The following is a 72,089-nucleotide window of genomic DNA, read 5'->3' as shown; positions in this document are numbered from 1 at the left end:
TGCAGCACAAATAAAAGGACAAATTGTGCGTCGAGGGTTAAATACGTCCAATTATGTGCAATTACCGGCATCATCTTTGACTGATTTCAACACTCGCACTTCTCTGTCTACATCTGCTGCCTCAAAGCTCAGAAATGGCTGTTCATCTCAATCTATACACACGTTTTCTTAAATAACTCACATTTGGCTGACAGCCCACACACACAAACACACACACACACGCACACACACAGGATGCCTGAAAGGCCTTTGAAAAGCTGTGAGATAACATCCGTCCGTCCTCCTGCTCCTCACCTTCGACTTTGTCTCACTTTCTCTTTGTGTCTCTTTCACAGCGAAGTGGCTGTGCTGTGTTTAAAGCAAAGTTTAAAGCAGTATCGAGGCGGTGGGCGAACCCAAAGCACTACAACAGCTTCTCCACAGCCAGCACGCTCCATTTACCGTACACACACACACACACACACACACACACACACACACACACACACACACACACACACACACACTTTGAACTTGCCATCTCACATGGAATTGCATTGCTGTGTTTGCAGGCTTAAATAAAGGCTCAAACAGGTGATTCTGATTGGTTTGGAAGTTGTATAGATCAGATAGTCCAGAGGTCCAGTTCAGGAACTACAGTTAGCTGAGGTGAAAACTAGCAGACAGCTAGCAGCTTTTTTTTTTTCTTTTTTAATTTATTTTTGGGGCTTTTCAGCCTTTATTTTGATAGGACAATAGAGAGAAGACAGGAAACAGGGATAAAGATGCGCAGTAAATGGCCTCAGGGTGGATTCAGACTCAGCCCGCTGCATTAGCCTTACAGCTCTGACCTTTGACTGAAGAAACCTTATCAATTGGGTCAAAGTCATACAAAATATGAAAATCAGTAAAAACCTTATATTACGCACTATTTTTTATGGATTGTATTCAAATTTCACAACACTGTATTATAACCTTGTAGGACGTGCGTACCTGGTTTTGACCTTTGACCTTGACCTTCATCGTTAGGACCATACGTTAAAGCTGACTTTGATAAAAACCATACTGAGTAATATATCATATGAAAGAGCATGGAGACACATTTTTTTAAAACGAAGCCACTACGACGTCACTATGATGCCATAAAGTTTCACAAAATCACAAATTGCTTCAAATTGACAAATATTCAGAAACTAGTCATATTAACACTCTTTCATAAACCTGGCCCCACCCCATCATGCGATAAGGTGGGGCCAGGCTTCACAATGAACTCACCCGAAACTCCGGCCGACCGGGACCCACACCCAATCTCACACCCTGGCTCAGGCGACCAGAGGACCATCTGTGGGGGGACACTCCCACTAGGTCCATATCTGGGACTCCCCACCACCTGACCCCAGAACCGAAGAAGCCTCTCGGATGAGAGGTGAAACGTCTTCAAGTAACCCAAAGAAGTCCAGACGCTCTTCTCTGCAAGCTCCCTTGACTACGATGACCTGGATGACTGAGAACCTTCACAGACACTTTGGCATTAGTAGCTTCACCTTCTGCTTTATTTCAGCCTTTGTCTCCCGTACAGTTTGAGTTTGCTGTAAAACTTCTGTAACCTCACATTACGCTGCTGGTTTCCTTGGTAAAACTTCCAGAAATAGCTCAGCCTGTGGGCGATTTGTTCCACCTCGTTGACTGATGGTAACTGGGGCCTTTTTTCCTTTTTCGTTCCCTCCTCTTAACTTCTAAACTGTGATTAACACAAGCAATCCATCGCACATCTATAATTTGACCTGCAGGGCTCAGGATTACACATTAACCTTCCCTCGGTCGCCCCTGGCTGAGCTCGCTTCTGATTAACAAGTACAACTTTTTACTTCCAAGGCTTTCAAACCTGACCTGTGTTCAGATCAATGGTGCAGAGAAGATGGAAAATTATAGATGACCTGTGCTCCGAAACAGGTGAAAGAAAGTTCTAACAGAGAGAAACTCATCATGGAAGTACGAGTATAACACGCAGGCTATTAAAAATTCAACTTTACTCTTACAGGAGGACTAATTGTAGTCTTACGCCCACATTAAATCTGATTCACACCTCAGACCAGTGAATCTAAATGACCTTTAGCTCTTCAGAAAAGCCCCACTTTGCCTACAACCCCTCAACCTCAACAATTGTATAAATTTAGCCTCATGCGGGCTTAAAAGTCTGACACATTAACTTTTACAAGGAGGAAAATTCCGTAGGGAAAGCTGAGCTGAACTTTAAATATGCAGAGATGCTCACATCACGCAAACATGTTCAGTTTGGCAGGAGAAAATGCTGGCATTTGCTAATTAGCGCTAAAGACACACCTGAAGCTAATTAAAGGAATAATTTCTCATATTTTCTGGACTAATCTGGATCTAATATGGATGGGATCAGCCAAATTATAATGCAGCATCTGGAAACCGTAAACATGCAGCAGAAGGTGAATAATAGCAGGGGCGGAGCTGCATCCAGCCGGGCCCTGGGCAGAAACTTCCTGTCGGGCCCCCCAGTAACCACCCCATTATACATGAAACCATAAATAGCCTTAGAGCAAAAAAAAACAAACAAAAAAACTACAACAAAATAGAACAGTTTATTTGTGTGAGAGGAAATTAAATATTTTGATGACCGAGTAGCCGAGTATTTTTCTTAAAGAAATTTAAAATCCAGATACTTTTACTTTTTCTCAAGTATTTGCTAGTTTTCCAAAATTCTTATGGATTGTTGAATAATATCAGTAACAGACCTGGCTGGATTTATTTCCTAGAGGGCTGTGCGGCAAAAATGTATTACCAAGTCCCAGATGATGCCAACCATAACAGCACTTAAAACCAAAATAATCAATCAGTGAGTTGTTTTGGAGAAAGGTATTTATTCTGATAATGAATAGTAGTTTGACTTGTTGTTTGTTAGGGAAAAATATGAAAAAAAACATCACTGGTATCAGGTTTTTAAAGAGGAAAGTGTGCTAGTTGCCATTGCTTGGATGTTGCGCAGCAAAATGGGGCAATTTGTTGCATCAAAGCTTAACAACAAATTAATATAAAAATAACAAATGAAATTATAAAGGTCCAAAAAAACAGATTTCTGCATGACCACATCCAAAAGATGGAGGTGAAGATAAGGTCATCATAAGAGTACTATGTCACGGCTGCAAACAGAGCATGGTGGTTCACTATGGTAACCTGACTTCATGGTGTGATGATGGGAACTTTTCCAGATTTTTTTGATGTTTTGTGCACAGAACAATTGCTTACTGTGAAGAAAACCAGATGTTAACTGCTGACTGCTGCCCTGAAGGTTATTTGTGATGCCACCATCCAGCGTTTGCTGATGTTTTGGCAGAGGACAACCCTTTGTGGTTGGAAGCAGGGGAAACCTGAGGAGTTTGTCAACATTTCAGGAGAATGTGTGTTAATTCATCCAGCTTAGATCAGCCTTTAGATCAGTGGTTCCTCAACCTCTGTAAATCCAGCTGTGTGATTTCTGTGACAACCAAAAAGTTTTCTAAACCCTTAAAAACCTGCCAAACGGAGGTTGGTGCAGTTGCTGGGTGGTGGGATTTTTTACTAAGTAGGGAACGTGGGTCATGGTAGGAGGACCTCCCAGCCCAGGCGTGCCCCCCCCACTCCCCGGTGTACAGATGTGGCTCCTGGCTCTCGTTAGCAGGTCTGGACCCACTTTGTTTCGCTCGGTTTGGGTCTCCTTGTGTTGCTGGTGGATGTATGTGGGGTGGAGATCATCTTGCAGTTGCTTGGAGCGATCCAGGCTAACAAAGGGCACCTTTGTCTTAGCGGACCCTTATCTGTCCACCAGCATCAACTCTCTCCTACTGCTCAGAGGCACTCAAGTAAACCCACACTTTACACTCCAAACACACACATTGAAACATGGGAAGCAGCATGGTGCACGAGCTCAGTGGTGCACATACGTGTATCATATAAATCCCTGCATGTTTGCAGATGTGTGGGCACACACTAGAACATTAGTTATTAGCAAAGATGTTTAAATGAGCTGCTGTGGAAGTACCAAATCATATGGTCACGCCGAGCAAACAATAAATCCTGTGTGAGGTTCATCTGCCTGCACACATTTACATACACCCACACACTCTTACCTCTTCAGATCCATGCATATCATCCCCGAGCAATTAACATCTATACTGATGCCTCTGCATCTGCATTGTCTGCCGCCTTGTTTTTATTCCTTTGTTTGCTTTGCACTAGAGATGGCACGATACCACTTTTTTATGTCCGATACCGATACCGATATCATAAATTTGGATATCTGCCGATACCGATATGAATCCGATATAGTGTTTTTTAATCAACAAAACTGTTTTTTAAAATATCTTGCTGCATTTTGCAAGTCTGCAAGTTCATACTCAAGTTTAAAACAACAACTACACTAAAGCTATTCTGTTATACCTGTATACAAAAAAAATATTTCATAGTTCAGCAATACTGATCAATCTAATAAACTTAGACCTACACCATCCTCCCTATTCTGGTATTTTAAAGAGTACTTAGCGTAAATATTAAGCAATCTAACTAATAGGGTTCCAACTCCCAGCAACAACAAAAATAAATAAATAAAAAATAGGGAACCACCCCTCACGCTCCACCTCATGATGCTTAATCAACGTAATCAACCTTAATTTGATGCAGTGTGAAAAAAAAATGCACAGAAATCAATTATTTTTCAAGAAATATTAAATAGATTCAACATCTTTCTTCAACAAAATTGCAGACTGCACAGATGGTACCTTCCCAAAGGAAAATGTACTATAGCTTACTAGGGTATATATATTAGACTTAATAGTCACTATATACAGTAATTGACTTCTATTCATTTTACATCAAATTAAAACTTTGGGTGTCAGATAATTATTTATTAAAAGCTAGACATTTTAAATGAGAATAAGAAAGAAAAGTATGTCTTTGTGCCCCCTTTTCCCAGTTAATGCCCTATCGGCCCCCCTGGCTAAACTTTGCTAGATCCGCCCCTGCACAGTTACCAGCCGTCAGCTACGTAGAAAAAGATCCTGGTGTAGAAAGTAATATTAAATAAATTGTAACAACAGCTTATCAAGCTTAAACGTGCTGCTGTTGTTCAGCCGCTGGTTTCCTCTTTCTGGCTCAAAGTGGACCAAAAACAAACGAGAGACACGGACTCGCGACAGAAAAGCCGATCAGCTGATTTAAGCAGTTTCACGATTGAAGTAGCAGCCGGAGAGCGAGAGGCAGTCGCTTGTTAAGCTTAACGTGGGAATGCTTTACAAACATTCAGAGATGGACTTACACACTTGCTTTACTTCTCTCGGGGATAACTTTGTCGGAGATGAAATGCCAGGTTGCTAGCGAAGCTCCAAATGCTATCCAGACCACCGACAGGTCCCGCATGCCACAGCTGCTCTATCACGTGATGCACACTGCTCCGACGTTCTGAGGCGAGTTACGGCGTGTTGCAAGTTTTGTGAGGTGCTTTCGTGATATTTAATGGATCGGATTACATTTTTTATTTTTCTCCGATATCCGATCCAGTAATTTAGGTCAGTATCGGACCGATACCGATACGTAATATCGGATCGGTCCATCTCTACTTTGCACCAACAGAAGTTCTTTATTTTCCTAACTTTATTTCTTATTGATAAGGCTGTGCAGTGAATCTGAATCTGCTCCTACCTTTGCAGGATGCAGTCAGTTCCTGTCCTCTCCGGGGAAAACCCGCACTGAAAACGAGGTGTTTTCTCTCTCTCTCACTGCGCCATAAACAAGCTTAAGGCTCATTATTTTCTTTTTCTCCAAGAACCTATAACACAGAAATCTTTGTAAAAGTTGTGTACTTATTGTTTTTTGCTCTCATTTTTGCAGCAAATCTTTTTTCGCTCTTGCTTTCAAAGATTTTCACGGTATTCCAGACCCTGTTTGGCAGCTGTTGGTTTGGTTATTGCCCGATCTTAAATATGCCAGACGTCCTCAGACTTCTCCTGAGTTGATGGAGAAACTCTGAGTGGAAACTATTTGCCGCCCCTGTCTGCCGTGTTTTGGTGCAAACAGATGGGAGGTCGATTCAGATGAGCTGCTGGTGTTCTGGTGGTAAAGGTGTCTTAAATGAGGCACAGAGGATTCAGGTTAAACTGCAGGAACTGATGCAGCTTATACATAATGAATGCAATTAGTTACAGACGCATTAATTAATTGAATTTACTAGCAGTGACGTGTACAGGTGTGAATTCTTGGTGGCAGGTCTTTATTATTGACAGAAGGTGTCTGGGACGTATTCACTGGAGGTTTTAAGAACCTGCAAAACAAAAATATGAGATTTTTAGAAACGCTGGAGATTCTGGGGATTTGCAGAATTGATTTTTAGCTGAAAACAAACTAAAATTATGATTCAGTGGGGTATTGATTTGTCAGCGTTCTGCTTGACCTCCACGTAGCTGAGCAGAACTGTTCAGCCACACAATGATAATAAAACAGAAATCTTTATCTGTTTAAGTAAAAACCTTTGTTCTCACGCTGAGCTCGACTGCTGATGTTCCTCCTGCAGACACACCAACCGTTTTTGAAGCCAGCGCTAACGGTCTGTATCCTAATCGCTTCTCCTCGGCGTGAGTCACCGCGCGGATCCGTCCGACTATCTGAGCTCTGTCGTCTTTGACGCCGGCAGACAAAGAAATCTGTTTATCCGCGTCAAAATGTGAGCAGTCTGCAAAACCAATTAAACGCCCATTTGCTCAATTGCTCCCACAATGTGTGCCCTCACACATCGCGTGCACAGACCGGACTATTTGCTGGAATTCTCCACGGCAGATGACGGCCATTTCCTCCCCACAGTCACACTGGGAGAGAATTTAATAATCTCTGCTTACAACGGGGAATCCCATCCCGTCTCATTTGCTCCCATTCACTCCCAGAGAGCCTGGACTCATTTATCCGCTGCCACTTTGACCAAAGTTTGAATGTAGCACCAATAAATGACCAACTGGTGGTTAAATGGATGTCAAAAGGAAATGATAATAACTAAAATTTACTAAATGATTATTAAATATTAACATTACTGCTTATTTATCCTCCTAAAAACCAGCCTGTTCATTTATGTCCTCTGTAATAGACATTTGTTTTTGGTTTATGTCTATTTAAGCTACCCTACTGAGTCCTGATGTACTAAATAGAGGACATCCTGGCCGTTCCATTGATATCTCATGTGTTTAGTCTTCAACCTAAACGTCTCTAAACGTCTGATTATTTAAAGAAAAGCTCAAACCTCAGGCACTCAGTCAGCCGTCTGCTTCTTTCTGCCTCAAGATATTACCCAGGATTCCTTTTGGCCCCGGCGCTGAGCCCCTGATATACGGTGTGTATTCGTACCTGGCTGCAGGGGGGCTCAGAGGGACAATAAAGAAGAGAATAATCCTTGTAATTAACTTTAAGCTCAGAGAAACTCCATCAGGTTTTTTTACACTCACATGTGCTAGCAGCGAGGCGTGGAGTCAGGGTCTGGTGCCAATGTATGCAGTATGTTTGCCTTTAGTTTCTCGAGGTGTTTAATGGTCTAAATGCACTCAGTCTTTTGTAAGGAGCTGCATTTTTCTCTCCTTATTCAGAAAGAGATGAAGCTTATGTTAAAACAAACCGTGTCACAACAGTCTGTACATATCTGAACAAGTTTTAATAATCGTGGCGGGGGATTAGAGGAAAGCTCGTTTCTTCAGCCAGATTCTGTTGGAGGAAGTCATTTTCTTGGCCTTGTTAAGATAAGATAAGATAAGATAGAACTTTATTAATCCCTCGGGTGGGTTCCTCTGGGAAATTCGATTTCCAAAAAAGCACAGCACCGACAGAAGTTACAGAGTTATACACACACACATATATATAAATACAGAGACAATATAAATAAAATATACAAAGGGGATAAATAGAATAAATAGGAATAAAAATAAAAATACAAGTGAATTGCACATTTCAAGTATTGAGTCTATTGCACCGTTGACTATTTACAAAAGTATTGCACAAGGTATTGTACAGTGAGGTGCAGAGGCACTACAGCTTAGTTGTTCCCCCCTCCTTTGTCCTCCTGTCTCCCCTCCCTCTCCCCTCCAGAGAGGAGTTAAACAGTTTGATGGCGTGTGGGACAAAGGAGTTTTTAAGTCTGTTAGTTCTTGTCTTTGGGAGAAGCAACCTGTCACTGAACAGACTCTTCTGATTGTTTATGGCCGTGTGCAGAGGATGCCTGGCATTGTCCATAATGTCCATCAGTTTCTTTAATGTCCTTTTCTCTGCCACTGTCACCAGAGTGTCCAGCTTCATGCCGACCACAGAGCTAGCCCTCCTGATCAGTTTCTCCAGTCTGGATGAGTCCTTCTTTGCTGTGCTGCTCCCCCAGCACACCACAGCATAGAAAAGTACTCCAGCAACCACTGACTGGTAAAACATCCTCAGGAGCTTCCTGCAGATGTTAAAAGACCTCAGCCTCCTGAGGAAGTACAGTCGGCTTTGGGCTTTTTTATACAGGTGCTCTGTGTTGCATGACCAGTCCAGTTTATTGTCCACCCACAGCCCGAGGTACTTGTACTTGTTGACCACCTCCACCTCCTCCCCCTCTATCTGAACCGGCAGTGGACCTGCTCTAGACCTCCCGAAGTCCACAACCAGTTCCTTAGTCTTTGAGGTGTTGAGTTGCAGGTGGTTTGTGTGACTCCATGCGACAAAGTTCCTCACCAGACTTCTGTACTCCTCTTCCTGATCATCCCAGATACACCCCATGATGGCTGTGTCGTCTGCAAACTTCTGAATGTGACATAATTCAGAGTTGTAGCAGAAGTCAGAGGTGTACAGGGTGAAGAGAAGAGGGGACAGCACAGTTCCCTGTGGTGCTCCTGTGCTGCTGACCACTGTGTCAGACGTGATGTCCTTCAGCCTGACGTACTGTGGTCTGTCGGTGAGGTAGTCGGAGATCCAAGCCACCAGGCAGGGGTCCACCTCCATCCTGTTCAGTTTTTCCTGGAGCATACAGGGCCGGATGGTATTAAAGGCACTGGAAAAGTCAAGAAACAGTATCCTGACCGTGCCTTTTCCCCCATCCAGGTGTGAGTGGGCTCTGTGTAGGAGGTACAGGATGGCATCCTCCACTCCGACACCCGCCTTGTATGCAAACTGTAGTGGGTCCTGGGCATGTTGTACCTGTGGTCGGAGGAGGTTGAGGAAGAGCCGCTCTAGAGTCTTCATAAGATGTGACGTCAGTGCCACCGGTCGGAAGTCATTCAGCTCATTGGGCCGGTTCTTTTTGGGGACCGGGACGATGCAGGATGTCTTCCATAGGGCGGGCACTCTCCCCAGTCGCAGACTGAGGTTGAAGACTCGTTGTAGCGGCTCCCCAAGTTCAGCAGCACACGCCTTTAGCATCCTAGGACACACCTTGTCTGGGCCTGCTGCCTTTCTGGGGCGAAGCTTCCTCAGTTGTCTCCTGACCTGATCCACTGTGACACTGGGAGATGTTTGGGAAGAGGGGAGGGGGGGAGATGTCTTGCTGCTGAGAGAGGGATTGGAGGAGGGGGGTGTCATGGTGTCAGGAAGGGGGGGAAGCGAGGGAGGTAGGAGAGTGGGGATTGGACTCTGTAGTGAGGGTGAGGGTGGGGGGGTTGTGGGCTGGTCAAACCTGTTGAAGAAGTTGTTGAGTTCGTTTGCCTTCTCCACAGTCCCCCCCACTGTGCTTTTCTTGGTGTTGTGGCCTGTGATGGTTTTCACACCATTCCAGACCTCCCTCATATTGTTCCTCTCCAACTTCTGCTCCACCTTCCTCCTGTAGGTGTCCTTTGCTTCCCTCAGGCAGCGTTATACACGCAGCAGAGTTTCCACTTGGCTCTTTACATGTACACAAGTCTAAAGACGGGAACCGGCTGGGAAGGCAGAGTGCGGTGACGAAAAAGCAAAAAGAAAGTTAAGTCTTTCTAGATCCAGACGAGCTGTTTGGCTACACGTGAAGGTTTGCTGCCTTTCAGCTATGATCTGTCAGTTATGACGTGATCAAGAAATATTTTGTGTGCCAGCACATTGCACAGTTTGCATCATTTGTTTTCTAAATGAATCACTGAAATGAGGTTTAGGCTATACCCCCGCATTAGCCAGCAAAGATCACATTGTCGCGATCAGATACCCGGATCAGGGCGTCACTGAAGAGGCGGGGCTTCTGGGATATCTCTGTTCGCTTCAGCTGTCAAATCAGGACGAAGGTGGGAGTGTTCGCAGTGTGTGACTGTATGTAGGTGTTGCTGCTTGTTTGGATGCCGCACCTTTAATTCTTATTCTTCTTCTTTCAGCTGCGCCTTTCAGAGGCCTCCACAGAATATCTTCTACTTCCATCTCACCATCTTTCCTCTGCGTGTCCTCCTTCACTACATCCGTGAACCTCCTCTGAGGTCTTCCTCTTTTCCTCCTCCTTCCACTATCTCCTCTATCCCTCAGGGTTTCAAAATTATTTTTTACTTTCTTTATTACAAGCTAACAAGAGGCAGCTCCAGTGTCCACAGCGCCGATGAAGATCTCGTGGATTCTAGAGCCAAACAGCTGAGCTCACATTCAAATAAAATGATAATTGATGAGGTCTGCATGTCATCACCATCATGTGGAAAGCGCTGAGAATCTGGACTCCCTCTGTCTCATCTCCCTCTGCTCTGAGCTCCTCTCTCTCTTTCTGCTTGGCCGTGCTTCTGAGAGTCGGGGGAGACAGACGGGGTCTTTGACTCGAGCTGCGATGCTATCGCCCCTTCAGCACAGGCCCGTCTTTGTCTGCTCCCCTCTGCTTTGGCTCGACAGGTTTCCCGTTGCTTGTGGAATTTCAGAAACACGGAATAATGAGAGGTGTAAATCAGGACAGAAAAAATGTGAAATTCACCGGAGAAGTCAGAGGATGTGGAGATTTGCAAAGAGCCGAGCTTCCCTCGCCTCGTTACTCATGGAAAGTTATGGAGATGTCAAGGAAACATATCAGAGGCACAGCGGGGACCCTCACGTGGACTTTTGCGCCCTATTGTCACTTCAAACAAACTGTACCTCACAGGAGGTTTTCTATCAGATGTTTGAAGCCACTCAGGTTTAAATATTAGCATCTAACTGGCTAAACAAACTGAGCAGAAGCTCCAGAGAAATACCTCCACCCTGCAGCGATGGGAGATGATTCAGTCTCTCTGGACACACACATGAAAACATGAAGAATCATTACTGTTTAGTCATACAGAGAATACACTGCTGTCTTTCAAAAATGCTCATGTCTTCCTGAGTGGATACAGAAATGGTTCTCTAAGTGCTGCTGACACAGGCTGAGAGTTTAGACCCAGGAGCGAGCACGAGGCTTCAACAGTGCTCCTCTTTTAAACCACATGACATTAACTTGTCCACCATTTGAACAGCTCCATTCACACAGCTCTAGAGACCAATCACTGACTGCCTAATAACCAATGGTCAATGAGGAAAATGGTTAGGGAAAAATTCCCTAACCATTTGGCAAAAGGTCGCAGCAGGTTGCCGACTGTCGTTGAGTGAACTTGGTCACAAAGCAGTATTGAGTGAAACCTCTTCCTGATTGCTTGCAGTTTTCCTAAAAGACAAACATGGCTCCCTTTTACAGAGACTGCTCACCTTCAAAGTACAAGTTGTACCTTTTTGAGGTTTCTTCCTGTTAAAAGGGAGTTTTTCCTTCCTACAGTCGCCAAGCGCTTGCTCTTCGGTGTCAGCTTAGTGTCTGGGTTTTTTCTGTATTGTTGTAGAGTCTCTGCCTTACAATTTCAAGGTGACTGTTGTGATTTGGTGCTATATAAATAAAACTGGACTGACTTCCCAATTGAAGTGAAACGTGTTGGTAGGCACAACTTAAACGTTGAAAGCAACTATTCTCTGTTAATTACCGCTCATTTGGTGGCAGATAGTTGGCTGTTTGCAGATAAGTCATCGTCTTCCACTGCAACAGTCGGATAGAAACCAAAGCAATCACAAGAAGGTTTGTGGTGCAGCGCCCTCTTTGCAAACTATTTCAGTGCTGCGAATCACACTGCATTTTCAACCTGCTGCAACCATTTGCAAATCTAGCGTCTAGCGACTGGAGGTCAGCATTGGGGTTCCAACCAGTGTGACTGAGGCTTTAGTGTGACCACACCTTTTAGAGCAGGGGTGCTCAATCCCAGTCCTCGAGAGCTACTGTCCTGCAGCTTTTAGATGCATCCTTGTTCCGACACAGCTGAATCAAATGAATGGCTTGTTATCAGGCCTTCTCCAAACTTGATGGCATGCTGAAGAGGTGATCAAACATTTGATTCAGCTGTGTTGGAGTAGGGATGCATCTAAAAGCTGCAGGACAGTAGCTCTCGAGGACTGGGATTGAGCACCCCTGTTTTAGAGATATACAGCATCATATCCTCATGCAGGGACATCTAATAGTTTTTTGATGCCTCGAACAGGATTCGAACCTGCGTCGTCACACTATTGTTGCTTGGAGTCAGCATTTATCCCCACTGCATCATCTTCAGCACTGAGAGTCATTTTGTTTGTGTTGGAGCAGGTGAGGAATCGCTGGTTCTCTTGAAACTTGTGATCCTGAGTCAGCTCCTGTTGACCTGCTGTGAGTCCAAACTCAGAAAGCAAAGCCGCAGTCGCAGGTCAAAGGTTCGACTCCCACTGCTGATTATGCAGTTTGGTTGGTTCAGTTCAGGGATTCTAGTTAACCGAGGTGAAGCCTAGCAGACAACTAGCAGCTATAGCCACCTGGGTCAATTCAATTCAGTTTTATTTATACAGCACCAAATCACAACAACAGTCACATCAAGGCGTTTTATATTGTAAGTTAGACGCTACAATAACACAACAGAGAAAACCTTAACAAGCACTTTGGCGACGGCGGCCTCTTTGACTCATCCACCTGTAAGTCAAAGAGGCCACGCCTCTAATAGTGTTAATTTTAAGCCTTAATACAATTTAAAGAGATGAATTACAAATAAATGATCCCCCTGTTCAGCCAGTATGAAGTTGGGGTGGGGAACTGCAGCTTTTGCTGTCACAGTCCAGCTCTTTGAGGTTGGTGCATGGTTAAAACAAACACAACCCTTCAGGCCTGTTTTCGCATTCGCTTACTCGTGACTATCTAATTGACTATGGCGTGTAAAATCAGCGGTGTGTCCCTTTAACAGCGGTGCTGCGAGTGAGCGCGACATAAATCAGTCGAGGGATTATTCTGCACGGTTCCCTTCACATCCTGCATGCATTAACATCAAGCAGAAGCTCTGGTCTATAAGTAGCTATTGTAATTTGAATTATGAGCCTCGAAACATTGAGACACCCCATGGCCCACCCGCCTCCTCTCTGATGCATATTATCTGTATGTATGAGTGTACACTCTCGGCTCATGCTGCACCTCCCAGAGAGACTCACTCATGTTTAAACTGAGCCGTACTCGGCTAATATCTGCGAAACCTGTCACCATGAGAAATGATCTTATTCGCATCTATTTAAAAAATAAAAAAAAATATAAAAAAAAACAGGAACACGTTTGTTTCTGGGATTTCTTCGTGTTCAGCGGCTTGTTATTCTCATGAGTGTGTGTATATGTTGAAATTAGCTCAGGAATGTTCTCATTGTGCAGATGTTAATCCTGGACTGCGTTACAGCCCGTGGGATGATCGATAGTGCCTTCGCTGGAACCAGATCTGAATGGGAATTAAAAAATCTGAGAGCTTTAAAGCCAAGATCAGCAAAAGGATCAGAGCAAGCTTTTAAACCGCCTTTTAAAACACGAGTTTCAGGCATAACCTGATGTAATATAAACTGTTTAACCTGCTTTCATCTCATTTCATGGCCTTGATTTATATATTCTGCTGCTCTGGCTTCAGTTCATCTCTTTAAGTGAAGACTCGTTGACTCAGCTGAGGGTAGGAGAAGAACAACAACAAATGTGAGAATTCAGGTGACGAATGTAAACACGAGATGTCGTGTGTTTAATCAGGAAAAGTTTGATCTTCGGCAGCAGAAACATGGCTGTCGAAGTATGTGTTCAGGTGTGTGTGTGTGTGTAGACTTCCCCACCTGCTGACGCACCGATCCATCCGTCGAGTGTCTGACAGTCGGCGGTCACAGCTGACTGAGCTCCTCCATTGATCCCCTCTCTGCTCCTGACCAGTCCTGGCACATCCTAATCTATCCTCCACACACACGCACACGCACACACACGCACACACACACACACACACTCCTTCCAACTAAGGCCGCACACCGGGACGGGCAAATAATTGATGCGTGTGAGCCAACCTCTCGCCGTCTGTCTGGACTCTCTGACAGCCTCAGCACGATTACACGACCTCCTCACCTCTAATGACTTCGCTTTGAGTTCTCCCTCATGCAATTGGCTCAGACACCTGCCAATCATCCTGCAGAGGAGCCGCTCGTTCTGGCGTCAGCCTCGCCCTGAGAGGCCACCAGCAAGAGCAAAGGTCTGAAAGCACTGACTTTGCCTCTCACGGGCATCACTTGAAGGCAGCTCGGCTTGGTCCATGTCCACCATGACGCACCAAAAGATTTGTGTGTTTCTGTCTATTTCGACCTTCTGTGCCACTTTTTCAACTCAGGGCTCAGCAGTTAATGAAATTATAGGTCAAATATAAGCTTACCACACTATTAAAACAAGCTAATCAAAATGATAATCCTCCCTCTGATTGCTTTGGTTGCGAACATGTTGCTTCTGTCGTAGTTTCAAAGTGAAAGTTGTGTTGCACTTTGTAAAGTTTTACTACCACTCAGCTAGTACTTTGTGAGTGTTTGTAGACAAACATGAAAAACTACAGGCAACTGTGGCAATCTTCCGGCAATCAAAGCAATTTTAGCGGGGGAAATTCTTTGTAGCTGATTTCATCAAGCGAGATCCAGAAACCAACAGGTTTCCATAGCAACTGTTGGTTGTCTCACAACTAATATGATGGAGAAACTCCAAGAAATGTACTCATGACGCCACGTGGAACACTGAAATAAACCAAACTTTAGCCATGACAACATCTGAGATGATCCATCCACAGATTGAGGTTAGTCGATAAATGTTGCTGTGTGGTGTGGATTGCTCGCTGTGGAAAAGTCCTGATCCTGACCTGTGAGGTGGTGGACTGTAGCTACTCTGAGACATTTTAAAAACGTTACAATTTTAAAGATGTGCTGCACATGGACGGGGATAATAAAAAAGACTGAAGTGTTTTAGTGATTTCCAAGTCTCTGTGTTTGGGGAGTACAAAGCTATCATAAATGTTAGAAGTTACAGGATAAAGTCACCGTTTCTGACAGAATAAATCTTCAGACCTGTCTTCTCCGTCAATGAGAGGTTTGGTGGTTTCTGTGATATTTATTTTATGACAATCTGTTCAATCTTTAATCTAAAGGCATCTTAAGTTGAGCTGTACAACTTTATTTTTCTCTTTTCCATCCAAAGTGGAGGTGTGCCCAGATTTAAGAGCTAGAGCTTCCAAAGATGATTCAGATTCAGGCGCACGGGGTGACTTCTGGTAACCCGACCTCCCTCCATCATCACCCACTGGGTCTCAGTTTTCTGGCAGTGTTTCCCGCTCATTGGCCGGGATAAAACTCTGACAGTCTTCCTGGAAGTCAACTGAAACCCCACGTTAGCTGCCGTCTGGGCGCGGCTGTTTTGGAGGAGCTCTGGAGTTTGAACAAAGCCCAACATCTTTGGCGTAAACTCGCCCTAACTCTCCCGTCTGTCTCCTGACGACTCTCCGAGGAGCAGCTCCACTTTTCATCTGGCGGGTGACATCACAGATGAACTCCGGGTCCCATGGACTGCATCTTGAGTGAGCGAGAGAAGAAGAGTTGTTTATGCACTTAATAAACCAGAGTAATGTCTGCAGAGTAATGTCAGCAGAGTAATGTATGCGCGTTTTAGCCTGGATTATTCTCTCTTTAATGCAGCACAGTCAGGGCGAAGTGAATTTCCTTGCACAGGCTTTAAGACACATTAGGCATATTACAATAAAGGATTACGCTCACTGAGATTTATAGCCAACTACACACATATAAGAATATATAATTTCATGCCTGCATCTTTTATAACTCTTATTTAAGACAGCTATGTGGACTGAGCCTTGTGTAAACTAAGCTTAGAGGGGAAGGCATGAATGCCCTTCTTTGTCTTCTATTTTTCTTGTAATGTGTCCATTTGTTGTTACGCTTGTTGGCTCTCTCTATCCGGGCTGCATTAAAAATTCCCCAAAATAAAGTCACAGTTTCACTCAACAGAAACTGCTTATACGTAATTTGATTTATTGGAAATTTGTCACAGCTCAGCATCAACAGGGATGGGCCCCAGATTATCCAGTTGTTTTGTTTTATGGAAACTCATGAGTCATTCTTAAGTGTGTTTAAGCGGTTGCTCACTTCAGATGATACAATTCACGGGGTTGGTTGTTAGATTACACCCACTAGATGTGATGTAATGACTCGTCAAGAACGTCACTTCCTCTAATGTCCACTTGAGGCTATCTCCAAAAGTGAGTCACTCCCCACAGACTTCGTGGCACTGTAGCTCACCTGGTTGAGCAGACACTGACCACTTCCTGTGTGTTACACCCTTCAGTCCCAGCCAGAAGAATACTGTTTTGGTCTCTATAAATAATTGACCTTACTTGATCTAACTCACCTGTTTAAATTGTAATAAACCTCAAAGCCTGCATTATTAGGGGTGTGGCTTCTTTCACTGACAGGCAGATGGCTGTAGCTGCTAGCTTGCTGCTAGACTTCACCCCAGCTAATTGTGAGTCCCTGATCTGGACCTGTGGACCATGTTTGTCCTGTTGGATCACAAACACACAAGACAAGAAGTACAAAAAAGAACAAGATGCCGAAATCCACTCCAAACTATGTCCGGGACAGAAACATCTGGATGTTATATATTAGCAACGCAACATAAGCTCGAGTGATGGTTTGTTTGTTTTTTGGGGTTTTTTTTCTTTTTTTTTTGGCCTGTCCCATTTGGCTCTTTTGCCATCAGAATTGTTGTCTAAAGGCAAAGAAAGTGATGTTAAAGCAGAGTGTATGCAGACCTCAGCTCAGCATCTTACCGTTTCTGCCTGTTTCTGCAGGAGACTCACTGTGGTGTTCATTTTGAAGTCTCTTTGTGTTCATCTATAAACACTAAAAGAAAAAAATACTGACAGCTGCCAGTGCTACTACCCCTCAGCCTCCTAGTAGATGCACCAGAGAGTTCTTTCTGCTCGTCTCCATATAAGGGTTGGTGGTTTGGGGTCATTATTAATTGTCAATCCCAGAGGGTTGTGTAAAGTGGCCTTCCATACATCCATTAATTATTCCATTTATATGTTTTGTGCCTTTATTCTTGCTTTAAATAGTTGCTGGAAATGTAGTGTCCTCTTTTTTTTATTATTGGCCTGCATGCTGGAAAACCATCTCCATAATGCTGAGATTTTCATCTAATATTCAGTTTTTAGGGTGACTTTGTACCATCTGTCCACATGAAAAATGGCCTGTGTGCTATCTTTGGAACATTTACAGCAATGTTTATTAATGTGCAGAGGTGGGACCAAGTCATTGTTTTGCAAGTCTCAAGTAAGTCTCAAGTCTTTATCCTCAAGTCTCAAGTCAAGTCTCAAGTAATGTCAGGCAAGTCAGAGTCGAGTCTCAAGTCACTGGTGTAAAAGTCCGAGTCAAGTCACAAGTCTGAAACTTTGAATTTCAAGTCCTTTCGAGTCTTTAAAAAAAAAAAAACGAAAAAAAGCATGTTGCAGTTATGCTAAATGTAAATATTAGACCATGTAATTTTAAAATCTGTGTTTTTCTCAACACATGACAAAATAGTGAACTTAGAAAATATACACAAATTGTGAAATTGCACCTCTTTAAAATGCAGCTCAATTAAACCTAGCTCCAAGAATAATTTTCACGGACAGTTCTGAGATAAGCTGCATGTTATTCTTGGATGCGGTTGTAGGACCGGCTTTAAAATCGCATGACAAAAATATCATACACATTAAAAAAAACTGTATCACCAACGTAGCCTGGACAACATTTGCTAGTTAGATGAAGTCAGCTATCTCATCTTAGCATATTTATATGCATATTTATAATCATACGGTTCTTGGAGTGAGTGCATACACTCATGAAGTTTAGTAACTTCAGGTCACTGCAACAAGCCCAGGTACAGTTTACCGACGGATGGGTGCAGGACCTTGAAATGCACCGTGTAGAACGAAAGACCATCGTACGTATCATAAGTTTACCAGTCTCACAAATCGTCGTCATAAATACACATTCGTTAACCGTTTATTAATAGGACCTTTGAGCTCAACGGTAATTAATTAGTAGTGGAAATAATTTCTGGTACCCATCACAGAAATGTAGCAGTGACAATAATACTGTATGCTGTAATCGTACTGGGCAATTAGTGATACAAAAAACCTGTTTTATCCTGTGAATAAAAGTATATGTTTTTGTCAATGTACCATAATAACAGAGGCGAAACGCAATATTGTGTCAGGACAATTCACTATTTATGCACAATAAATAAAGGAGCATAGCGCGACAATTTCTGTTCAGCGCCAGACGTGCTTGTAACCTATATCACCAATTATGTTAAGAAAAATGACGTATTAACTACTAAAAAACACTGACCTTCGTGTAAATGCTTGGAGCAGACTAACCTGTGAGCTGGAGTGTTCTGGGACGTTATATTTGATCTTTGAATGGCTGCAATCCAGGCCATCCGTCGCGTCTTTGTTACTTCGGAAACATGGCTCGAACAATTTCTCTTCAACGACGTAATCCGATAACAACCGATCTCTTTACCCGTCGGCTTCCCGTGGCTGTCATGCGACCGGCTATTGCAGTTAATAATACAACAGCTTCTTGACATTTTTGTGTTTCTTTTTATCGCTGTATAACTGATTTTAATTGACAGCCTGCGTGCGCTAGTACCGCTTGCCACGAGTTCCCAGAATCCTTTGCGGTTCTACCCGTGAATGACGTCACATTTTCAATCTCTATATAATATGCATGTTAAATTTTATATTTGGAGTAAAATATCAAGTCTTTTCAAGTAAACCGGTTCAAGTCCAATTCAAGTCCCAAGTCATTGGTGTAAAAGTCCAAGTCAAGTCACAAGTCTTAGAACATTTTTTCAAGTCAAGTCTAAAGTCATAAAATTAATGACTCGAGTCTGACTCGAGTCCAAGTCATGTGACTCGAGTCCACACCTCTGTTAATGTGGACGTTCCCTTTAAATAAACCAATAAATAAAATACAGAAAACCGTCCTCCATCTTCTCAGATCTACCTACTCCCCATTATTGCTTGTCCGCCGCGTGTCCTCTCATTATTCCACCATAATATCCGATCGTCTGTCACCCTGCTTGCGATTAGCGCCGCGTCCCAGCACCTCATCATCAGCCAATCATACGGATCAGTGCCGATGATCCTGCTGGAACGTGAGAAAAGAAAAGCAAGCTATTGTTTCTGGACTCGCTTCCTCCTTCCTCTGTCTCCACTGCAGAGGACAGACCTGTCAGTGAGGCTTTCCCTCTTTCAGCTAATTCATCCATTTATATGTATATATGCAAAACCTCCTCCACCTCACGATTAAAACAATGCAAATCAAACTGAGTTGCTCTGTTAACTTCTCAGTTTTCTGCTTTTCTTCACTAAAGCTATTAAGATAGATGCCGATCTGAATCTCTGTGCTGGTGTCACACGGTTGGAGATAACAACCGGTTTAAGGCAGATGAGGTGAACATCAGAGATCTGAAGATGAGGACTAAATGAGGAACGGGTGGCCTGAAAGACAAGGTCAGGGCTATCGTGGCTCAAGAGTTGGGAGTTCGCCTTGTAATCGGAAGGTTGTCGGTTCGAGTCCTGGCTTGGACAGTCTCGGTCGTTGTGTCCTTGGGCAAGACACTTCACCTGTTGCCTACTGGTGGTGGTCAGAGGGCCCGGTGGCACCAGTGTCCGGCAGCCTCGCCTCTGTCAGTGCGCCCCAGGGTGGCTACAATGTAGCTTGCCATCACCAGTGTTTGAATGGGTGGATGACTGGATATGTAAAGCGCTTTGGGGTCCTTAGGGACTAGTAAAGCGCTATATAAATACAGGCCATTTTTACAAGGTGAGAGTGACCGCTAAAAGGATCCCGAACAACAGATCTCTGTTCTTTAATATGAGACTCAAAGAGGTCTGTTAAATTGTCATTCAGGTGCTTTTCGAATTGATACATAATTAATTAACCACCAAACAGCTATAACAGTAAATGAAAGCAGGTACACGATTCTGCACAAAGACGTAAACACAAAACACACCCAGCGCATCCGAATCAGTGAACTGTCGCTTTTCCCACCCGACGTCATATGCGGACACGGACACGCCGTCGGGGCTGAAAGCCGACAGCTCACTGATTTTGAAGCGTCGGCGGGCGCTTTGTGTTTACTTCCTTTTTGCGCTCGATTCTGAAGCTGCAGGTTGTATCTCTCTCCAAACAATATTGACTGAACCAGCAGACAAAGACGATCCAAACTATGCTTCACATTTCGCTTCACATTAACATCGTCACGAATTTCCTCTTACTTTTACTGTTTTTCTTCCACCACGATAAAATCACACTTCATGTAGAGCTCTCTCTCTAAATCTATAATCAAAACCCACCCCTACTTATTACCCACCAGTCTACAGTGCCAGCCACTATTTTTTGTTTTGTTTTTTGTTTTTTTTACTTACTTCCGACAAGAAAGCCTCATTTCTGCTGTTCAATACTGAACAAATTTAAACTTTTTAAAATTATGCAAAATTGCAAAATGCTTAGCTGTGTCTCTAATCAAACCTCTGTAACTTTGCTCTGCTTCACTTCGTTTTTGATCTACTGCACAATATTTTTAAGGTCATCTGCTATAAAAACCCAGACCAGGAAAATCTCCGTCATGTTTTTCTGTGTTTTATCCTCAGTTACTTTTACACAAAGGGATCTGCTGTGATGCTTACACCTTTGATAAAGTCTCACAAGTGTCAGCTTTCTTCCAACTTAGGAAGGAGTTTAAACAACAATGAAAGTCAAACAATGTGAAGTGTTTGTTTGCTACATCTTCCACACTTTAAAATTCAGCTTCCTGAAAATGAAGAACATGATCATCCGACAGCATCACAGAGAGTTTCACAGGGAGTAAAAGCAATCTGCCACCCTCCACTGACGCTTTCAGAGGAAGCTGATGAGAAAAGGATTGGTAGTAGAAGAATGGAGGAGTGGGCAGGCGGGGGTCTCTATTGTCACCATCGCATTAGAGACCCAGGAAGAAGAAGATGTAGGAGAAGGGATGTGATTATGTGGGAAAAGGGTAACACGAGGTACTTTACAAAGAGATGGGGGAATGGGAGAAGGGGTGACTGGAGTAAGAAGGTCAATCTCCTTTTGGAAATGAGGCCGAGGGAAGCGGGGCAGCAAAAGCTAGAACGGCATCCGTTCCTTGTCCCCGCTGTGAGATGATCCCCTCCGAGGTGATGTAGATTAATTTAAGAATGGTGATTCAGTTACTTTACATTCAGCAGCCCGAGCGACGGCTCACAGAAAGTCTTAAACAACAACGTCACCCATGCACGGCCACCACGCTTAAGTCTTTTAGTACTGCAGAGGTTTTCCTACCGTTCGAGTTGGTGCTCTCAATTATTAATTTGTTAAAGTGTATTTTATTTTCCTCCATATTAGAGCAGCTTTGCATGATTCAAAGTTCAAAATAGTCTTCCATTTGCTCTTTTTAACTCTGTGTTAGGCTATTACGTAAGTCCTCGGCTATATTTTTAAGACATTATAGTGACTCTCTGCAATCTGTAGTGTTTCTATGTTAAAAAATGTTCTAATGTAAAAGTAATTAGGGTCTTCAGTCGGTTTTATCCAAAATGGAGAAACGAAAGACATTTATGTAGACAATCCTCTGTTGTTTCTCACAAAACAGTCGTTTTAAAAATGAAACAGACATGTATTTCCCCATTTTCCCCGTCCATCAGCCTTACAACACCCACAGATCGATTCATGTTACAAAAAAAAAAACTGTAGGAGAAGCTGGCTGAGAAATTCATGGTTGGAAAAGACATTACACTTAAAAATATCTCAGAGAAATGGAGGCAAAGCTCTGCTGAATATTAATAAGAAGGTAGAAAATCAGTCTTTGGAAATTTTATCAGGTTACAAAAGTCGTTATGAAATGTTTATGTTGGTAAGGGATGACATTTAATTATTTGCTGCCTACTTTCTAACATTTTACATTTTCTTTTGTCATATTTGAGTATCTTCTGTTTCTAAAATGTCATTTAGAGGAAAGACTCTCTTTGTGCAGCAGAACAGGACAAAAACACGAGCATGACCTCGCCATTAAACCAGCAACCGCAGTGTGAGTGTGTTTCTGAGTGTTTGGGGACGCCAGCAGATCACGGTGAACTTCAAAACACTCCGCCACCTCCTCGGGGGTCTATTATGGTGAGAGCTCTAATGATGCTGGTGTGTAGGTAGCTGAGCGGTTCAAGGGAAGGGTTGTCCCGTGATGGCGGGATGACTGACAGCTCCCGGGCCGCCGAGGACAGCGGGAGGGACTGACGTCTGCACCGATGCACCCTGTGATCCGATGTCGGCGACTTTTGATTGACAGATGATGGTGACACAGCCTCAGCGCTGCTTGCTTTGAGGTCCAAGAATCAGTTGGGAGATCAAAAAAAGGTGTTTGTTATTGTCTGTTAAAGGCCAGTTTTACCAAAATTAGACACTTTATGTGGCGTAATTTGTTTGCTTTTTGTATTTCAGGCACTAAAATTGTTGCATAGAAAACATAAACATGGGATTTTAAACATGCAGCACCATGGATGACTTATCTGGAATTTTATTCTAAGCCAGTGGTCTGAATGTCCTTACACTAAAAGAGAAAGAAAAGTTTTTCTCTCATTTTGTGGCAGTTTTACCAAGTAGAAACATCTGTGGATAAGAAATGAGGTGAATGAATGAGTTAATTTTTAATGCAATTATCTGACCAATAATATAGCTAATGTGCAGTTAATTGTACTGTCCAATAAGTCTCTGCTTGGAAATATTGATGGTTGCCTTGTAATACATTGAATTCTTTCCGCATTCAGTGACTGATTGCAGGTAGTTCCAGGAACCATTTCTGGCAGGCAACCTATCTCCAAACAGTTGCAGCCCAACTCAGATTCACTGCAATCACTCTCAGACTGAAAAATTAAGGTTTGAAAATAACTGCAAATCTATACGTTCAGAGATATTGTTAACACTGCAATCAATCTGACAAACTCTGCACTGATGAGCACATCTGCAGTGCGCCATTCTGCAACGGGAGCCTCGACTCAGCTGGTTGCCAACTTGTTGTATTCGACTCAGTTGAACCATTTTATAGTTAAATCTCTATCCTGTATCAACTATGTCGCTATCAAAGGAGGAACTTCTGATTTGTTTCACATCTATCAGGTTCTGACTGTAAGCAGTAAATGTGAATTTCTGCGTAAGTAAGGATTTTCAATTTTTGCAGATTTTTCACAGTTAATTGTTGTTAATCACAAACAGATTGCATGCAATTGCTAACTTGACTCCATTCGATCATCGACTGACTCCATTTGTGGCGGGGGCGTGGTCTTTGGCCGGCTGAAGAGGAGGGGTGACGCAGTGAGCTCACAGGGCGGCACCATTGTATTCCCGTTTTCTCCTCTTCGTGATGCACCAAAGTTGCGTTGAAGATGGCAACTATGAGCAATCCCAGACCTGTTCCCCATCTTTGAAGCAACCATTTAAAAGACATCGACATTGTGAATTCACTACACATGATTGCAATAATTTAGGTAATGCTGTGACTGTAGCATAAGTTAGTGCACCACTGTCTCGTCCAAATACAGTCGTTTCAGGCTTCACAAAAACAACAAGACAACAATGAGTAGTCCAAACCAGTTTATATCCAGTCTTGGTTTAACTGCTGTGGCTCAGCCGGGATTGGATTCAGTTGGGTTTGGTTCGACTGTTCAAATCACCTTTGACAAGCTGCCACAGTCTTCTGTGGATTTTAAAGCTATTTCAGTATTTGACATCTATCTGACGTTAGTATCTGATGCCTCCCTGATGACGCTGCATGATGGATTACTATAATGTGAAGATCTGAGGTCTTGGTTTTGTGTTCGTGCGAGTTTATTTACACCAAGTGTGCGGTTACAGCACGTGTTTACACGAACCGCAACATCTTGATGTTTCCAGGCTTAAATAAGGGTTTTGAATGCATGATGGCACTTTCACTAAAAACAGGTTACTCTGATCCTGCTGTTTCAGGCTTTCAGACCTTATTGTCCAAACCCTAAAGTCCAGATTTGCATCTACTGGTTCTGAATTTACCTTTACCAACAAGCAATTTCTTTGTTTCATTCTGTTGATGACTTATGAAAAAGTGAATCTCAACGCATTATACATCACAGGTTTGTAGGGGATACTCTAGACACATTCCTTAAGTCAAAGTTGAAAGGATTCTTGAACAGGTGTTCCAGGTTCTTGTGATCACCTGTTGATGATTTGGTGATGTCGATGAATCCATGGTTACCAAACAAAGAGTTTCAGTTTCTGTTTGAGCAGTCAGACAACAACAAACCGTGCAGGTATTACTCATGAACTTTTGGGTGTTCACGTTGTTGGTACAGCGACAGAAACACAGCCAACACCTACGGTTAATCGTCCTGACTGTACACACACACAGCTGATAAAAATGTGTGCCTGCTCCCTGCCAGCCGAGCCTCTCTCACCTGTTGCTCTGCTCAGGCATTGTAAGGACGTCCAGCTCCACCCCTCACCTTTGTGTGCATGAATGGAAGGTGTTAGTGTCTGCAGCTTCCATCGCAGAGAGGGGAACAAAAGCAGGAGCTTTAAAACCACTTAATCCCTTCACCAGGCCTCCTCTGGCTTTGACTCTTCCCAGCCTGCATTTTTTGGATTTTGTCAATTTAATAACACACCTTGGCCCCCAAATCCTCATCCCTGCTACATGCTTCTGCTTTTACTCATGACGACGTCACCGTAATACAGGACTTCATGGAGTGCTTCTTGCTGTAGTTTCACTCAGTGATTCACGTGATTATGATGAGAGCTTTCAGCTGGCTCGTTAAAGACTAAAATGACTTTCTAATGATGTCTCAACAGGTGTGATTAAGCAGTAAAACGTCATAACACCTCTGTAGTAAAGTCCAGGCTTTAATTGTGTTTTGTCACGTTTAATGTGTATTTCACTTTTCAGTTTCACATATTAAAGGTCAAATATTATTTCTACATCAGTTTTACCTCAGACTCTAAGAACACGTCAGTGAAAATACTCCAAATCTAACCTACAAATACAACAACATGTTCTCCTGACTGTTGGGCATTAACTTCTGTATTGTGTTTTAATAATCTCCAATAATTCTGATCTTATATACATAATTATCTGTTCCTGATATCAGACAAGAAAAGTAGCATGAAATTTTGACTTTAACAGCTGACAGTTTATGGAAAAATAACCCATATTATCTGTCAGATATTGAGTCTGGTGAGTTATAAAACATTCACCCCCTTTAGACTACTTTTAAAGGTGGAAAATTAGATACTGCAACCTTTTTCATATCAGGCTGTAAACATGTTTATTTCTGCTGTAAAGTTTAACAAACCACTGTAAAGTAAATAAAATGTTACTCTTTTTTTCTGCTTTTATAAAAGATCAAGCGTAGATCCCTGGCTCGGATTAAATTAACAAAGCCAGTCTTTCTGCAGGAGTAGGGATGGGTATCGTTTAGGTTTTATCCGATACCGGTGCCAAATCGGTACTTTTGAAACGGTGCCGGTGCTCAAACGGTGCTCAAACCGGTGCTTAAAGAATGGAGAACACAAAATTGGTCCAAAAACCTCTCATGTTCAGCTGGTTTTTTGTAAAAAGATAACAATGTTAGCCTTTTCTGCAGCTATGGGGCATATATGGCATCACTCTTGGCTGGAAGCAGTGCTTAATCAATGGAAAAAACACAAACTTTATCCAAAACCTCTCATGTTTAGCTGTTTTCCACTTTTTCTTTGGTCATTTTAGCCTTTTTGGCCAGGGTGAAGGGAGTATCTGCCATCAAACAAGAAGACAGACGCATGTAGCTATGATGAGGTTTGTTAGTTCACTTTACATGCATTAATGTAATAACGTGGTTAGCCTACTCAACGTAAATTACACACGAACATTAAGCTACTCACGCAGAGAAGAACAGCTGCTGCTGCATCATCATCCATCATCATTTCTGCTACACTGGCAGGGCTAGGGGCCAGGACTCTCCTCTTCGGGGTTTTTGGGGGATATTGCTAACTCCGGGTCAGATAACAGGCAACCCACGCACAGTAGATGCGCTCGGTGTGAGGTCTCGCAGCAAGCTATCATACGGCGCATTTCTGGGCTTTTAAAAAAAACGCTATGCGTCGCCAGGTGTTTCATCGGATTTGAGGTGTTACCTCCTTTGACAGTATCACCTTAAAGCACTTGTTGCAGGCTGCTGAGTTTGCATATTTTGCTGTGAAGTACAGCCAGACTTCGCCTTGGACATTTTAATCTGTAGCTCTGCTCTAAAAGAACGCACGTACCTGGACCCGCCTACTATCCTCGGAAACGTAAAATTATTAGCTAGAAGTGCACAGCTCAGGAAAAAAAAGCACCGAAATAAAGCACCGAAATGTGCGCTGCTTTTCGGTTTAACTCGGCAGTGACCATTGTGTGTATGTTGAGGCAAAATGTCTACATGTGTTTGAAAAGCTCTTCTGCAAAGCTACAGCAGTGTGCAACAATGGATTGATTTTTGCGTAGGACCACAAACAGTCTGCTTCTTCGCATTCGGCGCTCGTTGACATGATGAATATCTCCCACGTGGGCTCACCCATGATTGGAATCCGTATTCCTGGATGAGTCACACGACAGGAATCAAGAGTTTCTGTGTGGATTATCTTCTTATTGTGCGACGGAGATGCACCCTGATGACTTACTTACTTGTTTACACACGACACAGCCGCATGCATGACTGAGCAATTATCTCACTCAGCTGCAGCCGAGTCCGGTTTGTATCTACCCACGAACGTTGCAAAGGAGAACGCTGAAAATCAAACGCATCTCGGATCATACAGGAGTTTCCCTCCGAGCGCAGCATTTTGAAGTTACTGTGTTTGGTATGCAAAGAGAGCGCTCGAAAAAGCAAGAAATGTACAGCAAGCCAACGCAAGCACAGGTCTGCGTTCTCAATGGCCTCCAGAGAGATTTCATCCCACTCAGGCTCAAACTTTCATTTCCCACCGAGCTCGTAATCAGCGCTGACACTGGAGCCTCCTGGGCTTTAAGACTGTGGCCCTCTGTTCTCAACAATGTTCAATTACAGACATGTGGAGGGAGGTTAGCGCCTAAAAATCTGACTACTCCCTGATGATAAACTCTTCAGACTCCTCAAAACGAAAAACCCATTAAACACCCGCAACGCCTCGTCGCCTCTCTGCAGCGCTCGGCGGTCCAAGCCATGAAGGCGAGGGAGATAAAAAGGAAAAGTTAAATAGGAAAAACATCAGAAAGCACCCCTCTTCCTCATCAAAGCACGAGATGCTAGGAGATGACAGACCGCCATGATTTGAGGCTCACAATTTGTTTTCTCTTTTTGTTTCCTCTTTTTTCTTCTCCTTCTTTTTCTCCCGATAAACAGGAGTTGAGCTCTGCGGCCGTCATGAAGGTATTTTCATTTTCAGCTGCCGCCTCATAAACAGAGGGCTGTGAAGACAATGTGGTTAGAAATGATGAATATGTAGCCTGTGGCTTTAATATCTTTAATGCTCGCCGCCGATGTGGCAGAGCATGGAGGGGTGTATTGGATAATGATGAAAAAGAAGAAAAAAGAGTCCATCAGCTCAGAGCTTTGTGCTCCTCAGGGACTTTTCTTGTAGCCTGTAATGCTTCACCCCGAAATAACAAGGTGGCTTTTTACCGTTATCAGGCTTAATACAGGGTGAAGCCAAAATAACAGGAACACCTGGAATAAAGGTATTCAATAATTTTTCAGAAATTAAAAATTTCAAACTTTCAAATTAAGTGTGAATTATTCATTTTGTCTTAATAATCCTTCTTGTTGTTTTTAGTTAACCCCCTGCACCCCATAATGGCCGTGATGGGCCAAGATGCATGTACTACTGTTTGTGTACAAAAGTGTTTTTGTATATTTGTGGCATTTTTTATAACATTAACATTTAGCAGTAAATCATGACAAAAAGGGTGACAATTAAATATTTCTTGATATTTTATGTTAACTCAAACCTTGTGGTCACCATTATTATAGTGAGTGCAGGTCGTCAGATCAATGTTTACCTTTTGTTTTTCTTTTTTACCTATACTCAGTTGTTTAGATTGTTCAGATTTCCACTTTCTTCTGAGAATTCTCAGGAATCTGGACTCAGACAGCAACATGATATGATGAATTAATGATGATTTTTAATCCGAATCATCATTATGGTAAAGATTGAAATCTCAGTGCTAAAGAAATGTTGGATAAGTGTAAGTGTAAGAGTAATTACATTGGAATAACACCGATTTAACATACTTTGAGTTATTGTTTGCTATCTGGGAAACTAGTATGGGTCTAGAATGTTAAGCAGTTCCATTCAGGTTTACACGTGAGAATTCTACAAAATGAGGTGGATGTTAATCAAACTCAAGTCCCATAAGTCATTGCACAGAAATCATGAACTGGTCGTGACTTTTCATGCTTCCTTTCATCTGACTATCTACTTAAATGTGTTCACGTATAAAGAAATTAATATCTTTCACTTTTAAATAGTGAAATCATGATATGTCTATGGCACTAGTCCATTGAACTCACTTTCAGACTTAAACTTTTGAAACTCCTTTATTAGTGACGATCAGAAAAATATTTTAGAAATCTATCACAAACTTGTCTAAAACCAAAACTTACTGAATTCATGTCCATCCATCCCATCCATCCATTTTCATCCGCTTTGTCCGGGGCCGGGTCGCGGGGGCAGCAGCCTAAGCAAAGAGGCCCAGACCTCCCTCTCCCCAGCCACCTCCTCCAGCTTATCCGGGGGAATACCAAGGCGTTCCCAGGCCAGCCGAGAGATATAATCTCTCCAGCGTGTCCTGGGTCTGCCCCGGGGCCTCCTCCCAGTGGGACATGCCTGGAACACCTCACCCAGGAGGCGCCCAGGGGGCATCCTTGTCAGATGCCCGAACCACCTCAGCTGGCTCCTTTCGATGTGGAGCAGCAGCTGCTCTACTCTGAGCCCCTCCCGGATGGCCGAACTTCTCACCCTATCTCTAAGGGAGAGGCCAGCCACCCTTCGGAGGAAGCTCATTTCTGCCGCTTGTATCCGCGATCTCGTTCTTTCGGTCACTACCCACAGCTCGTGGCCATAGGTGAGGGTAGGGACGTAGATCGACCAGTAAATTGAGAGCTTCGCTTTTACACTCAGCTCCCTCTTCACCACGACGGACCGGTGCAGCGTCCGCATTACTGCAGCTGCAGCCCCAATCCGTCTGTCGATCTCCGGCTCCCTTCTCCCATCACTCGCGAACAAGACCCCGAGATACTTGAACTCCTCCACTTGGGGCAGGAACTCATCCCCGACCCGGAGTGGGCACTCCACCCTTTTCCGGCTGAGAACCATGGCCCCTCCTTGAATCGCTACCTTATCGTGGTGGAGGGGTTTGTGTGTCACAGGGATCCCAGGGGCTATGTTGTCTGGGGGCTTTTGCCCCCTGGTAGGGTCTCCCATGGCAAATTGGCCCTGGGTGAGGGACCAGACAAAGAGCGATTCATAAGACCCTTATGAAAAGGACATCGAGGGAACAGTTTACCCTGCCCGGGATAGGGTTACCGGGGCCCCGCCCTGGAGCCAGGCCCGGGGAGGGTGCCCGAGGGCGAGCGTCTGGTGGCCGGGCCTTAGTCCATGGGGCCCGGCCGGGCACAGCCCAAAGAGGAGACATGGGCCCATCCTCCCGCAGGCCCACCACCAGCAGGAGGCGCCATAGGGGTCGGGTGCATTGTGTGCCGGGTGGCGGCCAGGAGCGGAGGCCCTGGCGGACTGACCCCCGGCTGCCAAGACTGCCAAGACTGAATTCATGTTTTGTACCCAAATTTAAGGCGGCACATTGGGCTCCTCTGAGAATTCAGAAATAATTCAAGCGTAACACCAACAACTAAAACATTTTTTTTTCTGTTTAGGAACAAAAGTAAGTGTAATTTGGCATCTTATTTAAATAATAATATGCTTTACTACATATTTCTGCTTTTTTGTAAAACAGTAAATTTGAAAATTAGCATTAAAAATATTGTTTTGATTAAAAAGCTTGGGAATACTGGTATATTGGTTAATTTTTTTAGGTAATTACTAACACTGTTAATTTAAGGAAGCTGTGACATAAACCTTGGGTGGAGTTGTAATAGTTGTTAAGCATTCTACTTCCAACTGAAACCACATTTTTTTAAAGTCCTCGGAAAATTTGTATCAAACAAATGACTTTTCCTGACTAGTGAACTTTCTACTATGAGACGAGGATGAACTTAAAACAGACCTCAGTGTTAGAAACTTGAACTGTGCTCTGGGTGGTGGTTCTGGTTCTGGTACAGCACTGGGCACGGTTGAACAGGCCGATACAGGAGTGACAGGATGTATTCATGACTTGCTGTGGAGCGTAACGTAGCAGAAACTTCCTGTGTAGTCACCATTTGCACTCTGGGGTTGTTTTGCACAGGTGTTATGTGTTGGAGGTCTATTGTGTGGTTTACATTACACAGTCGGATGTTTGTTATTTTGTTGGTTCCTGAAATCGTGGAAATTGTAATGGTCTTCTTATCCTAATCATCCAGTGGCTGATTACAGCCACATGAGCAGAGACCAGAGCAAAAGGTATGGCTTCAGGGCTGCATTTAGAACTTTATGCTTGATGCTTCCAACCCTGTAACAAGGTTTTAATCTGAAATTCTGTGCTTCATCATTTATCAGAAAGCAAACAGAGACTCTGTGACTTAGTGTTGATACAAGAGTAAAGCCAAGAATCTGACTGCCCTAATCTAGATTTGGCCATAAATGCTGGCCTGCTGGATGCCTGGCTGTCACAGCAGTAATCTTGCCTGTTGCTTGATACCCCTCCTTGCAAGCTTTGGCGGAACAGAGAGTTATGGTGGCGAGTTGACGGCTGATTTGGTGAGCGGTTTCTAGCCAGCTATAGTGGAAGTGATGCCTGGCTTTCTGCGGCTGTGTTCTGGCAGGTCCTTGTCCTGACTCACTGGCAGCGCGGCTGGTTATACGGGCTAGATGCCTGGATATCTTGGACGACAAAACAAGACTGACTCACCGGCTTAGCGACAATTTGGCCCTGTGCTGGTGCTGTTTCACAGAGTAACATCATCCCGCTGATAGAAAACAGGATTCCTTAATCACTGTGTCCACATTACATCAACAGAGTGGGCCAACCTACCCAGCCGACACACCCTCACCTTCATACAGACTGCGTTCGTCTGCTATGTTGTGCAGTATACTGTGAGTCTTAACAGTGCATTAACCTGCAACCAAAACCATTCCACCGTCATATCTCTTATGTTACAGAGCTGAAAGGAAATAAGATGGTGCAGGAAATACAAGAGAAAGATATAGATCCTGTTTCAAGTCCATTGGTTGTCATATGTCTGAATAAATACAAGTTGCAGCTTGGTGAAACTCAGTATGGGGAAGCTGCCAGATTATGGGCGACTGATCTGGGGTTTGGGTTTGTTTAATGTCTTCCGGGGCATCTTTGTGCCTTAAGCTGAAAAGCTGGTTTCACTACAGCCTTGAACTTTTCAGATGGTGGTTTCGTGTGAGAATATAAATGTCATGTTCATTGGAATCAGATGTCTTCATGGTGGTCTTTAACTTCTCACAATTCACCAGGTCTTCATCAACTCATCTTGGATTAAGGGTAGGGTTGGGGTTTGTTTTCGCCACATGCTAAATGGGCAGGTTTTCAGAAAGTAGAAGTACTTTTCAGATTAAGCCTTTCACAGTGACCTTGGCATTTTTGCTAAAAACCTTTTCCATTTGGATTCACATTCGGACAGTGATCTTGAGAATCTACTACCTTCTTAGTACAGACTCCTCTGATGTCCAGTTGTGTCTATGTGAGAGTACAGCAGGTGATTATCTGGGACCTTCCTCCTGGACGTGGCATCACCAAAAGCAATGATAATCCCATTGTTGCAGACATCTCCTTGTTTGTCCATTGTTATATCCACTTGGTAAACAGAGAACCACTTGACCAGGTTTTATACTTTCCGTGTCTGTGTCTGCTTGGGTCCCAACGACATAAATTTCATCATCAAGGCTTTGCACAAATGTCCGTGTAGCTGCCTGTTTTTTGTGACCGCGCAGACTGTTCTACAGAGAATGTATATTACAATTGACTAGCTAGGGATGTGCCCAGGCAACAAATTTCAAACAAGTATAACAGCAATGATTACTCGGCCACCGGGTCCCCAGCTGTCAATGTTTGCAACAAGAGTATTAACTACACCTGCCAACTCTTTGAGCCAGTGAGGCAAACCAACAACCCACAGGTCTGACACAGAGACCAGCCACCATTCATGCTAGTAAAATCTTTGAAAAACATGCATCTTTCTGGAGATAAACCAAAGTCATGCAGTTCCAGTGTTGAAAAAAAGCCAGCAGGTCTCAATTTCACCATTTTATTCAGGCCATGTTAACAAATAAGCTCATGTTTTGGTGCAGTGGTCATGTTGAAACTTAGATTTGTTAGCTGTTTTCACACCGTTTCATATTCAGCATTGGAAGCATTCATGATGTTCACAGGTATTTCAGATGAGCCAGTCAGCCTTTTAGCTCCAGGTCTTTGGACTGTGGGAGGACAACTGATCACCTGGAGGAAACCCAGCTGGCAGGTTCCAACCCAGAAAGGCGACTAAGTACTGCACCACCCTTCTCTGTTTCATTTATAACAGATTAACCCTGCTCCATGTGTCGCAACAAAACAACCAAAACCCAACCTGGGCCCATTCACAGAGGAGACGTGTAAGAACTGCTTATACTCATATCACAAATGGCGCCAGGATGTAGTTACATAAATGAAACAGGATGCTGCTAGTCTGTCATGTGCTGATACATGGGTTTCTTTCCATTACTGACGTAGGACCATACAGCTGTACCCCCGTGAACATCACCTTTAGGTCAGGTAGTGGAATATAAATCCTACAACTGCAACATTAATTGTACTCTCGTTATAAAAACAAGATCAAGTCAACTTTGACCTTAATATTTCTTAGTTATAGCTTATAGCTGCTAACTTAAAATTTAAGCCCTTTACCCACTATTTTTAGTGACTGGCTCCAACTTTTCTGAAAAAAATTATTTGCCTTGAGCTACCCCTCGTTTCTTTGGATTTTGCTTCTAAAGAGCCAGACTTTCTTACAACTTTTTAAAGTAGTCTTAAGTAATGGTTCTCCAGGCTTTCTGAAGGTCTTTCTTTCAAAACTGACTACTTTTTCACTCATATTCAAGCCATATCTTGTATCTGATAAGTGTTAGAAGTACTTGCCCTAAAAAAAATAAGTTCCAAATTACACAAGAACTAACTGAAAATCAGTGACAACAGGTCTGATGGAGCGAGTCGTCATGTATGGAGCACGGTGGAGGCTCTGTCACGGTTTGGCACTGAGTTTCAGCCAGTGTTGAGGATCTTATAAAAACCGATGAAAAATTAAAAACTACTGTCATATTTTGATCCACCATGCAATACCAGCTTGCTAGAACAGAATAGCTTTCATATACTGTGTTTCCATGCACGTTTCAGTAAATCACCTCATGTATTTCCTATTTTTCTTGCAAAATATTAAAGGAATGAGGGGTGACTCAAGACTTTTGAACAGCACTGTAGATAATATTTTAATTTGACCTTGAGTAGCCTACACAATACTCCTAACTTCAAACCCATTCAGGACCGCTTTAATAAACTGGAACACACACTCTGAGTAAGACCTTATCTAAACACCCGGACATAAGTAATGCTCCTGTGGCAGAATGGGAGCATATCCCTGCAGGAATCCAACATCTTTTAAGCGTTTATCTGCAGTCACTTCCCACCAATATTTGGCAGGAAGATATACTGTATAAATAAAAACGTAAACGACAGAACGAACAAAGAGCGATGAAGTTTGTCCTCTAGAGCAACTCCGCAGTGATAAACATCTAAAAGAAGCCAGTGAAACTGTAATAAAGTCGCCGCGTGAAACAGTCAAAAACAGACATTATTTATTCATGCAGTAAGAAACACAAAGCAGGCAGCAGCGCATCCATAGGAAAAACATTTTATTGAAAAACATTTTCAGTTTGTAACAGACTGGTGGAATGTGTGTCATTTATCCTCACGTTGAACTTGTTTTAAAGTTTTGAATGTTAAAACCATTTTTCACAGCCTGGCCATCTCATACTGCGAGGAAAAGGGGAGAACCATGACATGACTAAAGAAAACCAGGGGGGACGAACAAACAATGCAAATATAATACTGTGTTACTGACAAACCGGACTGAACTCAAATTATCAACAGAACAGAAGAAAAAGAAGAAAGAAACAAAAAGAAACTAATTCAATAAATATTTATGGTACACACTTATGGCACAAATATGCAGCAGTCAGTTTGGCAACTTTTCTCTCTTTTCTTATTTTTTTTAAACCAAATTACAATGGAAACAGTGCAAAAGGGGAGGGAGTGGGGAGGACACGGGCTTTCCATCGAGCGCTAGCTAAAATACATAGCAAAAAATTCAAATTTTATACAAAACATCTTACTTTAAGAGTTTATAAAAATGATTTTATTGGGTTCTGGTCAATATTTACATAAGCTATTTACCAAAAAAGTAGTATGCTCTGTTTTACTGAAGTGAATTCCATTTTTCTGTACTTTTCGCTTCCATTTACGTTCCTAAAAAGGTGAATAAGGCTATTGTAACAACCCAGGATCCATATACAATACAAACATTAATGTATTTACAGTTTCTTACCTACAGAAGTACGGTGCAAAATTACTGAGTCAAGTGACCAAGGGCTGACCATACGAGCAAGGCATTTTACAGTAGCCTGAGGTGCTTCTCTTAGCTTGCGTGCTGAGACTCTCACGGCGTCGCTACGATATTTCCAAGCAGGTCGGAGCACACCTGTCGACGCTGGGAAAGCGTTAGCAAAGCTAAGAAAAGGACGCCAGATTCAAAGAAACTAATAAGATTGTCATATTCTGCCGCAGACAGACAGCAACTAAACAGCCATTTCTCTTTTCTTAAATACCTGTTTGGGTGTGATACATATGCTTTTTAATTGTTTCATTTTTCACAGTTTACCTTTGTACTACGGCACATGGTCAGAACAGAAGAGGTTCAAATAATACTAGAAACGATGCAGGAACTCAAAGCTAACAGCAGGCTTGTGTTTTGTGGTGTTGGTTTGTTGTTACATCTTTCAGTGGTTAAGAACACTTTCCATAGGTGTTTTTTTTTTTTTCCTCAGAATCGATTTAAAAAAATAAATAAGAATTGCATATTTGCAGATTTTGTAGCCTCTCAGAGGCACAAACCTCAGATCATACAAGGCTTGGCTTTTTCGGTGAAATTTGATCATGTACGAATGAGGATGATATATGCTCGGGGGCAGGCCTACGCCAAAGATATTCATGAATGTGAAGTCACTGAAATGCACACGCACACACTCGCACAATCACACGGAGAACATGAGGGGTGTGTATGAGGAGATTCGGGCGCACTGGGTGTTCATGGGAGTTATCCTTTGGGAGATGCTACACTGAGTGAGCGTGGGAGACACAGCTACTCTGCCCTTGTGTACACCAATGTGAGCTATTTAGGGTCAGGTTAACTCTCCTCCCCTGGTCCTCCTTCCCAGGACCGAGCCAGAAAGAATACGGGACTCAGATTAAAACCGTTTACTCTTGGTATTCCTTTAACTATCACCAAAAATATACGCATATAACGGCCGACAACCGTAAACTGAGCCGGAAAAATATGGGACTTAGCGGCTGATTCCTGTATTCTTTCCATTCTTTCCATCTTCGCAGTCAACTTGCTAATAATCTGTTAATTCGTAGCTGACTGAGTTGAAAAACTGTGGTGGTCTGTGGCTGACAACAGATTTTTTTTTTTTATCAAGTGGGTAAAAATCTGAGACTTGGTAGCCAGTTCAAGGGCCAGTGGCCAGCTCCTGGTTTATTTTACTAAGTGGGGGGAAAAAATCCAGGATTTTTTTGGTAAAAATAAAATATGGGATCCGGTAGCCAACTCCTGGGAAAGAGACACCTCTATTCTGGAAAAAATACTATACTTTTAACCGGGTAAGAAAAAGAAAAATAACGGACTCAACAGCTAACTTGTGGAAAGAATACAGGACTTAGCGGCTGACTTGCGGGAAACAACACAGGACTCCCGTATTCTTTTCCGGACCTCAGCAGGATTCCGAGATATTAGATAATCAAAAACCTAGATTGCATATTGTGCACTTATACCATTAATATATTAACATTACTTCTTCTCCTTACCGCCTGACCACACCTGTGCTCTGTATGTGTTTATCATAAATAAATTCTGCTTTTTATTTTTTTGTAATTTTTCATCTTTTAATGTTATTTTTTTAAATGTACATCTATTTAATAAAAAAAGGAAATAAATCGAAAACTCACAATATGGAAATGCTAATGAAGGAACAGTAACGATGTAAGTAGATGTCCCTGTGCTTTTTTTTTTTTTTACATGTTTTTTTTTTTAAAGGAGAGCACCGTTCACACTGATTTGGGGCCATTTATTTTAAGGGGGCCCTTTTATTCATCACTGGACCCCTTGGGGTAAACGTTACAGTACCTAGAGCTGTTTCAGCCAGCTAACTTCTGCAAGATCTCGGGCCTCTTGGACTTTTAATTCCATCACTTCTCCGTGTCAAGGCCCAGATCAGAGGTGACTAAATCTGCCGGGATACAGCTGCTCTCCCATCTCCATCCGTCACTGCGAACCTCTCTGTGGACTGCGAAGAGTGGAGGGGCCAAAGAAATAAAAAATAGGGGGTTAAAAGTGCTGCACTATAATGTGAAAGTCCTCCACTCTTCCCAGAAGCCACCTGGGTTTATTTCTTTTTTGGACACTCTTGCCATTCCGAGTCACCTGAACTATACCAGGATATGAAAAACAGTAAACCGTAAAAGGAGTGTGGGCGGGGTCTATTTTTCTCTTAAAACCTTCAAGTAAGAGAAGTGACAAAATGTGGGAATGAGGCGATCCACACTAACACCCAAACAGTTCACATCGAGAGGTGAGACAGTGTGTCTGTGCCCGAGGGTGGATGTGTGTGTGTGATGGTGGGTGGCAGGATTAATGGGGTGATGTCCGTGAGTCACTCAGGAAAAAGTCCCAGAGAGGATTGATGGGTGCGAGAAGCTCCACAGAGTCTTTTTCTGGCCAGTGAGTGTCAAGGGGCGAGGAGGCCGCCGTTTGGTGAGTCCACGGTCAGACCATATCCTCTTTTAATTCTTCACCTCCTCATTTTATTCCATCTCTTCTCCTTCTCGCTTTCCAAGCAGAAGTCTCTCTTTACGCGAGGAGAAAATAATTCCTTATCTCATCCTCCTCAGAAAACCTTCACACCTGTCTGTCCATCTCCAAAAAGAAAAAAAACCTTCCCGATCCCACAAACACTCCCACAGGAATGCCGGCTGCCGCAGTGCACAACACAAGACAACACTAGGGAAAGAAGAGAACGTCTTCTCTGCTTCCCGGAGAGCAGCAGCAGTGGCGGCGGCAGCAACAGCAGCAGCAGCGGTGGGCTTCACTACAGGGCCGCCACGCGTTCCCGTCCATGCCAAATCAGAGCGACAAGGTGTCAGCAAAACTCCCAGAAAGAAAAATAAAGTAGTGACAAAACATCAGAGGAGAGGAGGAGTTGACAGAGTGAGAGAGAAAAAGAGTGTTCATTAGCAGGGTGTGCCGGCCGCGCCTGCCGAAGCCAAAAACCCGCTCTGCTTCGTGAATTGTTCCAGTTCCTGCTTCCGCCTCAGACTTTGTAGTAGATGTTAGCCGGACTCTGAGGCGGCATCTCCTGAACTATGTAGACCGGGTGTCCGTAGTCACCGCTGACCTTCTCGTAGTGCGGGCAGAAGACGCTGTCAGCAGTCCTGAGCGGGATGATGATGTCGCTGGGCTCCGAGCCGTTATTGTTCCCGCCGCCTCCGCTCCGCTTCGGAGTTGCCAGGGTGCTTAGAGACAGCGTCGCTGCGTGTTGTGGTGAGTGCTTGCGGTGCCGCCGCCGGTACTTTAGTAGCAGCAGGACCAGCACGACGATGATGATGATTAAGATGACGCTGCCAGAGGCAATGGCCACAAAGATGGCCACCTCGGAAGGCATGACGTTTGAGGACTTGCCGTCGCTCCCGTTGTTTTCGTTGCTTTCTCTGGATGCTGGACCTGAAAGAAGAGAAAGAGGAAGGAATGATTAAGATGATGTCAGATTATTTGTCGTGCACGCTTTTTTTTTCTCAAAAACACAGAAGCGGTAAAACAGCATATTAAGATCATTTTCATTAGCCCTCCCAAAACCGTAACTATGACTACAAATTTTTTTAAACATATTATAGTCTGCCAGATCCCAGGAAAAGCAAAGAAATAGTCAAATAAAGCATTATTAGTAATACTTCTTATAACCTAATGACAAAAATCCAAAAGCTATTACAATGCATCCAACTCTAACATGACACATTTCTGATTGGCTGGCCCTTATAAACAGTAGGTTTCAACAGCAGGTGGGTGGGGCTTCCGTGCCTATGACATCATACAGATCCAAGAATAGAAAAAAAACTGCAGTCTCTAAACTGAGAGCTTTTTGGCCGTCAGTAATAAGAATTCCCATCACGCATATGAGGGAAAATAAGGAAAAGCAGAATAGCTCAATGTTAAAATCGAAGCTGATAAGGTGTTTCTCTTCACCATGCTGCTGCCATGAGCAGCTGAGAGTGAAGCCTATACACTGAAGGCGTTTCTGTAAAGGTCACATTCGATTGGTGGCCATTCAGATTCAGCAAGTGAAAGCAGCAACCTTGGAAGTAGGGCAAACGCAGCCCGATGGGACAAACAACGGTTGGGGAGACGCAGGCAAAAACGGCACTTAGACAAATAGCATTTAGAAAGAAAAAAACAACAACTTAATTTTCCAGACTAATTGCCCTCGAAGGAAGAAAATCATAAAGAAATATTTGAGGTTATCATCATGGCACATCAGTTATGAAAGCCAAGCTGCTCTTACTCCTAGGGAATAGAACTCTAAGGTGAGCGTGCTCCCAAGAGATCCTGTTCTCGAGATGGGAGTTTGTTCGTGGGCAGGCCAGAATAATCGTGTCCCCTCGTCTGTGGCTACTTCCCATAGGGCCTCAAAGTGCTGTGGTAACAAGAGGGAGGTGGATATGGGATGGCAGGCAGCCCAAAGCAAGGACCCTTCGGTTGTTTTACAAGAGGATTATGCTGCCTCAGCCTGTAGCACCCTGACGCCCATATGCTCCGATAGGATGGAAGGATTTGATATTAAAAAAAGAAAATGAGAAACGAGAGCGAGATGCTGACGTCCACAGAGAGCAGAAGCTGAGCAAGGCCACGCCCTCACTGAACCACGACTGCTTATGTAGGTCAGCTTGTTTTTGTTCTTAACTCCTTCCTGGTTTTTTTGTTACTTCACTGCAGGAATTGCCTGATTGCCCAGTCCTGATTTTTTAATGTATCATTTTTTTATTTTTTACATGGGGAGATTGTGCTGTAATAGAGATAAGAGCTGTAGAAACTTGCAAGAACCGAGTCAGAATGGGTCATTAAGACACGGCAAACAGCAATCAGATCATTTTCTCGAAAAATGTCTCTTAATGTCCCGGGTTGGTGCTGGAGCGGGGCCAGTCTGGAGATACTGTGCAAGTCCTTGAAGGGGCCGGAGATGCCTATCAGTTTTAAGGGCAACATTCAATTACTAGCTGACCTTTCATTCCTTCACACAAACACACACTAACTCAGCACTATCTGCTCTGAGATGGGCGAACAATCATGCGCCCCAAATGCCAAATTGTTTCGATAAATCCTCCCCTCGATTACCTCCCTGTCTCTGTATTTAGAGTAATTCTTACTTGATTTCTCCAGCACGTCGTTGGGGTTGTAGGGCTCCTTGTTATCTGGGTGCTTGGGGGAGGAGGGTACTCTGGTAGGGTCTTTGGGTGAGACGGGGTCAGAAGGATCTGAAAAATGCAGATAAGAAGCACAAGGATTAAACCAGGGCTGTTATAATCCAAATCTCATGAGAAAACATGAATTTTAACACAAATCCTAATATTTTTCTAAATCTAACAGGATAGTTTTTACTGTCTAAACGTATTAATACTTAAACCTAACCAAAAAATTTTTATTACCAGTATTAAACAGTATGTATATTTTTTACCGTACCGCGTGGTTTTTATTACCTAAATAGTGCCATTTATAATACTTTTCGTAATACTTTTAATGGAGAAATGCAAGATTCATTGCACTGCTCTCTGGTGTGAGAAGCAAGATGTTCCTTAAAAGTAAAAATGTAAAAGTGCATTCATATAAATTAGCAGATTTGAGACTGGAACACAAAAGACATCAAAAAGTTCAACTTTTGAAAGCTGAGATTATTTCACGAACATTCGTGAGACTGTGTTGGTTTAAACAAGGTGGTAAAACTAACAGAAGGAGTAATGCTAGGCTATAAAGAGTTTTTTATTTCTCATGGTGGTACAGCCAAATCTTTTCCACTGATTCCACATAAAGGCAAGCTGTTTTCCCTTCATGACTCTGATATGACTGTAATCAACCATAAAGAGCTGCTAATGGTTGAGTTTTAGCTTCCACAATGAACCCATATGGTTTTAAATGCTGATAAAGTGTCTGTCAGCGTACGTGTTTTCTGGTTTAAACGCCGAACACACACTAAATGACGGAGTCATTCGCCGAGCATCTGCTGTTATAATCTCCGGGCTGAACTCTGTGCCGGAACCGCTCTCTGTCGAACATCGCTTTCAATAAATGCAGTGATTTATGCGGAGCTCGCATCAACATTTATAAGAAAACCATTTTCACCGTCTGTTCTGTCTTTCCTTCGATTAATTCCTCCTGACCCTCAATAGAGAGGGTCGACCCCGGGAAATTACCTCTCTGGTGACAGACTGGTGAATAATTATTGGTCCAATATGTCTGAGGTGTTGCATGCAGAGGCTCACAGATCAGAAAACTGGAAAGCCTTCGACCAGAGCGTATAGGAGCAGATGCTACCAGTGCATGGAAGCATACGGGATTACGTGTATCTGTTTGGTTGAATTAACTTCTGCTAGATTACATTTCCTGGCCCATCACAGCCCCAGGTGTCATGGAGACGATGCTTTAACACACGAGCCTGCAATCCAACTATGAAATACTCACTTTGTCCCACTTTCATGACAATCTTCATGGACTTGGTCTTGCACACGCCACCCTCCTGGTTGTCAATGCCCTCCATGGTGCCGTTAGATGTTGCTGCAGAAAGAGAAAAAGAGAAAGGTCTGAATTAGCCACCAGCGCCAGGGAAAAATCTGTAGCCACGAACGCCTTAAAGCTATCTCACAAAAACAGCCAAAGACAACAGCAGCAGCTCGGCGGCAAGACACGACTCACACCCCCGTTAATAAAAATCACAATTTGCCGTTCATCACCTCCTACAAACTGTATTAGCTCAAGTAAATGCGACAGTAATGTCTCTAACTGTGCTGACACGGAGGCAGTTAGAAGAGGACTGGGATGAGAGGGCCCATGCTGAAAATTCGGAGGCAGGAATATTGTAAGCCGTAAGCCCTTTATTAAAGACGAACACAGTTTTTAGATAGTGAAAGACATTAAATGCTTCAATGTATGATAAAATACTGAACTAAATTAAAGACAATTAAATGATTTGTTCACAAGTACAATTAAATATTTATATTTTAAAAAACAAAAACTGAAATTAGAAACCAAAGTCCCAGTCCCAGAAGTAAAGCTCGGCTTTTCCTACATATAAAAATATTTCGGCACCCACCAAATAGGTTCTGACCTTCTTCCAAAGGAACATCACCAGGACTGTGGGGTGGGTTTAATTTACTCCAGGTTGAAATACAATGCTGTTTATTAAATACCAAGAAATAAGAAGAACAGGCTTCTATCTAGCTAACAGGCGTAACTATACGTGGACCGGTCGTCCGTGAGAGCAACACCTGGTGAGGGTGGGGATTCAGAACTCCCTTTTAACCATAAAAGGGAGCTCGGGTAACCTCCAGAAAAATTATATTAATTAAGGCATGAAGTAGTTTTTTAGTGCAACTCCAAGTGGCTACACCCCTAAGGCAAGCCTACCTACAGATTTGCTAAAAGGTATATTCTGGCCAAAAATGACTTCTGGCTCCCTCACAGTAAGACTGACCTTCAGAGCGAGTACCTCCTGATTTTTATATAGCTAATGGCAGTAAATATTTGGATGGCTCTCAAATGAAATGAATTACGAGATCTTAAAAAAATGTTTAGATACGAGGAAACAGGAACTCTGGAAAGGTGGACATGCACAAATATGGCCCACTGCTTCACCTCTCCGCTGCCTCTGGAGGACGCTGGCAGAGTTGCCGCTGAATCACAACAGAGAACAGGCAAACACAGAGAGGAGGATGAAGAGGAGGGGTTAGTGGAGCTTGTGGTCTATCAGGTCAGTAACACAGAGAGCTAACGAGCTGCCGGGGCTTAGTAGCTTGGCTTTCGGCCAGCGCTCAGTGGCCCGCATTCAGCGCCACTTACTCCCTGAAAAACATCATCACATCCCGATCGAAACAGGTCTGAAATTTTAACTGTGCCTCCTCCTCGTCCTTCCTCTCTTTTCTTTTCCTCCCTTGCCCAGGCACCAATCATTTTGATCCAAATCCACTGGATTCAATAAGACGGTGATGAGAGCGGACACAAAGAGCATGTTAACAAGGACTCCCTCCTCCTCCTCCTCTCTGGCTGACCTATGGCTTTCCAGGAGAGTCCAAAAAGCACATTACAGACAAAGCTCCTTATAGGCTCCTCGTGAGAGTGTGAGCGCTGATTTTATAAACCTGTTAGTTCAACACGCTTGAGTTTTAGTATCTTCAACCACCGTGAGGCATTAACTACTGTCACCTCCTCTTCTTCTTCTCCCCTTTTTGCCCCATATCACCATTTAACCCATCGGTAGCTGAAACACCTCTCTTTTTTAAAATAAACCCCTTTGTAATCTAATCCCTCTCAAACACGGCTGCACCAAATAAAAACACACTTCAATCTGGAGTCATTTTAAACTTTTAAATTCTTCTTCTTCCCCTTTAAATGTGAAAACACACACTCTCCGTGTGCCAAGGCTGCAGTCCAGGCGAGCCTGACTTGGATTTAAACAGAATGTGATTGTTGAATCGGCTCAGGCTGGCTGAATGACCAGGCCCTCCTCGGCCAGCCCGGCAATTGGCCACTTTTTCCCACTATCTGGCTAGCATTAACCAGCTAATCCATCCTGCTGGGGGTTTGCTTGGTGGAAAGAAGGAAGGGGGGGGGGGGGGGGGGTGAATGGGACAGACCCCTCAGAAAATTAATTTAGTCACCAACTACCACTAGAAAGAGGAGGTGCGTGACCTTCGGGAAGCACGGGGAGAGAGAAAAAGAGCGGAAAAGGTCAGATTTTCCTTCAGAATTGGCAAAAGAAAGGCCAGACTGTGACAGCTCGTAAAGTCACACACCTTCACAACAAATGGGAGTCGAAAAGAGTCCTCACTCAGTGAAATCAGCCTCAAGCAAATCCCCCATCCTCACCCTCCTAACTTCATTTTCTCCTGTTTATCAAATCAAGAGGGTGGAAAATCACCCCGTGTTTAACGAGACAGTCAATTGTGAGCTGAGCTGCAATCCAGATAAAGACTGTGAGAGCAGCTCTCAGCTGGTTTTAATTTCTTTTCTCCTAAACAGCGAACAGCAGGAACAAAAATAAGGAAACCTTGAGGGCTCCAGATTTCTCAGCTGACTCTATGATAAGCATGTGATGCTTTAGAGAGACCACGAAGAACAAACTACAGCAGAGGAGGGACAGAAGATAACTACCTGGATTCTGCTGGTTCAGAGCCGCTGTGGTTTGACTAATATGAACACATTAGCACAGGGAAGGATGGCGAAAGAGGGTAAAATAGTTCATGTTCACCTCTCCCCAGTGGGTTGAGACAAACGTGTGACATGGCAGGAAGAAGATGCTGAAAACAGACCTAACTTCAGAAAAGAGAACGTCTAAGATGATCCATCTACAACATGATCATAATCTCAGTCTGCCCGAGTGAGATTCTTCTCTGAAACGACACCGTGAGTTTCTAAAGATGTGCTGCACAATGAATGGCCTCATTTAAAAAAAAAATTAAAATAAATAAATAAAAAAAGCTGTCTGAGAATGACTCCTGGAAAAACGATGAAGAGACCCTCAGATCCGGAAACACGGTCGATATGTCATCACTCAAAATGCAGACTGGGATAATGTGGCACTATGAGGTCTTGAAGATCATTCAAAACAAAAATGTTCCTCTAATTCCGGATTTACCACTCTTTTGACATTTCCGAGTCCCGATTTGAGCCTTTCCCCTGATCTGGTTTTACGTAACTCTCAGCAAAAAGATTAATTATTTGTATTTCAGCTTTGTAAAACTGTCCCGCTCATGCTGCCAGATTCCCTGAGTATAATTAATACACAATGCACTGCCGAAAGACAAAGCTGGGCCGCCCATAAATAGTAGAACAGAGACATGGCGGCAGACGGCGGAAAAAAACGATGGATGGATGGATGGATAGAAGATGTGATTACCAGCCGTCGTGCAGGTCACGGGCTGGTTGGCGCCCATCACAGCAGCGTGTCCTAATGGATCGTGACAGGAAGGGTCGGCAGTGACCCTCGGAAAGAGGTCGCGGCAGAGCCGGGTCATCGTGAATATCAACGCTCGCTCACAAATACGATTTTAAAAGCAGAGTGACACGAAAAAGAAAAGAATCCACGTTTTGACGCATGCATTCAAATTCTTTCGATCAGACATTTAACGAGGAAAGTCTTTATCACGAGAAAGAGGAGGAGAAGGGTGACGGTGGAGTTTTGGCTCCTCCTGTCCTCTTTAGCTCATCTTTCCCTTACTCTGTCTGCTGCTATCCTCCCTTTCTCCCTCGTTAGCTCCCTTTCTGCCCCCTTTCCCTCCACATTCATCTCTCTCTCCCTTTCTTCTTCCTCTTCGGCTCATGTAATCATCTCGCTCGCAAGCTTCTCGGCTGCAGGCCACGCTGCCGCAAACAATCACATCAAACTCATCTGCTCCCAACTGCAGCAGCATTGTGTGCGGCTGCTTCAAAGAGGCACGCAGGCCGATACAGGACACACAGCTGCATCTTTAAACGTATCCGACCAGAAAGCCCCGAACGTAAAGGGCGGCGAGCAGGGAGGTCGAACGTGCCTGTCTAATTTCGGCCGAGCTTTGGCACAATACTCAACGCGAGGCAGCGCTAGCTAATCCAATTGGTTGAGACTCCAAATCTGTGGCATTGGTGCGGGGGCCTCGGCAATTGTGAGAAGAAATGGAGGATTAAACAGCGCTTAATTAATTACGTATCAAGCGCTGCTTTCCAAAACACTAATGAAATGCTCGGCGTGAACTTTCCCGAAGCTGTGTCACACTTCGATGGAAGTCTGTATATCAGTTGACAAACACACACACAGGAGCTTTCAGTTTAAACAAGCCAGACTGCAGGGCTACTTTAGGCCCAGCTATGGCACTTGTCAGGCATGACTCCAAGAAAACTGCAAGTATGGGCCACATTTGGCCCTAACATTCAGTCCATTTGAACCAATTCCAAGTCCAAAGTTGGTCCAGAGGTGGACTAAACGACCTATAGCGTTCCTAAAAGTAGAAGAAGGATGTTTGGAAGTATTATCCTAGATTCACCCCAAACGTGGACCTACACAGGCTAAATGTGGACCTGAATCGGTTTTATCAAGATTACCCAGATGCAGACCTACTCAGCCAAATCCGGGCAACCTTCAGTTCAAGCGGGGGTTAAGGTTTACAGGAAGTGTTTTGTGGGCCACACCACACCTGACATTTGATCCACGTAAGGTGGATCTGGGCCAAACATTAATTTGTATCTGGAATGGTGTTGATTAGGGTTAAGTGTCAACCCCACATGGTGGCTAATGTGCGCTAAAATGCTCCCAAAAGTCAAGGCTGACATGTGGGCCAAATGTGGAACCACACATATTGTGGACCTACATGGGCTAAATCATGCTACATATCAAATAACGAACACAGATGTCACACCACACCTGACATCTGGCTCATATGAGGCGGATCTGTGGCTCAGGTGCGGCTGCCAAACGTGCCCTGAGTCAGCGCCGTCATTTAAGGCCAAATGCGGGAAAAGCACTTAGCACTGTCTCAGGTGCTGGCTCGCTTTAGCGCTGCAAGGTAATGGCAACTGCACGCATCTTTTTTCTTTTCTTTTTTTGTTGTTGTTGATGTTTACTCGTGCAAAGCACCACCATGCAGCTGTTAAAGCTGCAGAAGTGGGACCAGAGCTAACAGAGGAGAAAAGTGAGGCAATTAAAAGTAAAACTCTCCCTCTCTCCCCTCTTCGGGCTATGTATTAGCATTTTGAGGGGAGCTGTGAAGGGAGGAGCGAGGATGAATCTGCAAGAACTGCAAAATTGGATTTTCCGACCATCTTTTTTAAGAATTGAACTTTCCCACCGCCCCTTTCTCTTCCAACTTGTCGACTCGGCAGGACGCTGAGTTTCTTTAGCGTGAAACTGAAGGATTTAGAGAGCGAGAAGGACGCACAGCGGACGCAACCTCGGGCTCCGCGCTGTGTAAACACCAGCTCATCAATAATTAACATCAGCTTTTGAGGTGGAGGGAGCCGAGGAGGAGACATCGCGTCAGTCAGAAGCCTTTGTAGTCCATGTGCACCTCCTCTAACACCAAAGTGAGCATACAGAAGCTAAAAGAAACATCTAACCTGCTATATTTACCTGAATACAAACCTCACCTGCAACACAGTTCAAGTACCTGTCAGGCATGCCCCACCATGCAAATAACCTGCAGCTATGACCTGTTAGAGCAGCTACTCTTACATGTTTGCTTGAAGTTAAGAGGAGGGTGTTGTACCTGCAAACCTGTTACCTGCACGTTTGTTTTGCAAACATTCGGCCTCCTGGATAAAAAGCAGTATTTCCTGCTCTCCTTTCATCCCCTCTTCTCCCTGCTTTCTTCCCCTTCCTTCACTCAGAAATATGGCCTTCCCCTTCTGTGACAGCTCACAGATGGCAGTGGCAGAGACTCACAGATGGTCCCCCCACCCTCCACCCTCCGTCAGCGCCACACAGATGGTTCAGTCCACCTCCCGTGTTTCAAACCAGGGGGCCCTCGCTAAGCCCCATACCAGCTTCCTCCCAGGATGGTGTTAATGCACACCTGCACCCACAGGACTACAACCATCAAGATAATCAAAGATGATTTTACAGTCACGGGAAACAACACCCAACTTTAAATTTAAACGGATCCAATATGTTTATTTAATAGTTGGATTTTTCTTGGAACTTTGGATTTTCCCTAACTTCTCCTGGAAGCATTTCTGTTTCGATGGCCATCTTGGCAACACCTCAGGGCAGTTATTTTAAAACGATGAATGAATGAGGATAAAGCCACAGGTTTAACTCTATGGTAACCCAGACTTAAAAAGTTTGCTGACTTTGTATAAAAACGAACAACATCATCACTGACTGGATTCAAGCTTAAACATTAACATTTTGGCAACTAGCATGTTGTTGATTTTGAGCCAGAAGTGATTATCTAACAAGTAACATGGAAATAAAAAACTGCCACACCTTTAATGTTGCAAACTTTAAGCCTTGATACAATTTCATGAACCTGTACTGTGCAACAACACGATTGGCTATTTGGGACCAATCAGCCACAGTCTTCTTCACCGTCTTTGCGCTGAATTTGAAGAATCTACAGAGATCAAACTAGACTCTGAAATTTAAGGTATATATCTGTTTAAGGTTAACTCCCCCTTTAATTTATGTAAGCTATAATCTACCCCTCTGTGGATACTTACAGATGATGTAGTAGTCCCTTCCCCTGAAGAACTCCAGTCCCCACAGGTTGGGGCTGAACTCCTGAAACTTCAGGGTAAACTTGACGTCCTGGTCGGGCTTGACGCAGTTGAGCAGTGGCGTGTCGGCCTTGGTGATGGTGCAGCTCTCCAGCTGCTCCCTGGGCACCATGTACACCTTGTAGTACTCCACACCCTCGCCAACCCCGCCGTCCACACGTGGGCACACAATGTCCAACTTATCCCCAATCTGGGGGTATAATACCACGCCTTGGCCTGGCACGAATCTGAAAGGAGAGAGGGATGTTAGTGAGGCACCGAAGAACTGATGAGAAGTCATTCATTGTGCACTGTGGATTGGAGTGTTTGCCATTGAGCCTCTCCATACTCACAAAAAAAAAGAAAAGTCGGTTTAATAATTGATGTGGTAATTACTGATTGTGTCCATTAATTTTGGATGATGAAGGATAATGGAGGAATGGGAGCTGTGTGTGAGTGTGTGTGTGTGTGGTACAAAGTGACCCCAGTATCTGCAGATAAAAATCACTGAGCTTTTCTGGAAAGAGCGAATAATTAACTGGATAAATGAGGAGAAGGCGGCACGGTTGAGAAAATGGTGGAACATCGCTAGAATACAAAACAGGAAATTAAAAAAAAAAAAGAAAACTGTAAAAGCTCATCTCGGAGTTTCAGCAAATCCACAGCAATACTGTCACAGAGAGGCAGAGAGCCTGGAGGGTTGCAGCTGAATTTCCCTAAATTTCTTCCCAAAGTAAAATAATGTTGTCATTTAGTTTCCGAGTGATGAGAGCCCCTGCAGCATTCCAGTGACTACACACACACACACACACACACACACACACACACACACACAGACACACACTCAGAGGTGAAGCCTCGTATTTATCTGCTAAACAAATTTTCCCCCATGCTCGAACACAATTTGGAGCGCTAACCACGGACACCCTGGAGGCTTTTTACGGTGTGCTGCGAATACTGGTGCACGTAAACACACACGAAGGCAAAGCAAATAATGAAATGTACTCTGGGTTTACGACCAGGAAAATGGGTCTTTACCCCAAAGAAATGGAGCTGAACAGAGAGTCTTACTTGACATGACTCATTACATGTATTCTCTGCTTGTCATGTATATAATGTGTCTCTCTAATGTATTTTGTATAATTTGCCTAAGGGTGTAAGTGCAGCAAGTTTCCTTCTTAAATTATTTTATTTTTGACCATTAATATGCACAGTTCCTATCAAAAAAATAAACAAATGATACAAAAGCTACTTGATCATTTACTGCATCTTTCTTTTGCTTTTGTTGAAGATGGAATAAAATAATTTAAGGCACACATGGTATAAAATAGCAATAAAGAAAATGTGGAATGAATTATTGATATAGAAAAAGTTGCATGAACCAGCAAAACGGTAGAGTTGGGATGGTGATAATGGTATATAGCAATAAAGTAAAGGTAGGATAAAAAAAAATGATTGGGTTTGGATAAAGTACCAATACTGTAACGGACACGGTAATATTTTAATAATTCTTAACCCTAAACTATCAACAAATTATTAACAAAAAGATTTTAAAAACAATATTATTTGAGAAATTGCTTTGTTAACGTTCATTCTCATCATGTTTTTCCCCTCACAAACCTGCATCCCTTCATACATATTTACAGTAAACATAGCATCTCTGAGTGAACTCTGACCTCTGCCTGAAGGGTCGGCTCATTTCTGAAGCACTGAGATGGAAAACAGTCCTCTGAGCTCCAGGATTTCAGTTTTTTGTTTTTTTTTCTTTAAAGCTGACTACAAAGACAGGCACCGCAGGGCAGCTGCAGAACCTTTACACAGGAGACCTGATTCATAATTAACATATTTTACACAGGAATACGTGTTTTAATGGCTCTGTTTCTTTTCTCATAAGTATACTGGTTCCTTTCTCTATTGCAAATATTATTACATTTTCTAATGCGCATAAATATGACTTTCAAAAAGGAGCATCATCAAAACGAATCGTTATAGTCGAGCTGTTTTTCCCATCCTCCACGACTTCTACGCTTTATTATACGCTTTAATCCTGCAACTTTGGTCTGTTAGCCATCACGTTTAAGTGGGAAAAAAAAAACAATGTTAAAAAACAAAAATGTACTTCCATACAACTTTCCATGATCTTTGCCACAGCAATGATCAGTTCTCGTAAAGTCCTGTAGTCACGAAAACATAATCGATTTTCCCTGTTTTTCATGCTAAAACAACATCCAGGACTAAAAACATGGTCTCAGGTGTGAGCCACGTCCTCTCTATCTCTGAATGTGGACTTCTTTGACCTTTTAAACAGGGAACATATTAATTTAATGTACACAAACACCAATCAGGAACATTTTAGACTAGAAAGAACAATAACTGCAGCAACATGAAAAACCCGTAATATCTGTGTCCAGAAACGTTATTCAGTAGTTTAGAGTTTATGACTATTTCACGAATTTCCATGAGACTGCTGGTAATAAAACATCTTCAGTATGGAGAATGACATCTTTTCTCTTAGGCTTAAAAAAATATAGAAATTTGCAAATCTGTCAAGGCTTGAAAGATATCTGCTGTTACTGTACAGTATGTCATATCATATACAGTGGCAGCTTCTCTTCTTCTGCCTGTCTCTATCGCTCTCTCTTTGTCTTTGAAACGTCCACATGCACACACACATACATTATTCCTCTGCATCATCTTCCCCGCTTCCAGTACAAGCACACACACATGCAGTGGATAACTAGGCCGAGCGAATATTTTCTATGCCCCCCGCCCCCCTCCAGAGACACACTCTGTGAAGATACAGTACGACCAGTGGTGGACAGACAGTGAAGAAGAGGAGAGGGAGAGAGGAAGGGTATGCAGCACCATCTGGCATCATCATCTCGTGTGTGGATGTGAGGGAGGATGTGGAGGGAGGGAAGGTCCTCTGAAGAGCCTCGGGGCTTCACTCGAACACAAATACTGTAGAGCTGTGCGCTTTAAAAACATGGACGTGTATATGTGTGTGTGACTGGAAGTGTTCATTCATGCGTGCAAGTGGGCATGTGTGTTTGTACAGGGGTAAAAGCAGGCAGGCATGCATGTGCTCATTTTAAACGTCTATAGGGCAGATTTACTAACAGGCCTGCACCCGTGGAAAACCGACTTTGGGATTTATTAAAGAGCTGCAGTGACGTTAGCAGCTGAAAGGCACGGACACGGTTGTTTTGTGTATGTATCTGAGAGCACAAAAGCTCCCCGTTAACAGGGCATTATTTAAGGCAGATAATGATGGCCAGAAGATCAAAATCAAGGCTTCAAAAACAACAATTAAACCTCCTTTATGCTAGATCAGACTAAACCCACCCTGATTCTAGCTACAAACCTGAAACACGACTTTAAATTCACATAAAATATTTTAAAAACGTGTGTTTTGCCACACACAGGCACACGCCTCCTGAACACACATACACAGATGAAGCGAGTTAATAATTTCCGATGTTTTTCCGATAGCAAATTTGATCAAAACCTCTGTAACAATATTATCAAGCAGGGTGTAGGAACTCCTGCTCTGCTGCCATCAGTGCTATCTCTACAGGAAGCTAGCTACTAGCAAGAAATCAAGCATGACTCAGATATTTAAGAGCCACATGAATACACTGCAACGCCAACATTAAGCAGTTATTAGACCTCGCCGGCTCCTCCTTTTATGCCTCAAACACCCACTTTAGTATGACTTCAGCCCCATAATTTAAACAAATAGCAACACCCAGGGCTACTGTACAGTTTTAAAAATCACAAGCAATCCTGTTTAAGACAACAAAATAAAAACAGAACCCAGCAATTGTCAAAAGAGCATATTACAGTCCATGTAACAGACATTATCTGATGCTTTTATTTGCCACAGTAAAGTGACAGTAAAGTGAATCTTTTTAGGAGATTTTGGACTGTAGATCTAAAATGACCTTTGACATCAGGAAGGTTTTATATTTTTAGTGTTTTACAAAAGCCTAGTTTGAATTTTGGAGGTGGCATTGCTGTTACATTGCTTTTATTTCCCTTAATCTGTAAAAAAAAAATTAAAAAACTAGTTACATGCATGTACTCACAGAAAAACAACTATATCTCAAAATAAAATAATAATTAAGGGATAAAAAAACTCAAATAATTAATCTTACTTTCTCTTAAACACACCATCAACAAATGCAATGCCTACAGTGAGTTAACGAGAAACTTGAGTCATTTTCAGTCCAGCGGGATCCTTGTCACCACTTTATGCGTTAGCCGGAGGTAAAAACACAATCATCCATCATATTTCAGATAAAGCGCTCATAAAGAGAGAGTTCAGCAAAAAAGAAAACCAGTAGCTGCTTAAAAGGGGCTGAAAAAGAAACACAAAAGGACAACAACACGGTGTTACCGGATACCTGGCCCCCCGGTGGGCAGGTAAGGCCGAATACAGAGAGGCTGATGACAATGCCAAATGGGGACACACAAAAACAAGCCTGCCCCTCCACCTCATGATTGTAAATGCATTTGACCCCCACCGTGCTATAAGGCCCCTCACCCCGTCTATAGTGCCCCCCCCCCCCCCCCCCCGGCCATCATAAATATTCCTGAACCAAAAGAGCCCCAAGTATTCTGGCACGCATTCTTCAGAATAAAAGAAAAGAACTTCCACAACATGTTTACCAGCTTATAGGGTGCTGATTTCCTCATTAAAAAGATGACCTTTGACCTTTAATGGACTGCTGTTGTTTCTGCAGTAAAAAGTCACATGATGCTAAACAAGTCTGTTTCTTTTTGACCACAGTGGTTAAACAGGACCTTTACTTCACATTATTTTAGTTTATGTCATTTGATCAACTGGAAATTTGTTATGTAAAGTGTGTTTTAATCTACTGCCTCCATTTTAGTCACTGACATGGAATAAAAACAGAAATGCCTTTTCTATGACGGGAGGGAGAAGCTAAGTACTGTTAACGCAGAGTGAAAGCCCTGAATTCAACATGTTACGTAAGTAAAAGCAGTTAACTATTATCCAGAATAACACATTAAAGTATTAAAAGATACATGAAGCTATGACTAGATTATTATCTCACATTAACCCATAAAAAACTGGATTTTATGGTTCATTAAAGGGTTGAAAACTCTGACATCAAAAGCACATTAAAATAATCAATTTACTGTAAAATCACTAATCCAAATGTTGTTTTCGCCCTTCAGTCTGTGTGCAAAAATCTTATTTTTCAAATATATCTAACTAGCATTTTGAGTTTGAAACTGTAATAAACTTGCCTCAAAACACCCCGCATTCAACATGTTACGGCAGTAAAAACATGTAGGTATAATCTCAAAAACATCAGTTAAAGTACTAAAAGACAGATGATGACATGACTGCATTTTTCCCACTTGCGTATTCATTTTAAAAACAGGATTTGAAACTGCAACTAATGACGACTTCGATTATGATTTATCGAATCAACGAATTTTAGTTACGATTCATTAAAATGTTTGAAACTGTGAAAAACACTGTGGTAAGAGCCCCTAACGTGCCAATTTTCTGTCAGATCACTAATCCCCTCCTTTGTTATATGCTATACTCAATGATCTTCACATGTTTGTGTGTGAAAATCGCTCAGAAAAACGTACTGTAGTAAAAATTCAGTATTTTCCTGTGTTGGTGATGTACTGGAGCACAACAAACTACAGCACTTCAGTCATGAAGCGGTGGAGAAAACATGTTAAAGTATCAGGCAACAGCCAAAATTAAAAGATGAAGTAAAAGAACCTGAAAATCCTTACACGTACCTGCTGAACCCACGAACAGGAACTGAACAATAACCGTGCCTTCTCAGGAATCACTCTAAACGCACTTTACACGAGTTTGACAAGAAAAACTGAAACTGATCAAAAGAAAAATGTCCCTGTGACTCAAATGACTGATTTTTCATATCGGATTCATAATAAAACAGGAGTTCCCAGTTTTGCACCACTGGAGCACATTTTGAATTTTACATAGATTTTATTGTTAACAAATGAGCTGATTAGATCCTCTATTAACCGACTTGTCTGTAAACAAGTGAATGCTGTTCATAGTGAAATTATTTAAGAGAACAACGTCTTCATGTTTTCTTTGTGGAAATCTGAATTTTCATTGTAAGCTGAAGCTGTCAGAGGAGTTACGTGAATTTAAAAGTGCAAAGAACAAAAGTAAAGGTGTGAAAAGAAAAGTTCTTAAAGGGCATGTAATGGAGTTCATAACACTACTAACTTGGCCCCGTCTCTGTCTGTTAATCTTACTGCGACTTCCTGGTAAAATGAAAATAAAAATCTAAAAATAAACATCCCAACACTGCCTGCGCCACTGAAACACAACGTCTCAGCCTTTAACCCTCCAGAAAACTGTGGAAAATCTTCTATATTTACGTTTATTTGTTTGATTATTCAGCAAAAAGCAGCTAGATTTCTGTCAGTAATTTCAAAGTTTACAGAAAAGCTTTGTGTCACCCTCACACCAACAATTTAAACCTGTTAAAGTCAAATACTTGCTGTGTGTAAAAGGACCGAGGGTGTTAGGAAGCCGTTAAACGACAGTAAAAGTTTCCTACGGGGCAACAAAACCTGACCAGAGAAACCGGTTTAAATAAAATAATCAAAAATTCTAATCCATACAGCAATAATCATTACTATCACACATACAGCTTTACAAATTCATATTCAGAAGGTAAAAAAAGATCAAAGTCAAAGAGCCAACTTTTCTTTTGTTCCTGTTATAACTGGATACACAGTCAGATTGGAGTAAAGCGCAGGTAAAAACAAATAACACAAAACAATAAACCACAAACACGTAGGTGGACAAGGTGGGTTTTTAAAACAGCGGGAAGAAAAATAACACTTGCATATTTTATATTTAGTTCAACAAAATCACACTGAAGACATTGAAAGCTACAGCTGAAAAGGATTTCTTTCATTTATGTGTCAGAGTTTTTGCAGTTTCTATTGTTTGAGGCATTTAAATGTTAAAATTCATTAAATCTATGTAAATAAATATAAAATCAGAATGGAGTTAGTTTAAAAATATGCACATAAGGCATAAATTAATGATTTTCACTCCTCCCCGACACACTTAGTTTACTTTACACTTCTGTTGTGACAAACTGCCAACTTTTTTACTACTTCACATACTTATCTGTTAAAATACTTAACTATTAAAAGTTTTTCCCCAACAACTGTTAGTGAACAGGCAGAAAATCACAGGGAGAGGAGCTGGATGGAGACCCCGGGCCTCACGGGGCCTCTGTGATGGCGCAGAGAGGAGGCGAGGACAGACGGGGTTCATCTCTACAGCAGCAAAAAGGAGTTCAAGATTTTTAAAGGTTTAACTTTGCTGTGATGAAAGTGACATAAATCAGGCTCACAGGTAGGCGACACTTGAGTGAGTCTTCAAAGGCTTACATCTGTTTTCTCGTTTATCTTCTAAGTGTTTTTAGTGTTTGTGGAGGGCAGGGTAACAAAAGGAGCTCAATGGTAAAAGAAGAAAAACAAACAGAAAGAGGAGCATCCTGTTTGTCCCTCCACTCCCTCTATTTTCAGACTTTCTGGTGGATTTGTGTGACCAAATGGAGCCGCTGACCTCTTCCTGCGGCCCTTAAGTCATGAGCAAACGGCGAGGGGAGCTGGATGTTTAGCTGCAGCGAGGGTTAATCGCCCTCTGTCGGACGAGACGTAGTGGCCTCGTATCTTTCATCTGACCCTAGGCAGCTAAACATAACCATCGTAATCACCCAGAGAGATTTTCGTCTTCTTCTTCTCTCCCTGTTCTTTCATTATATAGAGGCAATCACGAACTGCTTCTCCAACTTTTCATCTGAATCATCTTTATGCCTGAGACTGAAATGCTAAATAAACATTGGGTTGGCGTTAAAACGCAGAGGAATCCAGTCAGTATGCTGACACTGACGCTGGAATAACATTGATTTATAGCTGCTGTAATTGTGATTGGTTGAGCATCTGTTTCTCTGACAAACAACGTTGAGGCAACACATAAACCTCCTCTGTAAATATGTCAGGCCAGTATTTATTTATTTTCTAATGTCTTAAAAACTGAATATTCATCAAACACATGCATTTTATTTTTACTTACACTGTATATGTAATCATTCGTGGTTTTATTAAACACCTCTAACACTTAACCAACTAACATAACTAATGACAAATAAAACATGAATTATTTTACACCACTGCCCTCAAGGAAGTAACACTAACTTTAGTCATCTCAATTAGCTTACCAGTCAGACAGTATCAGTTAGCCTGGACTGGTTAAGTTACCTAGGATCAGCTAGGTTTGGCTCACTCAGTTAAGTTTGCTACTATTTCAGTTATCTAGGATCTGTTAAGTTAGCCAAGATCACTTAATTAAAACTGGCTATCTTAGCTAACTGATACTAGTATCAGTTAGCTAAGACAGATTAAGTTAGCTAGGATAAGCTAAGTTTAGGATAATGAAAGTTAGCTAAAATTACTTAAGTTAGCTAAAATAGGTTAAGTTAGCTAGAAGAGGTTAAGTTGACTGGTATCAGCTGGCTTGGACCAGCTAAGTTAGCCAGGATCAGTTAACTAGGATCAGCAAGGTTTGCTAATCTTTGAATTATCATGGTTCAGTTTACCAAAAAGCAGTTGTGTTATTTAGGATCAGTTAAGGATAAAATAAGTTAGCAAAAATACTACTACTAACAATTTTTTTAAATTATTTTCTACTGTAGTATAGTTATATTTCAGTTGCTCTAACAAAACAGACACAAAAACACTAGAATCGGACTCCTCGTCACTCATTCAGGAGGTTTCTGCATCTCTGCGCCCCCTCCCTCCGTTCCTCCCTGCATCCCTCCACATTCACAAAAGGACCCTGAGAGGTGCCCCTGTCGCTGCCCGGTCACAAAGGGCCTTCGGGGGCTGCTGTGTAATCTCTTAATGAAGTGCAGAGGAGGAGAGGGAGCGCTTCTTTTACATAAAACCATGTAAAGCAGGCCTCGCTTTTGTTTCTCCCTCCCAACTACAAAATGGATTACCACACGAAGGAGGAGGAGGTGGTGAGGAGGAGGGGGTCATTCTCTTGTTTTTGGGGGGGGGTTTTGGTGTTGTTTTTTGAGGGCAGTAAAGTAGTAAAGCTACAACAATGAGGCTTAATCCTTCAGATTTCCAACATCCATCCTCAGTTGAATAGTCAAAGAGGAGGAAGAGGAGGCAGGGGGAGCTCGACCTGTTGATGAAGACACTAAGGACTTTCAGGGTGTTATTTAACCCAAGCAAAAGACGGAGAGTTTAAAAACTACCAAAAAAAAGAAAGAAAAAGAAAAATCAGCCAATGAGATCATTGTGTGACCTCTGACCTCTCCACTCAGACACAGGAATACTTTTGCTTTCTCCCCCCCTCCTGTTTGTCTGCTTATCAGAAGGATTATTCTTAAAGGTCTGCATAAAAATCTGAAGAACTGAGTTTAACTTAGACGTGATGATCTTCCAGAGCTAATCTAGATCCAAATCAGGGAGTTTTTAGAAGGAAACGTTTGACATTTTCAGTCAAATGTCATAAAAACTGACTTTTTAAAAATAATAAGAAAAAATAAATAAATAAAACAAACTAATCCAGTTCCTGCAGGTGAGGGTGCTCCTACGTCTTTTTAAAATAACTACATAAATAAAACTGAACTGAAAGTATTTTTACTAAACACTGTCTCAGGTGTGCAAACTTCAAATACTTAAAAATTTAATTTAAAGATTAATCACAGCAATCTCTGAAATAACCCGAAGATAAATAAAAATAAATTAAATTATTTAAAGTGCGCACACACATAAAATAATATTTTTGATCAAGATTAGCCTCTAAAGGTCCAGACTGAACCAGCATCTAAACTGCGCCCTGCACCAACACTCGCCTTAATGAATTTTTAAAAAGCGCATTTTTTGCGCGTCTTTTCTGAAATTGCGCTGATTTTCTGCGTCACAAAGGAACACAGCGCCAGTCAGGTTAAAGGCGCACATTTCCATGACTTACACCTGTTCTAGTGCGACCACCAACCAGAAAACGTTCCCGCTCTGGAGCCTTTTAGCTGCAGGAGTTCGCCCGTGACCAAACGGCAACAAAGACGGGCGCCCCCCGCCGGGCTGCACGCAGGAGTACCACCTCCTCTCTCTCCTCTTTTATTTTTATTTTTTAATTTCCATTAGAAGAGTTTAACCGCCTCTCTGAATATTCACCAGAGCAGAGTTCAACCCCTCTGAGGCCTTTTCTGTCCGTCTGGCAGCAGCGAGGAGCGGCTGGAAGCGTTTGGGGAGCCGCCGGTTCACTCCAACTTCCAGAAAAACTTTTCACGTCCTAAACACATTTACCCCACAAACTAAAAATCCACCTCATTGCTCAGGGGGTTGAATTCACTGTTTTATATTTACCCCCCACACGCACTCTCCTACACACACACAACCCGCAGCAGAGCATCTGAGGCCCGGCGGAGCGTCCCGGCTGCCCCCGCGGAGACTCCCCGCTTCTCGGTAAAACGAAACATTAACATTTCAGCCACTGAAACAGCTCCTGTCCTCTCCCCTGTCACCACAAACACGCGTGGCAGCAGATTATTATCACAACAAAGCGTGAAAATTTAACTTCATCCGCAGAAATCTGCCCCAAACACGCCGCCGTGACGCACGGCCGAGCGGGCCCGAGCCGAACGCTGCGCGTAAAGACGCCCCGACGAGCCGCAAATCTGACACGGATCAGAGTTTAACCTCTGAGAAACTGCGCCGGAGGAGTGCGAGAGCACACAAGCGGGCTATTTTCTAACCAACCATTAACGTGAAGCTCGAAGGCGAGCTGACACGAAGGGTTAACTCCGAAAAAACCCCCAGCTTTTCTCGCTCGACACGAGACAGAAACCCAGTCAAATAGACCCTGAGAATACCAGCCCAGGATTAAAATCCGAGGCTCTTTGTTCCGCTCCTCTGCGCGCTCATGGGATGGATTTCAGTCTAGTTATTACTATTATAATTTTTATTTAATTATTATCATTATCATTATTATTACTACTACTACTGCGTCTGGGGGGGTTTCTGAGCGGCACTTACTTGGTGTTTGTTGTGTTCCAGTAGATGGACTCCAGGATGAGCGCCCGGCACAGGTCCACTTTCAAGGCAATAAACAAAACTCCAAAATAATATCTCCACATCGAGTCCCCCATGGTGAGCCTGTGCGCCTTCAAACCAGCCAAACGTCCACACTGGGAGGAGAATGGGAAAAATAAACAACAACAACAAAAAAAGGCTCCAGAGAGACAGAGAGGGCTGAGGAAAGTGTTTTCAGCTTATATCCCGATCCAGGGGGGATGCGCACGGACCACAAACCCCGATCAGAGCATCTCCAGATGCACCAAAAACCAAACGGCAGCAGTTCATTCGGCGCACAGTGCGTTTGTATTCTCCCCGCTCAGCGCGTAAAGGCTGGAATACATCCCATCAGAGAGCAAATCAATACCAATATAAATCCCTCTGCGTTATAGTCCAGCAAAATCCAGCAGCAGCACAGAAAAGGAGAGATGGCTGGTGGTGGTGGTTGGTGGTGGCTGTTGTTGGTGGTGGTGGTGGTGAGATATTCCCTCTTTCTTTCAGCTGGTGAGCAACAAACTGTGGGTGACAGCAGCAGAGAAATGAGGAGGGCGAAACAATGAGGTCGGGTGGTCAAAATGAAGAAAATGATCACATGTGAGAATGAAAGAAATAAAAGGAGCTGGGATGGAACTTCTCATACTATACACCCCTCCAAAAAACGCACACATTCACGGATATAAACACACACATACACACACACCAAAGTGTTTCTGCTGCTGCGGCGCAATCCTGCAGATCCGTCCTCCCGCAAAATAAACCAAAGAGCGCAGGGAGGATGAAGCCTCAGCGGCTGCTCCGAAACCTGGATGGAAAGTAACTGCAAGGGACGGCTACTGGGAATATTTGCTGAGCATAGGCCCCGCCCCCAGCGGCCGCTGATTGGTCCTCGTTTGGTTGGGGAAGTCAATTGGAGCCGGGCTGTCACTCAAAGAGGGCAACTGGTTCAGTTCAGAGGGGCGACTGTGCGCAGAAATGGGAGCCGAAAACCCACCGACTCACAGTCCAGCCGGAGTCCGTGCAAATTCACCCACATTTTAGCATCAGGTATAAACCGAAAAACGAGGGAGTGCGAGCGTAAAGCTCCTCATCTCACCTTTTTAAAGGTTTACGCAGCGCACCGGAGTCCATGTAAATAAAGTGCGTTTTTGCTCCGCAGCGCGTTCATTGCAAAAGAAACATCATGAAAACATTTGCTCCCATCAGGCTCGTACACGGGACTGTATGTGTGTTTGCTGCAGGAGCTCACACACGTACACACTCACACACACTCGAACTCAGCAGGTCGAGTTTTTCCGCAAGCCAAGAGCGCCCACTAGCGGAAAATCTGCATCAGAGACAGCCGAAGAAAAAGATTTAGGTTTATCTTACTTCTAAATTAAAGTTTAAAAAGGAAAAAAAAAGGATAAAATATATAGTTTTAATTAAGAAGGAGTGACTCGGGACAGAGTTTAATGGATTTAAAGGAGGAATTTAAACACTCTTAAAGGTTAAAAGGGAGTTTTTCTATGTGCAGTTTTTTTGCCCTTTAATAAACGTTTTCCACTTTTCTAGAAACTCAGACTGATTAACATGAGTCATGACCTGCATGTTCACTCTTAGCTGTCATTAAACACGTTCACACCTTTAAAACGTTTTTTAAAGGCTCGGAATGACGTTTCAGGACTCGGTCCCTCCAATGGAGACATTTTAGAGACTGTTAACATGCCCACACTTTGTCTAATTCACTTTTTATATTTTATCTCATACCTGTATATTGACATGAAACACATTCGCACTTTTATGAAAAAAAAAGGGGTTTACAGGATTAAAGTTTTTCCCCTTTAATAAATAAAAATTCCAGCCTTCTGACATTCTCACAGTTGGTTTAAATAATAAAAACGAGACTTTTTACCCGTTTATTCCCCTTTTATTGAGATTACAAACATTTAACCATTTTGAAACGTCTTTAGAGGCCCCAAACCAGTTTATTTCTCTGTTTCAGGACATCCCCCTTTAATAAAAATATTTAATATGCTCAGACTTTGCATAATTACTTCTAAAAACATTATTTCCCGCCTGTGTGTTGCCCAGTAAATTAAATTTACACACATTCACACCTTTAAATAAACATTTTCAGGGGATAAAAATTAGTTCTGCTGTGTCCTAGGACTCCTTTCCTGTAATAAATAATATTTTCCAGCCGTCAAACATGCTCAGCCTTCGTTCAATTAACTCTACAAACATTATTATTACTGTTTTATCTGTTTATTGAAATGAAACAGTCACACCTGCTGACTTTTGGTAAACAGCTTCTAATTTAATGAGCACTCCGCTCTGTGAAGTTTTCACACTCTCTCACACTTCACGCTATCTGCGGTTTTAAAGTGGATTGCGGGTGTTTGTTTTGCGGATCTTCACCCGGGAGATAATTGAGGAGTCCCCCCGTCCTCCCCTCTCCTCTGCCGGCCCGGAATCAACACACAGAGCTGCATTCGAAGCTGGATGTTTATTGTCAGAGCTTCACTTTAATTGAATTTAGATGCCGGATGGGCACAGCTCTAAATATGCTTTACTGTATTATTGCTGCTGCACCTCTAGTCTGTGACAAACCTACAGGAAAAAAAAAAATCCTTTTCTCACCTGAAAGTCCTCATGAGCAGCCTTTAATCCCCACTATTTGTTTTTATTGATGTTTCTAATTGTTTCTGTTTGAATCAGGACAGAGGAAGCTTCTGGCAGTCTTAAAAGCTCTTCCTGAAGCCGTCGGGCCACGAAAGCGTCTGTGCGCAAAGATCAGCCAAAACAAGCGTAAAACACACGCACGCACTTACCAGTGACTGTCTGACACTTAGAAACAGGAGGTCAGTCTGCACAGGATTTAAACTCACCTCTGTTTTTTTCAGCAGTTAAAAGATGTAGGGAGTTGCGTGGAAACTTAATTTCATTCAAGTTTGTGGAAATAAAAGTGGTTTTAAGTTTCGTGTAAGTTCGGTTCAAGAGAAATTCAAGTTTAAAAACACCTTTTTTTTCTTGCACACCTTTACTTTCTTGCAGACAGGTGAGGAGGAAGAGGAAATAAGTTCATTCCAGGTAAAAGGAAACAGTGCGGGATGTGTCTCTTATCCAAAAACTATGAAAACACACTGTCGTTTAAAAACTCCCTCGTTTCACTGTGTTTTAAGGAACTCTACTAAGGCTCAGTTGTGTTTTTACACCCTAAACTTGCTCCAGCAGGTCCGGGCTCCGGTCAGCTGCAGCGGGACACGCAGCAGCGCTCAGCCCGCAGAGGAGCGCACCGCCGCGGGCTGTGGGTCCGCCGGGCACCCGGGTCGGGCGGTGGATGTTTTCGCAGCTTCTGTGACAGTCTCACCGACGTGTGGCTCCAGACTCAGAGGGACCGCCTGACTCCGGCAGGAAGTCACAGTATGAATAAATGAACCAATATTTTATTTAGCTCCGGTTCTGTGCACCGCTTGGAGAGCATTAACAAAAATAACAAAGTAAGTTGTAACCTGCACCTGCAGGCTTGGTTTCGGTTTGAATCATATGAGCTATTCTCACCGCTCTGTAAATATTATTACATTTAAACTGAAGGCTTAAATTAAGCTTTCATCCATTCATGTTTTAATAATTTTATTTAGTGCCTCTATAAAAGCCGTGGAGCCCTAATGGCGCTGCTTTGTTCTGCCTGCAGACACTTGGGTGAGGTCTGAAGGTGGTTTACATGTTTAAACACAGTAGTTATTTACCTCTGACATTTACACTCACAGCACCTTTTCTAGTTCCCGATTTACTTTGAGAAATGAACGCTTATTGTCAAAATATATGTAATGTGCATTGACCATGCTAAAATAATTCAAACTGCATAACATGTGTAAATAAACAGCAAGTCAATGTAACTGTCCATAACCTCAACATTTAAATTTTTTTTTTTACTAATTTAAAACTAAACCTACATATTTAATTCTCAGACTGACTTGTGATTTGAGCTTTATTAGTTTGAAAGGAGGTAAACTGAAACAAATGAACTCCCAATTTAAAGTTTAAATGATAATTTAGCTAATCTAGGCCATCTTAAGCTACTGGTGCTAATTTCTTTAAAACATTTATTTTTATTCTTTTTGAAAAAAAAAAAAAAAGAAAAGCACAGAAGCAGCACTTTTAAAGTGCGGGAAAAAAATCAACAAGGCTATAGCTACAGCTATTACTAGCTAACCTAGCCAAGTTATTTAGAAAATAGCAACCAATGCGACATTTGTTTCCAAAGAGTATCCTCGGCCATATAAACCAAATTAAAATGAACATAAATATAACAGCCCATGTACTCATTAAAAAAAACCAAAAAAAAAAACCCCACAAACACAAGGACAGGCACAAAGGAAATAATAAATAAATTATTTATGTAAAATCAGGTAAAACTCCTAATAGAGGCAATTAAGGTCGGCTAGGTTACTGTTCACTAAGCTAATTTAGCAATATTTCGTTCTTTGTTTAGTACCATTTATGCGATATAGAACTGAATCACAAAATTGTTTCAGCAATAAAATGAATCTTTTTTTTAAAGAGGGAAAATGGTCATTTTAGCTAAGCTACAGTGAACGCTATCAAAAGCTAACTTATTTCACTTGAAAAAAAAAAAAAAAATCAAACCACCATCTTTTTCTTAGTAATTAGCTTTAGTGCCCAAACCCAACCAGACATTCAAAACGAATTAAATAATATAAAAATAATTTACTAACAAACATTTTTTCCAGATTGTGTTAGCTAGCAAGACTAAGCTTAAACACGGAAAAAGTTTATTATATCCTGTGAAATCTCAGTGCTTCTTGTTAAAAATATTAAACATTCAAGTAGGTTCACCAGGATAAGCAGTTTGAATCTGCTCTGGGTTATTTGCCGTCTACTCCATTGCTTTCCCATAATAATTAAAGATAAATAAATAAAACCTATTTTAGTATTATATTAAAGCTTTAAACTGACATTCATCATAAAAAAAAAAGTAGTTTTATTAATTTATTTTTAATTTTTTTTATTTGCATGTTATATTGTTCAGGTGTTTTTCTGGTTTTATGGTACTATGTGAAATCCAAACATTTCCAAATATATTAAACATTTCTAGAGTAAAATAAAGAAAAATGTGGTCTTCTTGTATATACTGTCAAGTTTTGGGTTACATTTTTCCTTCAGCTGTTTTTTTTTTTAAATTTTTTTTATTTATTTTAAGTAAAGCTTTGCTCTTTGGTTTTATGCTTATATTGCTGGTCCATCTCCATTCAGCAGAAAGCACTTTGGGTTTGCCCGTTTTAAAATGGACCGCAGCATTTTGGGTTGTTCCTCCGATTAGCAGAGCTCAGCCTGGTGACCCGAGTTTAGTAACTCGCCACATTAATATCACCATCCGTCACCGCTTCACTTACACCCTCAAACGCAGGTTGACAGTTTCGATTGGATTCATTAGAGTTGGGTTTGAGCTGCATTGAAATGCGGGTTTGCCGAGGTCATTTGTCATCCTCTGTAATCTAGCGAACGGTCGGCTTGCAGCGACCTCACTTGCCGTTACGAGCTGGAAACAAACCAGCAGCTGCAGAAAAATCTCAAATTGCAGCTGCCAACTAATTAGGCAATGTTGTTACAGGGATTTGGTTAACCTGACAGTGATGTATTGACTCGAGAGGAGAAAATGGACCGCTGAGAAAAAAATAAATAAATTTCCAAAGTGGTGCCAACGGCGCCATTAAAATTTGTCACTGATCGGGCTACCTGATTAAAGATGAAACTGTGAAGGGCTGAATTAAATAAGATAGAAGCTCAGGAAAGCATCACACGGGTCAGTGTAGGCATTCAATGGATTTATTGATCTGTTCAGTCCCTTGACAATTGGGGGGAAATTACATGACAAATTCAAAATGCCACAACATAACAAAAAGTCTTTATATACCCACCTGAGGTCAGCCACACGCACACACACTCACATTCACACACACTTAAAACACATCCACGCTCGCGCTGACCTCAATCCTCGTCTTACCTGAACTTGTGCGAATCAGTCCTCTACGAATCAACACTTACCTCGCCCGTTAATTTACTAGCACATGACTGAGGGACAGAACACAGACTGTGGCTTTTTGTCTCCTACACATTTTTATCTTTAACTCGGAGTGAGGAGGGAGATGCAGCACATGATATTACATCAGACAGGAAAATGCCATCTCTCCTCAGTTTCCTGCAGGAGGTTCCGGCAGTTCGATCATGGGCAGTCTGGGAGTCGAGCGGCGGGTTCACCTCATTTCTATTTCTTTTTTTTAAATTGTTCCTCTTAGGACAACATTTAAAAGCCAAAATGCATACGGCAGGCGGAGCTGAAGCAGAGCCACAGAAGAAGAGGAGCAGGATTTTTAAAATGGAGGGCGAGCTGGACGGGAAGTTTGCTGTGCTTTTTAAAGTCTGTGATTTGGTAACCACAGAGTCTGCAAACAGGAAACCCACAGGCCGACTCCCATGCTGCACATGAGCCGAGCCGAGCTAGACAGTCAGATGCCTATCAGGTCTGCCTTTCAGGCCGTAAGAAGAGCACGAGAGTTAAGACTTAACCGGGTGGCAGGGCGAGGGACACGTTAGAGCATCTACATCAAAAAAAGTTCAAGTTTTCTAAAAAAAAAAAAAAAAAAAAACCAAAACAAACAAACAAAAACAACCCAGAAGCACAAGAGTCATCTGTGCAGCAGGGTGAGGATGAGGAGGAGGGGGCGATGGTCCTAGGGTGAAGAGCTGCCTCCTCTTCAAAGCTGGGAGGGAGCGAGTTAACACGCTGGTTGCGCCCCCCCTTCTTTCAGCACTTCCAAAACGAAGCGAGCGTTCCACAGAGGAGGAGGAGTGGGGCTGAATGATGAGGAGGAGGAGGAGAAAGGAGCTGGATGGGGGAGGGGGATGACCTGCGGACGAAGGGGGAGCAGTCTTATTCTGTGGCCTTCAGGGTGAAGGAGAGCTTGGGCCTGGACTTGCCCTTGCCGAGGATGATTTTCTGCTCCTCCTTCTGCTGCTTCTGCCGGTCCTGCTCCAGCTTCATGCGCTCCTCGTGGATCTTTCTCTGCTCTTCCACAATACGCAACTGATCCTCAGCCTGTGGGACAGACACAAAAAAGGAATCAGGGGCGGGGTCACGTAAGGCCATGATTACACTTACCGCCAGGTCAAGTAAATCCAAGTAAATGAAGCTCCTTAAATGTGCCGTGTTTCCCAGAATATTGCTGCTGAAGGAACTACAACAGGTGTTTGTATTTTTTCCCCCCATACTAACAAATAGTAGTAGTAAGTAGCAGTAAAATTACTTCATTAAATTTAGGCAATAAAAGTTATTCTGTTAGATTTAGCTGATTATTTATTTATTCTGCTATAATATAATAATAAATTATTTATTTATTTTTCTATTACACTTAAACAATGAAATTAATTAATTAATTAATTCCGTATCAATTTTATTAAACAATAAACACGTACTCGTTAGATTGAGTTGTTAAAATCGATTCCATTCAATTTAAATAGTAAATACGACTGAGATTTAGACAACACGTGATTTTACTTTTAGATTATGTAATTAGATTTATTTCTCGTCACCATCATAGAAGCATTATTGTACTGTGTAACTTGTTCTACGGCTCCCTTGTAAAAGCAAAATAAAAAACAAAAACAAAAAACCACAATACACAATTTTGATTGGTCCTAATTTTTTTTTTCTTCTTAAACATTCATTTTGGTTTTTGAAGTATTACAGGAATGCTGGTTTTCTATAGTTTGACCCTGATTCAAATAAACAAAACTGCAGAATTTATTTTTTCCCTGTCCCACTTATTTGCAGATCCGTTTCCATGGCTGATAACCATCAACTCAAAGCCACTGCGTAGACACTGTTTCCTGCCAGTGGAGTGTTGCCATACCCAGTAATGTCACAGCAAAAAGCCTTAAGGTCTCAATCCGTCCTGATTTTTGGATTAAAGATGTAGTCACGACATTAAAAGCTGATGAATGTCAGTTTCTCAAATCAATCCAATTTTTCAATCCAACTTCAGTCTTTGAATTAACCACTAGACCTCTTTCTGACCCGGGGTCCCTTCATCAAAACCAAATAATGTTTAAACTATGTTCTTGCATGTAAATATGCAACGACTCAACAGTGCAAGGATTTCTAGAACATACACTTCTCTGGGGGGGTTTTGAACATTACTTTGATTTGAAATTTCACAATTTATTTTATCGATACCTGTTTATACAGCCCAGTATCGTGGCCAAAGAAAGCCATTTTCTTGTTAGCATAATTAGAACGTTAAACGTTTTTCCAAATTGCAGAATTTTGCATGTTGATGACAAATTGGAAATTTTTGTATTTTAACTCAAAGAGATCTCTCTCTGAATAAGAGAAGATTCATCACGATAATCAAACAGTTTTCAGTGTCTAGTGCGAGCTGAATATTTTATTCACAAACCCTAAATGAGTAATCTAAATAGTAAGCTAAATAGTTTTGCCTTATTTTTAAGTTGCGTTAACTTTTATGTGTTGATAATGTAAAATTATTGCTGATGGTGAGAACACACTGCTCAGTGGATGCTAACGACAGATAGTTGTGTGTCCGTTTTGGCGTACCAGTTTGGCCTGAGCCTCTGCGATCTTGCGGTTATTCTCCTCCAGGATTTTTTCCAGCTCCTCCCGCTTCGATTTTTCTTCTTCCTAAACAAGCAACACGATGATATGTTAGCGCACGAACAGGCCACAAAAGGCACGCACGCACGCGCTCACTCACACACTCACGACAAGTTTGTTCAGCCTCTCACACATTTTTAAAAATCCCTCTAATGCTGCCTAGAGAAAAATTAAAGACTAACACACACCTAGTGCTGCATGATTACACTCATCAATAGAAGACATATATAAAAAAGACAGACAATCAAAGCTGCTGCTGCTTTTTAACATGTTTATAAGCAAGAGAAAAATAAAGGAGGGAATAGTTTTGGCTCACCAATGCACGTATACCATTTTCCTGTGTACCTACACAACTGGTGAAAGCGTTAAACGGTTGAATATTTACTGTCTCGTCCGGACTGTGTGGCCCCTGCAGAGACAGGAGCGCTCCTGGTGTGGGTAGGTAGATATGGGGGTTTCTGCCATACGGCGCCATTCCTCTTTATTACTGATCAGTTTACGGCTTAGCCTGCAGCCGCGGTGAAGGAGTGCAGTACAAAGATGTTTGTCTGTGTTTGTGTGCAGGTGTGTGTTTGTGCAAGTATGTAAGTGTGTGTGTGTGTGTGAGAGAGAGAGAGAGTGTGTGTGTGTTCGAAGTGGACCCGCCCACGGTACACTTACAGTACAGGACGCGGGTCACGGCTGAGCTGAAAGGTTGCAGGTCAATGCTAGTTAGGAAGGTGGTGTTTCCAAAAAATTAACAAAAAAAACAGCACAAACACATTTCCAAACTGAGCCTACAGGAGAAGCAAGTTGTCAGCACAAAAATAAATCAACACATTTTGTTCCAAAAGCTCCACAAAAATCATCAACAGGTGACACAGGTGAGAGGGGATTAACCTGTCAGGACAGGAAACAGGAAATGAAGCGTCCCTGTAATGTTCCCCTCCCCCAAAGAGTTAAAGAGCAGGTGAGGTGGATTAAAACAGACGTGATGAACATTTCTACACATCGCTGACCTTTCTTCCTAGTCCTGAGGGTAAACAAAGAGTTGGGGGGTACATTTCTTAGCCTATTAGTCCCGAGTCAATGGCCGCTGCGCTTTAGCTGGACCGCTCATTCACAATACTGTGATGTAAACAAACGCCATTTTTCTTAATAGTGCCCAGGGAGGGGAGCCAGGGTTGTTTGTTCTTAGTTTAAAAAGGAACCTTTAGGGCGACTAAGCATCTGAAAAGAAATCAGTTTGAATAAAGTTAAAGGCAAGACCCCAGAAGACCTTACTTAGCAGATGTCCTAGCATCTTTCCTGTGCAAACTCTCACTTTTTGCTGGAAAACAAATTAAATTACAATGTTTTTGTCCATCTGACCTTCATCAGGTATACAGGCTATTACCAACTGAAGACTAACGACATTAATCTGCTTATTACCTTCCAAAATTCAACAAATTCACAGCACAAATCAGGTTTTAAAGCAAAACATTTTGATAGTTAAAACATGAGCAGGAATACCAAATGAACCAAACAATGTCACACAAGTACCAAACTAAAACAACCAAAACAATTGGTATGTGTATATAGTAACAACCATGTAGTGGTTCAGATACCTGAAATGATTAGTTTAGCCTAAATCAAGATAAGCTCCAACTAATAAGCTGAAACTATCTAAACTCATCTTATGCTAAGTTAAGAATTAAAGCCAATTTAACTAATCTGAACTTAAGTTCAAGTAGTTTCACACAAATTATTATCAAGTATAATGAGTAAAAGTAAGTTACTGTGCAGTAAGTTGCAATAAGTTCAGCTCAGCTGTGTTCTAGAAGTTAAGCTTTGGATAAGTTAACTTGAGGTAAGTTCAGATAAGTTAAGACAAGTTAAGTTCAGGTCATTTAAAATAAGTCTGTATGTATTAAAATAATACACTTAATCCCAAGAGTTGGAAAAATCCAGCTTTATCAGCTAAATGAAGTTAAACACAGCCTAGCCTAATAGCCTAAAGTGCAATACAATGACAAACATCTCAACAAGGTAAAATTTGGAATAAAAATACTCACACTTAAATTAACAAAAACATCTGTAGAGCTAAAGATTACATAATATAAATAAATAAAAACTGCACTGTGAAATACTGAATTCAAAAGACTAATTACCTGTATTCAAACAAATTAGCTATTCATTATTCAATTAGAAACCTGTGGGCTTTTTTAAAAATGAATAACTAAATCAGTTCAGATCCCTGGCTGATTAAGTGAATAATCCAGAAGTCTCTCTTCCACTTATTAAAAAGTCATGGTCTATACCTTGACTATGCACAGAAACAAGTTAAATAACACGTTTCACACCACTGAAGATTTCCCTGATAATAATTGAACGTAAGATTCGCAGATAGAACGTCTGTAAATCTTACGTTCACTTATTCTGATAAAAGTCGGAAGAAAAAAAACTTTCAGTTTAATAAATATTCCAGCAGTGAGACAGGACTTATGTAACTGCCTCTATAAGTTTTGTTTTCGCCTTGAATATTTTATATCACGGTTTCGATTGTTAGATTCAGAAAAATTTGTTTTGGGGCCCGGGAAAGAAAGAAAGAAAAAAAATCCACCCTAATAATGGCAGTTACAATGTCAGACTTGTAATAATTGCATAGTATATTTTTTATGTTTTTAAAAAGCCTTAAAAAACAAAAGAAACCCTAAAATAACCACTGACAGGCAGCAATCTAGTTGGTAAAGTTTAATCTTTAAATTTAAAAGAAAATATATATATATATATATATACCTTAAATACAAAACTAAGAAATTTGAGTAAACCAGAAAAGAAATGAATATTGTTTTGAAACCCGCCATGGCAAAACTCTCACCAGCAAGTTAGAAATGCACTGCTATCCTCTAATCTCTTTTAAATTATAATTTTTTTTAAACAGAAATAAAATGTCAACTTTTAACCTTTTAACTGTAGCACGTTACATCCTACCAAACTCAGGGTAGACACAAGATAAACACATAAACAATATAATTTTTCAAATACTCGAATGTGTAAAAACATATCACCTTACCCATGATTTCAGGAATAAGTGAAATTTTTTGGATAAACAGCTGGAGAGTTGAGGTAACATGGTAGTTTGTTTCGATTTAAAACCCATTGGATGGTTTTTCACTATGAGAGGTCCACTCACTGACTAATGAAAAGAGAAACTAAGCTAACAGCCTGAAAGACTCCCACACTGAGCTGAAATGCAACTACTGCAAAAAAAAAAAAAAAGTGAATGACAGGAATTTCGTTATTATTCTCGTCACTGCTGTTATTATTACTTCAGTAATTTACACCAATGAAGAACATTCATTATACCCTTGGATATATTGATTTGCTTTAGTATCTGAAGCCAAGGTACTCCCTTTTCCTTTTATTCTGAAAGCTGCCACTTTCCTTGAGCACAGCTGCATCCAACTGTGTGAAACTTGTGCCATGGCTGGGTTACACTTTAAACAGTTAAAATAAAAGACCAAAGACCCAGTCAGAGTGGGAAACTGAGAGGTGAAGGGAGCTGAAGGGGTTTGGGTACGGGGTGGTGTAGGGGTAAGGGAGGGGCTGCGTTCCAAACGACCGAGCGTTACCTCTCTGGCCTTCTGTGCCGCCAGCTCGGCTTGCCGCTGCCGCTCCAGCTCTTCCAGCAGCTGCCGCTCCATGATGCGCTTCGCCTCCTCGACGCGTCGCAGCACTTCCCGCTCAATCTCGTCTTTCCGCTTCTCGAGCTCCTCCTCCACACGTTTGGCCACGAGCTCCTCAACTCGCCGCGCCGTCTCCTCCTCGATCAGCTTCTCCTCAATCTCCTGCTGCCGGCTAAAGGAAAGAACAAAAGGTTAGCATGTCGCTAATTCGTGTTTCGGTTTTAAAACGGAGAACTATTTAATTGCTAATCAAATAAACCACACCGAACTGCTTTGAAATATCTCAAAATAAAAGCTTAGTCTGTATTTACC

General features: G+C 42.3%; 2 protein-coding genes across 4 annotated transcripts in view; both read right to left on the bottom strand.

Annotated features, from left to right (window-relative positions):
* Nucleotides 1-34,393: 34,393 nt before the first annotated feature.
* efnb2a (ephrin-B2a) lies at nucleotides 34,394-60,283 on the bottom strand. Of its 2 annotated transcripts, XM_082508850.1 has the most exons (6): nucleotides 60,157-60,283; nucleotides 59,418-59,972; nucleotides 48,282-48,565; nucleotides 41,559-41,651; nucleotides 40,250-40,357; nucleotides 34,394-38,552 (listed from the first exon to the last, which is right to left on the bottom strand). In XM_082508850.1, exons 2-6 carry the CDS (start codon nucleotides 59,528-59,530, stop codon nucleotides 38,143-38,145), a joined length of 1,008 nt encoding a protein of 335 aa, XP_082364976.1. In that variant the 5' UTR covers nucleotides 59,531-59,972; nucleotides 60,157-60,283; the 3' UTR covers nucleotides 34,394-38,142. The 2 variants fall into 2 exon arrangements, with proteins under 2 accessions (XP_082364976.1, XP_082364975.1); XM_082508849.1 differs by having other exon boundaries at nucleotides 59,418-60,283.
* Nucleotides 60,284-65,269: 4,986 nt separating this feature from the next.
* Nucleotides 65,270-72,089, bottom strand: part of LOC309691251 (arginine and glutamate-rich protein 1-A-like) — a 13,129-nt gene continuing 6,309 nt past the window's right edge. Inside the window, exons 2-4 of one of the 2 annotated variants that reach the window (XM_082508852.1) lie at nucleotides 71,724-71,949; nucleotides 68,074-68,157; nucleotides 65,270-66,555 (exon numbers count right to left, since the gene is read on the bottom strand). In XM_082508852.1, coding sequence (XP_082364978.1) covers nucleotides 66,391-66,555; nucleotides 68,074-68,157; nucleotides 71,724-71,949 — 475 coding nt within the window. In that variant the 3' untranslated portion in view covers nucleotides 65,270-66,390. Of the gene's footprint in view, nucleotides 66,556-68,073; nucleotides 68,158-68,510; nucleotides 71,950-72,089 lie in introns of those variants that run through there. The other variant, XM_082508851.1, reaches the window with a different exon arrangement.

Source organism: Aulonocara stuartgranti (genome assembly GCF_965226115.1).
Source record: "Aulonocara stuartgranti genome assembly, chromosome: 16".
Taxonomy (NCBI): domain Eukaryota; kingdom Metazoa; phylum Chordata; class Actinopteri; order Cichliformes; family Cichlidae; genus Aulonocara; species Aulonocara stuartgranti.
Note: the sequence above shows the minus strand (reverse complement) of the source record. Positions and strands in the feature narration are given on the sequence as shown.

Excerpts from the sequence above, each read along its gene's own strand:
- efnb2a (XM_082508849.1), bottom strand. The coding sequence starts at position 59,530 with ATGGGGGACTCGATGTGGAGATATTATTTTGGAGTTTTGTTTATTGCC. Across the intron at positions 40,358-41,558 it reads TGTCATGAAAGTGGGACAAA|ATCCTTCTGACCCCGTCTCA; the intron begins GTGAGTATTTCA and ends TGCATTTTTCAG. Across the intron at positions 38,553-40,249 it reads CGACGTGCTGGAGAAATCAA|GTCCAGCATCCAGAGAAAGC; the intron begins GTAAGAATTACT and ends CTCTTCTTTCAG.